Source organism: Tupaia chinensis, unplaced genomic scaffold (genome assembly GCF_000334495.1).
Source record: "Tupaia chinensis unplaced genomic scaffold, TupChi_1.0 Scaffold144260_1, whole genome shotgun sequence".
Taxonomy (NCBI): Eukaryota; Metazoa; Chordata; class Mammalia; order Scandentia; family Tupaiidae; genus Tupaia; species Tupaia belangeri.
Window position 1 is genome coordinate 42,800 of NW_006204118.1, and position 72,089 is coordinate 114,888.

General features: G+C 35.4%; 6 protein-coding genes across 6 annotated transcripts; 3 read left to right on the forward strand and 3 right to left on the reverse strand.

Moving 5' to 3' along the window:
• Positions 1-3,691: 3,691 nt before the first annotated feature.
• On the forward strand, positions 3,692-4,630 carry LOC102480129 (olfactory receptor 52K2-like). The gene has a single exon (XM_006166457.1). It carries the CDS (start codon positions 3,692-3,694, stop codon positions 4,628-4,630), a length of 939 nt encoding a protein of 312 aa, XP_006166519.1.
• Positions 4,631-14,853: 10,223 nt separating this feature from the next.
• Positions 14,854-15,801, forward strand: LOC102480554 (olfactory receptor 52E2). Its single transcript, XM_006166458.1, has one exon. It carries the CDS (start codon positions 14,854-14,856, stop codon positions 15,799-15,801), a length of 948 nt encoding a protein of 315 aa, XP_006166520.1.
• Positions 15,802-25,738: 9,937 nt separating this feature from the next.
• Positions 25,739-26,686, forward strand: LOC102480979 (olfactory receptor 52E2). Its single transcript, XM_006166459.1, has one exon. It carries the CDS (start codon positions 25,739-25,741, stop codon positions 26,684-26,686), a length of 948 nt encoding a protein of 315 aa, XP_006166521.1.
• Positions 26,687-35,394: 8,708 nt separating this feature from the next.
• Positions 35,395-36,339, reverse strand: LOC102481408 (olfactory receptor 52E4). The gene has a single exon (XM_014583366.2). It carries the CDS (start codon positions 36,331-36,333, stop codon positions 35,395-35,397), a length of 939 nt encoding a protein of 312 aa, XP_014438852.1. The 5' UTR covers positions 36,334-36,339.
• An 11,184-nt stretch (positions 36,340-47,523) lies between these two features.
• On the reverse strand, positions 47,524-48,474 carry LOC102481823 (olfactory receptor 52E1). Its single transcript, XM_006166460.2, has one exon. It carries the CDS (start codon positions 48,472-48,474, stop codon positions 47,524-47,526), a length of 951 nt encoding a protein of 316 aa, XP_006166522.2.
• Positions 48,475-48,949: 475 nt separating this feature from the next.
• On the reverse strand, positions 48,950-49,786 carry LOC102482243 (olfactory receptor 52E1-like). The gene has a single exon (XM_006166461.2). The coding sequence runs from the start codon at positions 49,784-49,786 to the stop codon at positions 48,950-48,952; it is 837 nt and encodes a 278-aa protein (XP_006166523.2).
• Positions 49,787-72,089: the final 22,303 nt, after the last annotated feature.

A 72,089-nucleotide genomic window follows, 5' to 3' on the forward strand; every position in this document is an offset into this window, starting at 1 on the left:
TTTCACCTCCCTTATTCTCTTTGCATTCCAATTCCTTCTTCCCCATTCCTTTTACATTCCATTTTCCCCTTCCCCCATTCTCTGCTCTTTAAAAGAATAAATCTGAGGTTGGTTATTGTCACAACTTCTCCATCAGTGAAGCTGTGCCCACCAGATGATCCTCGCTTTTCTATACTTCTGTGTCTTTGTGTGTTTTATTATTGCGTCTATTTCTAATCCGCAGCCTTCTCCACTCAGAGAAACGTGTTCATGCTGAGCTGGCCTCTGCGTGCATACACACACATACACACACACACACACACACACACACACACACACAATGCAATGCAATACAAATACGGTAATGAAATCACTCTCTCTGGTTAATGAACTTGTTTCTTTATGATGTCCTCTACTCCTTCACATCTTTTACTACATTTAGCATCTAGTATACAAGAATGTGCTTATGCCCAAGAAGTATCAACTACCTTAAGGGGCCTAGCATTCAGGGATCATACACTATTGGTTTCTAACCTCAGAACTAAGGTAGTGAAGATACCATAAGACTGAATTCCTGCAAGAGACCAAATAGTGTCTAGAGAGACTGTGAGACATTAGTCTAACTGCTAACAAGACATCATTCTCATGAGAGGTGAATACATAGACTGTTTCTCGCAAGCCTCTGATCCCACAGGATAAGTGCTGTGAGGTACCTGTCATAGTTACAGCCAGCATTAAAATGAGCATCAGGCCAGAAAGTAAGACCATCTAGTTCCAGGGGTAAAATAATCAGATGAGAGACAGTAAGGAGGAGCTAAACTGGGAAGGAGAGTGCAGCGCTTCCATGAGAAGGGAATGTTGGAGCTTAAGGTGGAGGCTCTAGGTCCAGTCTTACTAAATGAACTCTCAGCTCTTGTGATTATCTAAAAGGTAATTCAACTACTTGCAATGAGGCTGCCCATGTATAGATTTCCACTCGTTTTTGCTTGGTCTACCTATTGTCACTGATGGAAAACCTCACCCTTGGGTTAACTGGTAAGACAGACCCAAACTGCACAGACATGTATATCTCTACTCAGTCTCTTCTGGTTCAATACAGAGAGATCTACTTTGAAGCCTGCCTCACTCCAATAGGTATTATCCATTCTTTATCTATCAAGGCATTTGAATTCATTTTGGTTATGGCTTTTGACCACTTTGTAGCCATCTATAATTTTGACTTTACAAAAGTGATATAAAAAGAAAGTAACTTAATATTTAAGATAATGTTTTCATGTAGTTTATCACTTTTGCTAATGTAGGATTTGGTCCTGAACTGTATTAGTCAAAGCTTTATTTTTCTGATTTTATATCATTTTATTCAGAAAAAAAGAATGCTTCATATTGTACATCATATACTGTTTCATGAACCAAAATAATGATTCATTTTTATTGTAAATATTTAAGGTGCACAACATGTTTTAATATTTTTGCATTGCTATACCTATGCATAGTGAAGTGATTACTGTAGTAGAGCAAATTAACATAACCATTATCGCATAGAGCTAACTTTCACTTTTATTTTGATGAGTGCCTAAAATCTAGTCTCTTGGCAAATTATCAATATAAAACACAATATTATTAACTAAAATAGATAATTTAGCACAGTTAGGGTACCTTTCCAAAAATTCTTCACACATTCTAAGGCACCTTTTCAGGTAAGGTGGTATCTGTGAGCCGAGAAATAGCAATTTTTTTAGGACACAAAAATTAGTGTCAAGCACATTGTGTGACTTTGAAGAATGTGTTCTGCATTTTCTGGGCCAATCTGACCAATCATTTACTAAAGAACATAAATATTAGGTAACTTAAATGTTTTCCAGACATACGTCATTTTTTTTCTATTGTATTGTCCTTTGTAAAATGACATTTTACAAATCAACTTGACTGGTTTTACGAAGCTAAAGAGCTTCCTTTTACTAATTCAATGACTCATCTTTCAATGTAGCACTGGTTTTGTTCACAGGTCTTTATTCAGATTCCTCAGCTAATTACTCCAATTGCTCCTTAGTTCTTTTCAAGTCTCCTTTTCTTCTTTATCTATAAACTCCATCACTGGGAATGGGTATGAGTAAATATACAAATGGTTCCTCTCAAGCATTATATTTGGGCTTTTGCTTTTATTTCCTTTCTTGTTATTATTTATATTTTTTTATTATTAACACAGCTCTCTGCCTTCCTTGGGTCTTTCTCTTTTTCATCTCTGTCTTTTTCTCACCTAGGACAGAAACGTGCTAGCCACCTCCCAGTTTCCCTGATTTTGGCCTCTGGCTTCAACTTCACTGCTGTAAAGTCTCCCCCAGTCAGTGCCCCCCCATGTCCCTCACCCCCATCCCCAGACCCTGCATCAGCCAGGTAGAGTAGATGCTTTGCTCCCTCTTGCTGTCCTTTGTCCATTCTAACTTTTTTCTTTTTCTCTCTTTTTGAAAAGGGCTTTTACTTTTTTACCTCGGATGTTCAAAGATTATATATCCAAGTTAGCCTGTGCTGTGGTGGTAAGGGTAGCTAGATTCCACATGTCCAAACATGTTGTTTGAGTCCTGGACCCAGTTGCTTGTAAAACATGCCAGGAGCATGTGCATGCTTGCCCAAAATCCTGAAAGGAGGAAGAGATGCAGGAAAAAAGATTGATGTGTTACTATTATTCATGGGAGGCGGTTCTCATTTCCCATTTCACTCTGGTTAGTGCATGTACCCTCATTTTACTTAGAGAAGTTTTTAGAAAGAATTTATACCTTTTAAAAATTAGTTTATTTATTTATTTATTGTTATTATTATTTTTAAGTTTGCTGTAGGGCACATGTGCTCACCAGAGATGCACTAACACAGACAGAGAGAGAGAATGAGAGAGAAAGTGAGATAGCAAGCTACCAGGTCTGGAATTCAAACCATGGTTCACAGGTGGGAAACTAACACCTTAACAACCATGCCATCTGCTGGTCCCAAGAAATTATATCTTTATGTTCAGCAATATATCATCTACTGCCTCTATAATAATACTAAAATGTATCTATCCAGTTGAACCCAATAATTTGAAAAAAAGATAAATAACACACAAAATCATGAAATACTAAATAAGTAATCAACTACCAAATATATATATATATATCCTTTTTTCTTTTTAATAGTATCTTAAATCTGGGACCAGTAGATGTCATAATGATTACGTCACTGGACTCACATATAGTCGACCACTATTCGAGTCCCAGATCCAACAGAGTAAACTCACACTGGGCGTGTGTGCATATGTGCCCCAAATCCAGAGAGGAGAATGGAGGAGAAAAGATTGTGGCATGGCCACATCTCCCGGGGGATGATTTCTCACTTTCTGTCTCTCTGTGTCTTTCCAGTGAGTACACATGCCCTATAGCAAAATATCTCTCTCAAAAAAAAAATGTATCTTAAATCTACTCCCAGCCAATTACTGATATAAAATGCAATATTGTTAACTAAAATAATTTATTAAATTAAAACAGTATGGTTAAGATACCAAAGTAATTAATTAATTAATTCATTTTTATACTAAGAAAATTGTTCTAAAGTCAGTTTCATGTTACTGAATGTCAGTATCTCTTCCAGTCTATAACAGAATAATGTTCATACTTATATTTTGCATTATATTTTTAATTTTTTTTTATTTTAACAGGATCATGGAACATATAATGTTTACATAATGATAGCTTTCAACAAGACCAATCTTCAACCTACCACCTTTCTATTACTTGGTATTCCAGGGTTGGAGGCTGTGCACATATGGATTTCCATCCCTTTCTGCTTGGTCTACCTATTGTCACTGATGGGAAACCTTGCCCTCTTGTTAATTGTCAAAACAGATCCCAATCTCCATGAACCTATGTACCTCTTTCTATGTATGCTCTCGGTGGCTGATTTGATACTTACTTCTTCTACTCTTCCTAAGATACTCAGCCTCTTCTGGTTCAATGACAGAGAGATCTACTTTGAAGCCTGCCTCACTCAAATGTATCTAATTCATTCTCTGTCTACCATGGAATCTGGATTTATCTTGGCCATGGCTTTTGACCGTTTTGTAGCCATCTGTCACCCACTGAGACATTCCACTGTGCTAACACCTACAGTGATTGTAGGCTTGGGTTTGGCCATTGTCTTCAGAGGAGCTTTACTCCTTAGTCCACATCCTTTCCTCCTGAGATGGCTTTCATACTGCAGAACTAATGTCATCTCCCATACCTACTGTGAGTTTATGGCTGTGATAAAGCTGGTTTGCACTGAGACTAAGATTCGTAGAGCCTACAGCCTTATTGTGGCATTTCTGACAGGGGGGTTGGACTTCATAATGATCATCTGTTCCTATGTTCTTATTCTTCTAACTGTCTTCAATCTCCCATCCAAAGATGCCCGCCAAAAGACCTTAAGTACCTGTGTTTCCCATGTATGGGTCATTTTGGTGTTTTATACACCAGCCTTTTTCTCTTTTCTCACCCATAGGTTTGGCCACCACATTGCTCCTCACATTCACATTTTTATAGCCAATATATATCTTCTTATCCCTCCCATGATGAATCCTATTATTTATGGTGTTAAAACGAAAAGGATTAGGGAGAAATTCTTTCAATTCTTAACAGTCAAATGAGTTTAACTTATCAAGGATTTGCAATTCTTCAGTTCCTCATGAAAGGTAAGATTTTAGAAGTTATATTTAAGATGAATCCCTATTACCTAAATGTGAAAATGTTTTCATTTAAAATTCTGATTCTTACAGGCTATTAAAGCTTTTTAAGTATATTGATGTCATTGAACAGTAGCAAGTACAGAAGATATGTAAAGCAAAGAAAATAGAGCAACATTTTCAGTCATTGTTGATCTTTTAAAAACTAGTTTTTGGTATAGACTTTGGGACTTATTAAGCCATAACTAAATTTATTTGAAAATAGTTTTAATTTTAATGAAGCTCAGTTTATCTTATTTTCTTTTCTGGATTATGCTGGTGCAATTTCTAAAAAAAATATGTAAATTTATTTTATGAAGATTGTCTCCTATAATTTCTTCTAGATATTTATGTTAGGTAAGGTGTGAGGTTTTGGTTGGGGCTCTTCAACGATATAAGGATAATAATTCAAATTCTTGTTTATGAACTGTATCTTAAATGAGACAATGTATGTTAATTCTTTTTTATTTTATTTTATTTTATTTTTGGAGAGGTTTTTCTCTATAGGGCACGTGCGCTCGCCAGACAGACAGAAACAGAGAGATAGAAAGCGAGAAATCACCCCCCAAGGGGGATGGCCACACCGCAATCCCTTCTCCTCCATTCTCCTCTCTGGATCTTGGGCACGCACACGCGCCCGGCGTGAGTTTGAAGCCACCGGGTCTGGGGCACAAATTGCGGTTGACTACATGGGAGTCCAGTGACATAGCCATTACGCTAACTGCTGGTCCCCGACAATGTATGTTAATTCTAAACATAGTGAATGTAATTTCATTTTCTTGTAACACAAATTTCTAATATTTGCTTTATTTTTCTGAATTAAAGGCATATTTAATAAGCAACATAATACACAAATGAGAACACAAAGTAAAAATATCAACATATGTACTGTGTATGACAAACTATAAGAAATGATAAAATATAAGGTCATTACATACTTATTATAGAGTAACTGAATACTTTATATCCTAAATATTAGTATAGAACTACTATGAATGCAAAAGTTACAAATGTCAATTCATCTTGATTTATTTTTTAATAATTTTTGAAGGTTATTTATTTATTTATTTTATGAGAGACAGGGAGAAACAACAAGGTTATCACACTGGAATCCACCACTGGGCACAGGCAGCCTGGGAACAGGCACACACACTTACCCAGGATGCTCAGGAAGGTCCTGGAATGCAAACCCAGGACCTTCCCCACATGGGTACAGTTGTGCCACTGCTGTGCTACTGCTTGACCTCAATCGTAATTATTTAAATAACATGAGAAATCATTATTATTGCAGTTGGTAATAATTTTTTTTTAATGTTGAATAATTTTATTTATAGTCTTAATGTAAAAATTTACAATATTTCCTAGCCATACAAATTACATTTCTAGACTGTCTGGTACATGGATACATGTTAAAGCCATTCAAAAGCTATTTCTCATTAAGATGAAAGCAAAATATGAATTTTCATAATAGTATACAAGCAAAGTAAAATTCTACATACAGAACATCATATATATTTAAATATGCTATAAGACATGTCCACTCGTCAGAAAGAGGCAGAGAGAAAGTAGGAAAGTGAGGAAGCATCCCCTAGGGAGTATGGCTACACTGCAATCCTTTCTCCTCCATTCCCCTTCTTTGTATTTTGGACATGCAATCACATGAGTCTAATGTGGATCATTAGACTGTGTCCAAGACTCAGATTGTGTGGTCAGCCATATCAGATTCAGTTTCCTTAACCACCACACCTCTGGCGAGGCACAGAACACTGCAATTTTTAAAATAACTATGCAATGTCTAGTTGGATATTAGGAGATTTCTAAGACACAGACAAATTGGGTGAAAAAAAGGTGATTGGTAGGAATTATCTGATGCTTTACAAGAGGTTTATCTCTGGTTTCACTGAATTCACTGAATTTTATTTAATTCAAATATCATGACAAAGACAATAACACAAATGCAGCAAAAAATTTCATAAAACTTCCTAATGATTAGCATTGCTACCATTGGAAATCACTTGTGTATAATAACTATTGTGTAAATCATACCATTCAATATATGGTAAACACATCATAAATTTTCCCTACTCTTATTCTTTTTATTAATCCAAAAAAGAGTGAAATGCAGTAAGAGAATAGAGAAATAACATACATATTTGTTCTATTGCCTTTTATTAGTTCTGATATGAAGCATTTTTTAAATGAAGAAAGAGTCCATATCTTCTAGCAAGTTTTGCTCATGTAGGGAATATTGAAGTACAGGATATGAAACCATGAAAAATTCCAATAATTACATTTCAAAGGTAAACCTGAATAATTCAACACCAGACCAAAATAAATAAATTCATCATAAATTTAATTGAAATAGTTGAATTACCATGTTCTCAGTCAGTTGACACTTGACCAAATATTTGTTTTTAAGGCTTCACTGAATAGATTCTGGGCTTCAGAACAGTGGTTCTGGTAGTACCTTAGTGCCTTAGCTTCAGAGATACTTGATTAGATAAAGAAATGATGGGAACCAGCAGTTAGCATAATGGCCATGTCGCTGGACTCCCACGTAGTCGACCGCGGTTCATGTCCCGGACCCGGTGGCTTAAAACTCACGCCGGACGCGTGTGCATGCGTGCCCAAGATCCTGAGAGGAGAATGGAGGAGAAGGGATTGCGGCGTGACCATCCCCTCTGGGGGGTGATTTCTTGCTTTCTTTCTCTATGTCTCTCTCTGTCTGGCAAGCGCACACGCCCTATAGCAAAAACCTCTCAAAAAAAAAATTAAAAAAAAAAAAGAAATGATTAACTAAGAACTTGGTTAAGTTCACCAAGCACCTTGAATTCCAATTAAAATTGCAAAAATTTTAGTGGTCCCTCTTTTCTACAATCTTGGTTCCCACAGTTTTGGTCACTGACAATTAACCATAGTATGAATATGTTATATGGAAAATTACAGAAATAAACAATTTATGAGTTTTTGTGTGTGCACTATTCTGAGTAGGGTGACGAAATTTTGAGCCATCCTACTCTATCTTAGGGATGTGAATCATTCTTTAGTCCAACATATTCATGCCATATACAAGATATCCGTGCCATTTATCCTACCATCCCATTATTCACTTACTAGCTGCCTTAGTTACAAGTTTAAAAAAAAATCAACAGCATATGTAGGGCTTGGTACTGTTCATAGTTTTAGGCATCCAATGGGGTTCTTGAAATATATCCCTCACGGGTAAGGGGGTAACCATCATTGCGTTCGTTAGTCGTGTTAAGTGGAAATCTGTATTTAAATCCAGTAAGGGAGGAAGAAAAGGAGGGAGCAGGGAAAATAGCACCAGGGTCAGTGATCAGGTCTCTGTTGCTTCTGTGTGGTCAGGTGAAATCAGTCAGGACACAGCACGGCAGCCTCTATCTGTGCTGTTACTCTTCCACTTGTTTCAAGATTTGAAGGACACTCTACCGATATTTATGCCAAATTATTTTATAAAGACAAAATAAATAAAAATGAGAACTTACTAAAATGCCATCATTTGCCATTTCCTTCATGCATTTCAACTTCATACATATTCATTATGTCTATGTTTTTTTAAATTTCACACATTTCTCAATCTACTAAAAATATGAAAAACAGCATAACACATTTTTTCCTATAATAGTCACACTGACTTGTAGTACATACATTGATTGAATATCTCCACACAGAATAGTACGTCAGTGTAAGTGTCAGGCCTGGTCAGGTTCCCTGGTGCTCTCGTTCTCACTTCATTCCAAAATTCAAGTACCTTCTGTGTTTGATTGCAGACTTCATATTCAGACTTTACCAAAATACAATTGCTCATCATCTGGTAATTAATTTGGTATCTTGTAGTGTCTTGGACTTGTAGCCTGCATGCTGTTTTTCTTTCTTTATGTCATACATTGTAAAAATAGACTGGTTTACACTATCTATTATCCCAGCCTTGATTTCCAAAAAAGCATTTTAAGTATGAGGCCCACTCTATGAAGTATGTTCAACAGATAAAATAAAAATCTATACTTGCACTGAAATTTCAAATAAACAAGAAAGATTTCATGACAGAAATACATGCTAAAATATATTTTTAAGATAAAAAGCTGTTTATTCTCATTTTAAATTTTATCAGGTGTCCATTATTTTTACTTGCTTATTCTGGCTGTCATACTAAGAGGAGAATTTGCATAACAATCCTCCAGGGATCATATTTTATTTTTCCTCATTATTTATGCAGGGGCACATGACCAAAGTTATCTAAATTTAGTCTATCAGAATTAGAAAGATCAGTAGCCTGCATATCCTTGTGCTATCAAAACTGAATCTCAAAAAATAAATAAATAAATAAATAAATAAATAAACCCCAAAAAACTGAATCTCCTGGTAACCAGTAGCACAGTAACCTTGGTTAGAGTTTCTGGTGGCTTGAAAAACACACTGGTTTGGGCCGTCTGCATGGCATAGTAGTCAAGGTGGCTGGATCCTACATGGCTGACCATGCAGGTTGAGCCCTGGACCCAATGGCTTGTGAAACACAACAGCACATGCAAGTGTATGTCCTAAATCTCAAAAGGAGGGAGAGATGGAGAAAAAGGGATTGTAGTGTGACTGTGCCCCATGCTGGGTTCTTTCTCCTCTTTTCCTCTCCTTTTCTCTCTCTCTCCCTCAGTGAACACACATGCCCTAGGCAAAAATAAGTAAATAAATAAATAAATAAGAGTGAGCAAGTGAGAGAGAGAGAAGGAAGAAAGAGAAAGAAGAAAGAAAGAAAGAAAGAAAGAAGAAAGGAAGAAAGAAAGGAAGAAAGAAAGAAAGAAAGAAAGAAAGAAGAAAGGAAGAAAGAAAGGAAGAAAGAAAGAAAGAAAGAAAGAAAGAAGAAAGGAAGAAAGAAAGGAAGAAAGAAAGAAAGAAAGAAAGAAAGAAGAAAGGAAGAAAGAAAGGAAGAAAGAAAGAAAGAAAGAAAGAAAGAAGAAAGGAAGAAAGAAAGGAAGAAAGAAAGAAAGAAAGAAAGAAAGAAGAAAGAAAGAAAGAAAGAAAGAAAAAGAAAAGAAAGAGGAAGGAGTAAAGAAAACAGGAAGAAAAGAATTGATGCATCTCTATACTTTATGATCAAATTTTCTTTCAAACACACCATAATAAAATGGTCAAACTACAGTGAAGAGTCTCCTCAAAGTAAATCCAACAATGAATCACAAGAGAGCTATACCTAGTTTTATGAGTGGTCCTCTGATTATAAGACAACCACATAGACAGGCAAAACTCCATGCAGGTTGGAAGTCAATCCAGACCTTGCTTCCATTACAGAAAGGGCTCCTCCGCCAGCTCCGGAAAGTAGAGAACATAGCACAGATGGGACTGACAATGGCGGCTGTTTTCCAACTTTCTGGTACTAGAAGTGGCTATCTAAGATATCTGTCCATGAAAATAATAAACTTTAAGATTTTTTTAAAGGCTTACTCTGACCCTTGTATGGAACCATATGGTCCACTGACCAGGAAACACAAGCTCAATTAGCTTGGGAAAGTGCTCCTGGGTGCTTATGTCCAGCAGCTTCCTAGTTAGTACTGGGAGCAGGAGACGCATGAAGAACTAAATCAACAATGGTCATTTTACACTTCCCTATCCTAAAGAGGCAAAGCATCTAGAAGTGGGACTGTGCAGGTGCAAGGGTTTAGCCAGTAACTGGCTAAAATGCAAAATATGTTTAAAGAGTCTCAAAGATAGCAGGGAAAGATATCTAAGTCTAACATTAACAGAAATAAGAAGGCCTTGTTATTCCTCATGTAAAGCTATGCCAGAGTCAGGATATAGGGAGTTTCCTATAATCACTAGACCAAAGTGATCAGCTTTAGCACGATTAATGTCTGTTGATGTGAGTCTCCGCAGGTTCTTTGGACAGATTTTTAAGACAAGAAAACTGCTCATAAATTTGTCCTCACATATAAGAAGTAAGTGGATCTTTACTTCAGAGCCAGGCAGATTAAAAAGTCTATCAATTTTGTGTGTATGTGTGTGTGTGTTTATGTATGCAGATGTGTATGTGTATTCATATCTTATGGCCTTTTTAAAAATTGTGTTTATCTTTTTATTATAATGTTCGAGGTGTCCTTAATATAGATGCTATACATGTATTAAATATATGCTTTATAAAGATTTTCTCTTATTTACTTGGTTGTCATTTAAGTTTCTTTATAGGGTACTCTGAAGCACAAAACATTTGAAATTTGCTGAAGTCCATTTTACCCTGGCATGCTGGCCATGTGGGACCCAACTGCCTTAACTACCACACCACCTGACTGGCTCCAGGTACAGTTCATTTTTAGCTGGAGGTACAAACAAGCTTCAAAATAAGAGTTCCAGTTCCCTGAGCAGAACATTCTTCATTATTCTGAGCTTTAGGCTGACTGTCTGTGATATTTATCTTACAACTTCCAAGAGATCTCAAAGAAAGAATATCAATCACAGGAAAAGAAAAAACAATTCAATTAATAAGTTATCATCAATCTGGATGCAACACAAGATGGAGTAAGTCTAGCTAAAGCAGTCCCCTGCTACTGTCTGACTCATGGAAGAAAATGTCTGGTTTCTTCTTTCTCTCTTTCTCCTGTCTTTTCACAATTATTTTACTACTCAGTCTATTGTTGTTTTATTAAGGATGATATTACCAGTAAAAGGTGTAAAGAATAGGAATCAAATATTCTCAATATGCTCTTCTTTTATATGCACAATCTTGCATATTATCCAAAGATACACTAAATTAGAAACAGTAAGATGAGATGTCCTTGCTTATAGCAGTATGGGATTTTGAGAGTATGTGGTTTAACTTAGGACCAGCTTGGAAGTAAGAACCTATACCTTGATTCCCCAGTCAAACTATATTAGTATTTCTCTTAGAATATATACTCTCACCTACAGCTTTGTTTGGCAATAATACTTTCTATTTCCCTACCATGTTGTAGAAACAAAGCCATAAAACATTCTTCTTTATTCTTTAAACTCCATTCAAAGATTTTTCATATTACGAACTTTATTATTCATTTACTAAATGTGAGTAAAAGAAATTCATTTTTAGAAATGTTGCATAAATTAGAACCAATGACTCCAGAAACAATAGGGTTATGTGAATAATGTCATTTATTCCCAAAGCTTTCTTAGTAAAGTAGTAGTATAATCTCTTATTTACAAATGCAAAACAAAACAAAAACAAAAACCCTAAAACATACAGAAACTTAAATGACAACCAAGGGTATGAGAGAAAGTCCTTATAAACCATATATTTAATACATGTATAGCATCTATTAAGAATACTTAGGGAACCAGCAGTTAGCGTAATGGCTAGGTCGCTGGACTCCCATGTAGTCGACCGCGGTTCGCGTCCCGGACCCGGTGGCTTAGAACTCACGCTGGGCGCATGTGTGTGCGTGCCCAGGATCCTGTGAGGAGAATGGAGGAGAAGGGATTGCGGCGTGACCATCCCCCCTGGGGGGTGATTTCTCGCTTTCTGTCTCTATGTCTCTTTCTGTTGTGGCGTGAGCATTCGCCCTATGGTGAAAACCTCTCCAAAAAAAAAAAAAAAATACTTAGAACATTACAATAAAAAGATAAACAACCTAACTTTTAAAAATGCCATAAAATATGAATATAAATACACATCTGCATTTGGTTCAAATCTTAAATTCAACTTTTTCTAGTTGCTTAATTTTGAGCACATTGTGTAATATCTGTGTGTTTTAGGTTTGAATTTTATTTTGCATTTGTAAATAAGAGATTATACTACTACTACACTAAAAAGGCTTTGGGAATAAATGAGATCATTCATGTAAATTTCAGCATTTTAATTAATTTATCATAAAGACTTCAAAATACATCAAGTATTATCGATAGTTGCAGAAAAATAAAGCTTTATGTTAAACCAGAGGGATTTGAAAGAGGTATATAAGCTACATCTTTAATTCTAACTGATCTAGTGTGGTGATCAGAGGCATAGAACTTTGAAAAAATTGTTTCTTTTAAAGTTCCTTTAGACTCTAAAAAATTGAATACCTATTGATAATATATAATGAAAAAGCAAGAGTAATCTCTCAAGAATCATTTATACTTCAAGATGAAGAAACCACTGTTACAGAGTTGAAGCCCCTGGGACAGCCACAAATGGAGTTGTAAACCTGAGCTCCTGGCTTTGATTCAGCACAGAACAATTGGGAGGAATAGACAATCCCTGTGTCTGCTCAAGCCCCCAAAGGGAGAGGCAATGATGACAGAAATGAGGAGGAGCTTCCTATAGCTGGGAAATATGTACTCAGAATTATCATCGGTACCTGAGACTCAGCTATGCTGAAAATGGACTGAGTACCTACAATAGAGGCAGACAATCGTATCCCTCTGAAGACAAGTTAGAGACATCTTGGAATGCTTCATTTTTGAAGGTAAATCAGTGTAGTCTTTCCACTTGAATTAAACAAACAGCTTATGAAGTTAGATCAGCATACTCTTGAGGTTTTCCTCAGTACTTCTCAGAATTTGTAGTCAATTAGTCAACTGGCATAAACTTTGGGAAAGGAAGTATAAGCAGGCATACACTTAAAAACGATTTATTAATAAATATCACTAATGGCCAGTAGTTTCACAATGTACATATTGGCATCAACTCAGATGTCAAAGTAGAACAAGTTTAGAATTTGCTGAAAGTCTTCTTAATAACCCATAAAATTTGATTTATAAAATAAAAACAAATATGTACATATGGCTTTGATGGATGTAAAAGCTTTGATTGCTTTGATTTTAATTTTAATCTTCTTTTTTTTAAGTTTTTTTTCTATAGAACATTGTGCTCACCAGAGAGAGAGACACAGAGAGATAGAGGGAAAGTGAGAAATCATCTCCCAGCAGGGATGGCTATGCTACAAATCCCTTCTCCTTCAGTCTTCTCTCAGGATTTTGGGAATGCACACACATACACCTATCATGATTTTGCAGCCAGTCATTCTGGACTTGAACCATGCAGTGGGCCATGTGAGATTTCAGTGCCTAAACCTCCATGCCACCCACTGGACCCTGTACTTGCTTTATTTTGACTGCAGATTGTGTTGGGCCAAAATCAGAGCTATGGAAAGAATCTGGGATTCATTTTCTCCTTCTACCAGATGGATGAATATTAATGAATGCATTTTTCTATTATAATAAATTAAAAATAATAATAGTAACCTAACCAGAACTGATAGTCAATGATAACTCTATATTAAATAACTCTTAGTATTTTGTTTCTGGTGCATTATTTTGTCACAAGAAAGTAGAAAATCTTGCTATTTTTAAATCTTGTTGATTGGTTAATGAATTGATTACTTGATTTAAAACTTATTGACCTTTCTTCCCCCAAGTGCCTCAACTAGCATCTCAGTATAAATTAGACTGGAAAAAAAAATCCTTTTGAGATGTATTTATGATTAGATGTGTATAGAATTTTCTTTCTTACTGAGGTACTAAATAATTCAAGAGGCAGGTTTATTTTGGGGATTGTAAGTGCGAATGACTTTGTTATTTTCCAGCAATTATCATGAAACTATATTATCACTTGAGTGATTAAACTGTGTTTCCTCTATGTCCAAAAATTTGACGAGGCAAATTTTAGAAGGTATTGTCAAACTTATTATCTTTTTTATGTGTTGTCACAAATATCTTTCTAAAATTTACCTCATGTTTAAGGTCTCTGAAATTATAATGACTTTGGAGTGTACCTTTGAATAAGGACAGTATTATAGATTTTCTTCATTGCATTGTAAGGATATCAAGGGCCTGTATTACTAATCAGGACTTTGCTAAGTTTTGCTATTACAGTAAATTGAGGACACCGAGTATCACGTAGATTAATTTAGAAGTTCTGAGCCTAAGGCTGGGATATAAACAGAGACGATTGCCTAATCTCCAATTACTCCTAAATAAGATTAGTAACTGACAATAAGGGAGGTAAAACTTTTAATTCACAAAGTATCTCATTAAGAAGTAACTCAAAATATGAATAATCTTTCCTCCAAGTGCTTTCACACTGAGTAATTCTATTTCAGCTTTAGAAGAAAGTATGTGCATTTGTCTACTCCAAGGACAAAGGCAGAGAAGAGGCAAGAGTATTTCTTCCTGTAGCCAGAATTGCCATGCTGGGCCCTAACTCTACTGCATTCACCAATCCCAGCACCTTCATCCTCATGGGCATACCTGGTCTGGAAGACTTGCACATTTGGATATCCATCCCTTTCTGCTCAATGTATGTTATTGCTCTCATGGGAAACATGCTCATCCTTTTCATCATCAAAACTGAGACTGCTCTCCATGAACCCATGTTCTATTTTCTTTCCATGTTGGCCATCACAGATCTCATCTTGTCAACCTCTACTCTTCCCAAGATGCTGGGTATCTTCTGGTTCAATTATCATGAGATTGACTTCCATGCCTGTCTCACTCAGATGTTTTTCATTCATGCTTTCTCTGGAGTGGAGTCAGGGCTCCTTTTAGCCATGGCATTGGACCGCTATGTGGCGATCTGCAACCCTCTAAGACATTCATCCATTCTCACAAATTCTGCTGTTGCTCAGGTTGGAACAGTGGTACTTCTACGTGGGTTAGTACTAATGACACCACATCCCTTCCTGGTAGGGAGGTGGCCATATTGCAGGACAAATGTGGTTCCCCACACATACTGTGAGCATATGGCTGTGGTAAAATTGGCATGTGCAGACATTTCTGTCAATAGTCTTTATAGCTTGGCAGTAATTATCTTAATTGTTGGGACTGATGTGACATGCATCTCTCTGTCCTATGTACAGATACTCCGTACTGTGTTCAGTCTTCCTTCTAAAGATGCCAGGTTAAAGACACTCAGCACTTGTGGGTCCCATGTTTGTGTCATCCTCACCTTCTACATCCCTGCTCTTTTCTCCTTCCTCACTCACCGTTTTAGTAAGCATATACCACGCCACATCCACATCCTTCTGGCCAATATGTACTTACTGGTGCCTCCTATGCTGAATCCAATTATCTATGGAGTAAAAACCAAACAAATTCGAGAATGTGTTCTAAAATTTTTCATGGTTCATATTAACTGAAAATCCTTGGTCCCTGTTCTCTATTTATTGATACTCTCCTATAATTCTTTGATACCTTTTTTTTTATTCTAGCATCAGAAAACCAGAAATTATCATCTTATTATTCCATTTACTTGTGTTATAAAGTTATACAGGATTTATCTAAACTATCATGGCATCTGTAAAACAGATACTGTAATATTTATGGCATCAATTAATAATTACCAAGTGTCTAGAATTCTTTTTAGTGTACTAAGTACTTAGTGATGGTAAGATTATTTCAGTATCGATCCTTCTCTAGGCATTTTTTAAAATGTCTTTATGAAGCATACTTATTAGATTTTCTTGCAAGGTAACAAGAATATCTTTTTGTGTGTGCCTGTTTTTTGTTGCTATTATTTATATTCTTTTGGAGAAATTTTAAATAGTAGATTCTCTCATAATCCAGATGATAACCCGAGAATCAGTTTTCATTTTATTTATACTCTCACCATAACTATAACAGAGAAGTAGTGAGAATTAGGAAGAGAAAAAGTGGCAGGCATAAGGCTTCCATTTTGCATTTAAGGAGGAGAGTTCAGTTTAAGGACTCCCTTGAGAATGTATGTGACTCACCTGTGAATTCTTTACACTGCTGGTACAGACTATGTTTCAAACATATAAAAAATTCCAAGGAACCAGAAACTGTTATTTTTGAAACATGTAAGAGAATCATAACATAAATATTTGCTTTTATCTGTTAATGCTATAAATATTTAGCAAAACAAGCAAATTTGGACCAGCAGGTGTTTTGGAGATTAAGGCACTGGATCCCGTATTTCCAGCTGTGTGGTTTGAGTTCCAAACCTGATGGTTTAAAAATCACACCAGGGGAATTTGGATGTACACCCAAAATCCCAAGAGGAGACCGGAGGAGAAGAGATTGCGGTGTGCCCATCCTCTGCTGGAGGTTGATTTCTCTCTTTCTCTGGCAAGTGCACATTACCTATAGCAAAAACCAAACAAACAAGCCAATTTACTTCCCTTATTGTAACTTACAGCCAAAAAAGAAAAGTTGTAAATAAAGGTAAGTAATGTACACTTATTTTGTAATTTTTCCTGGTGTTTGTCAGTGCTATAAATTTAACTCTAATCAATTCTTTACCCTTATCTCACATCATGTAATTTATGATTTTCCCTCTAATTATACTATTAGATACTGAAAGAGGAATTGTGAATCCTCTACATAGAAACATGAATGAGGTTCCATCTCCTTTCAATTTTATCAGTTTTTCTTCATGTAATTTGAAACTTATGAATTTATATGACTATATCTTCCTGGTAAATTAAGTATTTTATTATTATATAATGTCCAACTTTATCCTTGGCAGTAGTCATTATTCTGAATATCACCATGTTTCATGTCAATTGAGCCATTTCAACTTTCTCTTAAATAGTGTTTTAAGACAACTTTTAATCTTTTTAATAGATATATATTTTTATATGAGCATTGGATTTTTTTTTTTTTTGAGAGAGAGAGGTTTTTGCTGTAGGGTGCGTGCACTTGCCATAAAGAGAGAGAGAGAGAGACAGAAAAACAGTAAGAAATCAGTCCCCAGGGGGGATGGCCACGCTGCAACCTCTTCTCCTCCATTCTCCTCTCAGGATTCTGGGAACACACGCACATGCACCCAGCGTGAGTTTAAGCCACTGGATGCAGGACTCAAACAGTACATGGGAGTCCAGAGATGTAACCATTACACTATCTGCTGGTCTCTATACATTGGATTTTTATACACAACAGGTATTTGGATTGTTTTTTATTTAATTTCATTACATCTCTTTTAAATTGAGGAATTTAGACCATTTCCACTTAATGTAATTAGCCATATGGTTGAATTCAGGTCAACTATTTTAAGATTTGTTTTCCATAAATTTTCATTTCTTGTTTTGTTTTTGCTTCATTTTAATTGGTGATTCCTTATTTCTTTATTTGTAAATTGACAAATATAATTGTATATATTTATCATATACAACATGATGTTATAGGCATTGTGAAATAACTAAATCTATCTAATCAATACATGCACTACTTATTTTGCAATTTATGATTTTAGTATTGGATTTTAATTTATCTATTGGCTTTGGTCATGTATATTATTTATTTATTTATTTGAAGTTTTTGCCATAGGCCATATATGCTTGCTGAAGAGACAGAGACAATGAGAGAGAAAGTGAAAAATCACCACCTAGGAGGATGACCATGCTGCAATTCCTTCCCTGCCACTCTCCTCCTGGGATTTTGGATACACATGCACAAAATGCACAAATATCCAGGGTGATTTTCAAGTCCTCAGATCCAAGACCTGAACCAGCATCGACCTTGTGGAAGTCCAGAGCTTTACCATTATACCACCTGCTAGCCTCCTCTTATTTATTTATTTTTGTTTAATTTACCATGGGGCACATGCACTTGCTGGGGAGAGAGACAAAGAGAAGTGGGGCAGTGAGAAAGCATCCTTAAGGGTGGTTGGTCACATTGCAATCCTTTATTCTCCATTCTCCTTTCAAGACTTTGGGTATGCATGCACATGTGTCCTGAGTGTTTTTTAAGATGCCAGGACTTGAACTGAACAGTTGGGTATGTGATATCTAGCTTTAAATACCATACCACAGAGTAGCCCATTTTTGTTTCTTTTTTTTTGTTTGTTTTCAGGATTGCTCTAGAGCATGGTTTCTCAACCTTGACACACTATTACCTTTTTCTGTACATTTATACTTTGCTACATGGGTTGTCATGTGCAGTACAGGATATTAAGCAGCATTTCTGGCCTATCCCTTCTAGATGCTAGTAACAATCAAAAGTGTCTGAAAATTGCCAGCTATCTTCTCGGAGACAAAATTGACAACACCTGAAAATCTGATACTGATAAATAGATGGTAATATTCACACCTAACTTTCCTCAATTAACTTAGAGTTAAAATTTTACTACTTTACATAAAACACAAAACCCTGCAATTACGGGTCCTTGGTCCACACCTTTCTGTTGCAGTTCATATGTATACATTTGCATGTATAAAAACTATTAGGCTCTTACGGTATGAGTCTGCAGGTGACGTCGAGAATAAGTCCTGGATTTCCACATGGCCAACCATAGTTCAAGTTCTGGATCTGTCTACTTGATAATCACCCGAGGCACATGTGCATGTGTGCCCAAAATTCTGAGAAGAGAATAAAGAAGAAGAAATTGCAGCATAACCATCCCCCTGGGGTTGATTTATCACTTTTCCTCTTTCTATCTCTCTCTCTGAAGGATGCACACACTCTATAGCCAGGAAAAAAAAAAAGAAAAAGAAAAGAAAAGAATTCATAGATATTATGTGCTATTATGTGCATGTAAAAGGGACTCTCAGTGATTAAGTTTAATCAAAGAGTGGTATAAACACAGAGAACTTAAGATGTTGGGTGCCACCCTTCAAAAATGCCTTTTACATTCCATTAATTTATAGCATTATTCTTTTGTTTGTATTTTCTGACAAATATTCCCTTAGCATTGTGCTTAGCATTGGGGATCAAAAACTGGAGAAGAGATTTTTACCTTTTTTTTTATTATTTCATTTTCTTTTATATAGTCAATCACATTAGTTAGCTTACAAAGTGAATATTTCAAAATGGGAACATTTCTCCCTAGTCCAGTTGATTAAACTGTAAAATAGCTGGCTATGAAGGAGAGACATTGTATGTCCCCACTTAATATATACCGAGTGTCCGCGCTCTATGACTGAAACTGACTGGACGAAGGATATACAAACCCAGTAAATGGGTGTAAATACCAGATATAGTGTGTGTGGAAGAGATTTTACCATTTTTACTGAGCACCACATGATAGCACTTGGCTAGGCAGTTATAAGTATAACTTTTAAACTGCCCTCTGAAGCTGTCACTAGTTAATATAGTCAAGAAGTGAAAAGCGTTACTATTAAAAAAAAAAAAAAAAACACCAAAAAGACTTCCACAGCACTGGGTTTCTAACTCTGATTTTACATAACAGAGAATGGACTCTTAGATAACAATATGAACTTAGACTCAGACTTATAGTGCTACTCTGGAGATTCTGAGTCTTTAGGTATAGAAGAGCACCTCAGAATTTGTATAAAGCTATCCAAATTAATTACTGTCAACCATTTATGTGAACTTGAAACTACTGTGATATTAAAAAAAAGTACTTAAGCAAATTATTATTTGAAATGTATTAAAGAATGTCATTTTGAATTTAATAAAGGAAGTAACATTTTATATCTCCTAATACTGATTCTATATGCTCTTTTTCCTTCTTTATACTCCTGAAATAAAAATATAGGTGCTAATTCCATCCTACGCTATGTTGTACTTAGTTTTCATAATGCTTCATCTTTTCCCTCAACTGGAGTTACTTGTGGAAAAACAAGTGTTTCACTTTAACAGCATTTTAAAATGTATATCTTAGTAGCTCTCAAAATAAATAGGTTGGGAACCAGCAGTTGGCATAATGGCTATGTCGCTGGACTCCCACGTAGTCGACCGTGGTTCACGTCACGGACCCGGTGGCTTAAAACCCACGCCGGGCGCGTGTGCGTGCGTGCCCAAGATCCCGAGAGGAGAATGGAGGAGAAGGGATTGCGGCGTGGCCATCCCCTCGGGGGTGATTTCTCGCTTTCTGTCTCTCTATCTCTCTCTGTCTGTCTGGCGAGCGCACGCGACCTAGAGTGAAAAACCTCTCAAAATAAATAAATAAATAAATAAATAAATAAATAAATAGATAGGTTCAGATAGAATGGTTTGTGGAAAATATAACAAATAATAATAATAATAATTGACTAGTAAAGCTTCTCTCAGAATTTTCATAAGTCCAGTTTTCTCTGTTAAAGCAAAAAGAATAAGAAAAACTTTAAAAATAATTGACTTCTATAAGACATTTTCTCTCTTCTGGAGACTCTAGTAGTTCAGAGATGCTTAGGAGCTTAGGTATTTGCCAATTCTCATACCAAAAACTTCCACGAAGTTCACAATTAGTGTGCAAACTACCAGCTGAGCTAGGAAGGAATAATTTATTTTTTGGCCCTATTCATAACAAAAGTAGTAAGTTAAATAATTGAAGTCTTTTCAGTTGACTAGATTGTGATAGTTTGGGGCTCAAGAAAAAAATAACCAATTCACTTAAAAGGGAGGAAATATAATAGTGATGGTACCCACACAAGGACAATAATTTAAAGGCAAAAATATATAAAGGGCTTTCTGTGACTGTGGTTTGGGCTGGAGTAACCAAAACTGCCTTTGTAATATTGATAATGCATTGAATCCAGACTTTGGAACTAGAACTATTTTGCTTAAGTGATGGATCTGTTTCTTTCAAATCACCAATATCATATAGACTTTACTTCTTTAAAAACTATTCTTTACAAGACCAGCAGATGATGTAATGGTTATGTTGCTGGACAACCATGGCTTAAATCCCAGACCTCGTGGCTTGAAACTCACACCAGGTTTGTGTGCATGCACGGCCAAAATCCCAAGAGGAGAATGGATAAGGAGGGATTGCATGGCCATCCTCTTTAAGGGAGTGATTTCTTGCTTTCTGTCTCTTCTTTGTCTCTTCAGTGAACATGCATGCCCTATAGCAAAAAAATCTCTCAAAATAAAACAAAAAACAAACAAACAAAAACCACCTCCACTGGGGCTGGAAGCTAAGCTATAGATGCTCTTACATGAAGGGCTCTCACAAAGGGCTCCTCTGTCAGCTACAAGAACTAAAGAGCACACACCTACCGTGTGCCAGCTGACCCTCTTTTAGCCAGAGATGGGTTGCCTTTACTATAGCAATAACCTAAATATCCAGAAAAAAGAAGTGGGTCTTTACACAAAGAATAGTAGAAAGTTTGTAAGTATTGTCTATATGTTTGTGTATGTGAATATTAAGCTCTTTTGCCTTTTGTTTTCCCCACTACAGGGCTTGTGCACTCCCCAGAAAGAGAGAGAGAGAAAGAGAATGAGAGAGACAAAGTGAGAAAATAACCCCGAGATGAGATGGCCACACAACAATCCCTTATCCTCTTGGGACTTTGATCACACATGTACACATATTAAGATGCAATTTGTCCTCCTCTCAGGACTTGGGACACACATGTACATGTTTTTAAGCTGCTGACTTGAGCCACTCAGTTGGCCATTTGGGATACAGCGGCCTCAACCACCATACCACTACTGGCCCTCTTTTGCTTTTACAAAATTGGACTATTTGCATTTTTATTGTGTTTTCAGTGCTCTTTACATAGTCTGTACACTATATACTTACTAAATATATGTTTAACGAATATAATCTCTCTTAGGGTTGTCTTTTTATTTTCTTCATAGAGTCCATTGAAAAATAAAATATTTTTATTTTCATGGAATCCATTTTATTTATTTTTATTTTGATTGTGCCTTCAGTGTTATATCTAAGCAACTGTTGCTAAATTTAGTTGGATAAATACCAAAGAGTGCAATTTCTTGATTATGTGGTACAAATATTCTCAGTTTTGTAAAATACTGACCAGCTATCTTCCAAAGAGGTTGTACTAATTTGCATTCTAAATAGCAGTAACAGAGCTGTTGTTGCTCCATATGCTCGGGGGCATTTGCTGATGTCAGTGGTTTGGATTTTTGCCACCCAATAGATGTGTAGTGGGATTGTATTTATGTTTTAATATGTTATCCCTGATGAGATGTGATGTTGTGCCTTTTTTAAATGTGCGTATTTGCCACTCCTGTATCTTCTCCAATGAGTGGTCTGTTTATATCTTTTGCTCAGTTTTTAATTAGGTTGTTCATTTCTTAATGTTGAGTTGTATTACCAAGCGACAACATATGATGAAAAAAAGAAAGAATATTCTCTCAGGAATCATTTATGCTTCAAGAAAACCAAGGAACCAAGTCTTAGAGTTTGAGCCCCTGGGATGGCTCCAAGCGGGGTTGTAACACCTGCTGCGCAGTCCACACAGAGAATGATTAAAATACCGGAGTTCTTGGCTTTGATTAACCACAGCATAACTAATCTGATGGAACATACAACCCATCTGTTCGTTCAATACTAAGATGGAAGGGAGAAAATGACAGGAGAAATGAAAAGGTGCTTTCTACAGATGAGAAACATGTATTTGGAATTATCATGGGTTTGTGAAACTCAGCTAAGCTGAATATAGAGACAGCAGCAGAGGCAAACAACCCAGACCTTTTGAAGATAAATCCTCCAAGACCTTTCTGGATGCTTCACAATTGAAGGTAAATCACTGTAGCTCTTCCTCCTGAATCAACAAGTGGTGAAGTTAAATCAGTGTACTCTTAAAGTTTTTCCTTGGTGCACTTTCAGAATTTATAGCCAGTCAGTCATCTGGCATCAACATTGGAAAATGAAGTATGTACAGGTATATGATTAAAATTAATTGATTAATAGATCATATTAATTAAAGCACTCTGTGCTTTCATTTTAATGACCGCTCTATACTTAAGAATAATTTATTAGTAAATCACACTAAGGATCACTACTGTCACAAAGAGTATCAACTCAGAAGTTGAAGTAGGAAGAGTTAAGGAATAGATTGTGGATTTGTTTAAGTCATGTTACTAATTCATAAAATTTGAGTTATAAAACAAAAATAAGAAATTATATCTTATTGCATCTGGGTTCTGTTGTAAAAATTAGTCACAATAGAAGCTTGGAAAGAATTTTGTAGTGAAGACTGGACTTGTTTTCTCCTGGGACATGGTGATGAGCAAGTAGTTTTGTATGAATATTTAACCTATGTTTATTTAGTTTTGTATAAATTAAAAATAATGATAGTGGGGACCAGCAGATGGCATAATGGTTATGTTGCAGAACTCGCATGTAGTCAACTGTAATTCAAGTCACAGACCTGACTGCTTAAAACTCAGACTGGTTGAGTGTGCGTGCATGCCCTAAATCCCGAGAAGAGAATGGAGGAGAAGGGATTTCGGCGTCGCTTTCTTCTCTGGGGGTGATTTCTTGTTTTCTGTCTCTGTATCTCTGCTGAGTGCACACACCCTATAGCAACAAAACCTCTCTAAAAATAATTTTAAAAAATAATAATGATGGTGGGACCAGCAGTTAGCATAATGGCTATGTCGCTGGACTCCCATGTAGTCAACTGTGGTTCGAGTCCTGGACCTGGTGGCTTAAACTCACGCCGGGCGCGTGTGCGTGTGTGCCCAAGATCCCGAGAGGAGAATGGAGGAGAAGGGATTGCTGCGTGACCATCCCCCCTGGGGGTGATTTCTCTCTTTCTAACTCTCTGTATCTCTCTGTCTGGCGAAGCACGCTCCCTATAGCAAAAATCTCTCCAAAAAACGAAAAAAAAAATGATAATGATGGTGACCTAATGACATCTATACAGCACAGCTACTGGCTATTTAATAACCTCTAGTATTTATTCTTGTATATATTATAACACAAAAAAAGGAGTAACTGGCACTATTTTCAAATCTTGATGATTAATTAATTGACCATTCAACCTTTTCCCACATGCCTTACTTTTCATCTCAATATAAAGTAGAATTTTAAAAATACTTAATTGTAGGACCAGCATGTCATGTAATGGTTATATCGCTGGACTCCAATGTTGTCCACTGTGATTCTAGTCCAGGTTCCAGCAGCTTAAATTCAAGCCAGGCATTTGTATCTATGTGCCCAAAATCCCAAGAGGAGAAGGATTACAGTGTGAACACCCCTTCTGGGGGATGATTTCTCAATTTCTGCCTCTCTGTCTTTCTCTGTCTTTTCAGTGAGCTCTGGTGCCCTATAGCAAAAAAACTCTCAAAAAAAAAAAAGAAAGGAAGAAAGAAAGAAAAAGAAAACTTATTTGCTACTTCTTTGGGATGTGTGAGTGTCCATTTATCTGTGAATGTATGTATATGTTTCGAGAATCTAAATTTTATATATCCTGGGATATTGTGATACTAGAAAATTTAGGAGGCATGTTTATATTAAGGATTGTTAAGTGCCACTTGTTTCATTTTGTCCTGGAATTTTCATGAAACTATACTATCACTAAAGTTATCAGAGTCCATTTTTTTTATAGTCAAAAATTTGACAAAGAAGTAAATTTCAATAAGTATTGTCACTCAACAAACACGTAATTATGGAGAATTTATTATTTCTTCATTCATTGTTTTCTCAAATATCTATCTAGGATTTATCTTATAGTTAAGGTTTTGTTTTGTTTTGTTTTGTTTTCTTTATGAGAGATTTTAGCTATAGGGTACATGTACTTGCCAGATAGAGACAGAGAGACAGAAAGCAAGAAATCACTTTCCAGAGCGGATGACCACACCTCAATCTCTTCTCCTCTGTTCTTTTGTTGGGATTTTGTGTATGTATAAACACACATGTACCTGGCATGGGTTTTAAGCTGCAGAGTCTTGGACTCAAACTGAGGTTGACTATGTGGGAGTCCAGTGGTATAACCATTACACCATCTGCTTCTCTGAATGTTTAAAGTTTCTTGGACTATAATTAATTCACAGGATATCTTTGAATCAGGACAATATTATAGTTTTTCAATATTGCTTTGTTAGAATGTAACAACCTTCATTACTAATCAAGGCTTTTTAAAATTCTGGCTATTATCAGCAGAGTGAGAGCACCTAGTACTGACAAAAACAGTCTGGGAGTTCTGAGCATAGGGCACAGTTGTAAATGAGGAAGATTTTCTATACTGCAATTATTCCTAAATGAAATTATAACTGACAATAACAAAAGTAAAACTTCTAATTTCAAAAAAATATATATCTCACTAAGGAGTAACTAAGTATGAATACATTTTTCTCAATGCACTTTTACACTGAGTAATCCTATTTCAGATTTAGAAGAAAGTATGTGCATTTGTCTACTCCAAGGACAAAGGCAGAGAAGAGGCAAGAGTATTTCTTCCTGTAGCCAGAATTGCCATGCTGGGCCCTAACTCTACTGCATTCACCAATCCCAGCACCTTCATCCTCATGGGCATACCTGGTCTGGAAGACTTGCACATTTGGATATCCATCCCTTTCTGCTCAATGTATGTTATTGCTCTCATGGGAAACATGCTCATCCTTTTCATCATCAAAACTGAGACTGCTCTCCATGAACCCATGTTCTATTTTCTTTCCATGTTGGCCATCACAGATCTCATCTTGTCAACCTCTACTCTTCCCAAGATGCTGGGTATCTTCTGGTTCAATTATCATGAGATTGACTTCCATGCCTGTCTCACTCAGATGTTTTTCATTCATGCTTTCTCTGGAGTGGAGTCAGGGCTCCTTTTAGCCATGGCACTGGACCGCTATGTGGCGATCTGCAACCCTCTAAGACATTCATCCATTCTCACAAATTCTGCTGTTGCTCAGGTTGGAACAGTGGTACTTCTACGTGGGTTAGTGCTAGTTACACCACATCCCTTCCTGGTAGGGAGGTGGCCATATTGCAGGACAAATGTGGTTCCCCACACATACTGTGAGCATATGGCTGTGGTAAAATTGGCATGTGCAGACATTTCTGTCAATAGTCTTTATAGCTTGGCAGTAATTATCTTAATTGTTGGGACTGATGTGACATGCATCTCTCTGTCCTATGTACAGATACTCCGTACTGTGTTCAGTCTCCCTTCTAAAGATGCCAGGTCAAAGACACTCAGCACTTGTGGGTCCCATGTTTGTGTCATCCTCACCTTCTACATCCCTGCTCTTTTCTCCTTCCTCACTCACCGTTTTAGTAAGCATATACCACGCCACATCCACATCCTTCTGGCCAGCATGTACTTATTAGTACCCCCTATGCTGAATCCAATCATCTATGGGGTAAGGACCAAACAAATTCGAAAATGTGTTCTAAAATTATTGATGAATAATATCAGCTGAGAATTTCGGTTTCTCTTTATCTGCTTATTCCTACCCTCTTGTAATTCTTGATATAAATTACTTGGAGGGAATCAGCAGTTAGCATAATGGCTATGTCGCTGGATTCCCACGTAGTTGACCGCGGTTCGCGTCCCAGACCTGGTGGCTTAGAACTCACGCCGGGAGCATGTGCGTACATACGTGCCCAAGATCCTGAGAGGAGAATGGAGGAGAAGGGATTGTGGTGTGACCATCCCCTCTGGGGGGTGATTTCTCACTTTCTGTCTCTCTGTCTCTCTCTGTCTGTCTGGCGAGCGCACGTACCCTATAGCGAAAACCTCTCAAAAATAAATAAATAAATAATATAAATAAATAAATTACTTGGATATTAAGGTCAGAAAACTGAATTTTATGTGTTCCTCTTACTACTGTTCTAAGTGGAAGGAATGTAAGATTGATTTAACTAATTATAGCATCTGTTAAACAGATACAATCAAATCAAAGGCATAATTTAATAATTGCAAAGTATTTAGTACTGTTTTTAGCATTTTTAAATTTTTATTTATTTATTATCATCATAACTTGTTTATATTACAGTGAATTGTATATAACTTTATAGTGGATTACAGTGCTTTTTCAAAAGGGAATGCCATGCATGTCGGTCAATACCAAGAAATTAAAATCCCCACTTCATCATTCGATATCTTCTCATTGTTTTTCTCATTCATTATTATTATTATTCCAATTATTTTTTTAACCAGTCAATCAATATTTCTCATTTTGCTTATAAAAAGACTTTACCCATCATGAAATACATCTCAGACCAATCCAGTAGAGAATACTATACACGTCATCATCAAGAGATAATAAGCCATATCTGTGTCCCACTAATGTCGTGCCTCTCTATTTGTTCTCTTGTTATCTTTATCTTTGTTTCTAGCAATTTTAAGTGATTTATAAAGGTAAGATTATTTCAATATAATTCCTCCTCTGTGTATAAGTTTTTAAGTGTCTTTATGAGATTTAATTATTAGCTTATCTTATAAAATATTAAGAAGAAAGAGATTCTGTGTACTCTTTGTAGAGACTCAAAGACAGAAAGAGAGAATGGGAAAATGAGAAAGGCACTTCCCATTGTAGATGGTCACACAACATTCCCTTCTCCTCCATTTTTGCCTACTTTCAGGATTTTGAGTACCAGGTCCAAGATGTTTAAAACTTATATTGGGACCAGCAGTTGGCGTAGTGGCTATGTTGCTGGTCTCCCATGTGGTTGACCGTGGTTCGAGTCCCAGACCCAGTGGCTTAAACTCACGCCGGTCACGTGTGCGTGCATGCCCAAGATTCTAAAGTAGAATGGAGGAGAAGGGATTGTGGTGTGGCCATCCCCCTTGGGGGGTGATTTTTCTCTTTCTGTCTTTCTGTCTCTCTATGAGCACACGCACCCTATAGCAAAAACCTCTCAAAAAAAAAAGTTTATTTACTTTATTTATTATTAGTTTTTCAAAATTTGCTATAGGGCACATGCACTCCTCTCACCAGAGAAAGGAGAGAGAGAGAAAGTGTGAAAATAATCCACCAAGTTCAGGACTCAAACTGTGGTTCGGCCATGTGGAAGTCCGGTGCCTTAATCACTGTAGCACCTGCTGGCCCCATGGGATTGGCTATTATGGGATCCAGCTACATTAACCATCATACTGCCTGCTGACTCATAAGAAAATTGTCATTTTTTTGTTTGAATATTTGTTTTCATTTTTTGAAGAATTTTATGGTCAATAACTTATTCAATGGCCGGAGAATCAAGGTTTGGTTAATTTTGTACTCTTATCATAACCATTGCAGATAGCCTAAAAGGAGTGGTAAGAATACAAATGTGTCACAGCCATGTGGCTATCATCTTGTAACATAAAAGGAAGGTACAATTTAGAGACTTCCTTGAACATAAATATGGATTTTAAAGTAAATTATTCACACTGATGGCCCTAACATAACATGTCTTTCAAATGTGTGAAATATTCTAAAGTATAAGAAACTATTATACTTGGAATATGAATGCAAAAAAATTAGTCCTTATATTTATCTATTTACATAGTAAATAATTAGTAAGCAAGTACCAGATATTTTTTTCTGGACATAAATGATAAGGCAGTAAATAAAACAAGCAGTTTACAACCAAATGGAAAGGAAAAAAATTAATAAGTAATTCATACTTACTATTATATAGCTTTTGCTAGTATTATTTAATGTTATAAATTTAATCAATTTATGATTAATTATTTAATAGATTAATCTGTTTTAATTAATTTCTGATTTTAATTTAATTCAATTTCTTCTTTTAATTGATTTCTAATCACAATTTTTTTTGAGAGAGAGTTTTTTGCTATAGGGAACGTGTGCTCACGGGAGACACAGAGAGACAAAAAGCGAGAAATCACCCTCCAAGGGGGATGGCCACACAGCAATCCCTTCTCCTCTATTCTCCTCTTAGGATTTTGGGAATGCACACACATGTGCCTGCTATGAGATTTAAGCCACAGTGTCCAGATATCAAACTGTGGTCGACTACATGCTAGTCCAGCAGGGTAACCATTATGCAATCTGCTGATCCCCCCACACCTTTTGATTATTGATTTTTTTTTCTACTTGTTCCATGAGATTTTAAAAGAGGAATCTTATACCTACCAAATATAACCATAGATTAAGCTATATCTCTTTTCAGTTCTATCAGTTTTCTTTCATGCAATTTAAAGCATTCACGTTTAATATGATTATGTCTTCTTGAAAATGTGTTTTATCCTATTATAGTATCAATTTTTATGCTTATCACTACTCTGTTCTGAATTCTACTGTGTGTTACCAGAGTTATTTCAGTTTCTCTCAAATATTGGCTTGCATTACATATGTTTTCTATCTTTTTACTTAATCTTATACTTAAACTGGGTATTTTTAGACAACATACATTTAAATCTTGCTTTTTAGTCCTATTTCACTATCTATATTTTATATTGGTGTTTCCAGAGAGTTTACATTAAATGTATTTAGTGAAATGGCTGAATTTATATCTACCTTTTTAAGTTTTGTTTTACATAAATCTCATCTGTTTATAGTCATTGCTTTTCTTTTGCTTCATTTTTCCTCTCATATATTGTTTTTAAGGAAGATAATTGTAATTCTTCATTAATTTTTAAATTGAAAGATAATATGGTATGCATTATGTACTGCCTACTTTTGGGTTTCAATAATTTTTAGTATTGAATGTATTGACTTCTGCTTTTATGTCTTCATTGTTCTTTAATTTGGTTTTTAAAGGACTACACTAGAAACTATATGTGTTTATTTTATACTCTTTTAGTTTTTAAATGATTGCTCCAGAGATTTCTCAAACCTGGCACTATTTTCATTTTTCTTAGAGTGTTTCTCCATGCACTGCAGAATGTTAAGCAGCATCTCTGGTCTTTCCCTGAGAAATGCCAGGTACAACCTAAAGTGTCTGAAAATTATCAAAAGAAAAAAAAAAAGGAAAACGCAATTGCTGAATGGATATCCTCTTTGGAACAAAATTGTCTAAGAGTGAAAACCACTGATCTAGAGATTATAATATATGCACATAACCTTCTTCAATTTCAAGATACTATTTCTTCACTTTAAGTAAAATGCAAAATGCTTACAGTTAAACTGCATGCATAAAAACTGCCACCAGTCACTGTTATAATGTTTGCCTTCAAAAGTTTTTTTTTTATATTTTAATAACTGGATATGATTTATCTTTTATGTTTAACCATATAACTGCAACATTCACACTTATATAATCTCTCTCAAATAGAATTTTCTTTAAGATTTCATTTTGAGCAGGTCTGCTAGTGATGGAGTCTCAGTTTTACCTCATGAAATAATGCTTTATTTCAACTGCATTTCCTGAAGTATACTTTTGGTGTACAGAACTTTAGGTCAACTTTGTTTTTAACATCAGCATCTGAGAGCCAGACCTATAGCCTGGTGGTTAAAGATGCCAGATCTCGTATGGCTGATAGTGGCTTTAATCCTACCCTGGTGGCTTGAAAAAACATACCTGAAACATATGCATGCATGCCAAAAATCTCAACAGAATGGAGAAATAGAGGGCAAGGGATTATGGCATGGTGATCCCCTACTGGGATGCTTTCTTTCTATCTTCTCTTTCTGTCTGCTGAGCACCCACACCCTTTGACAATTAAAAAAAATTTAAAAAGCAGCATTTCACTGTCATCTGGTCTTTCTGCTTCCTTATGAGAAATTAATCATACAAATTATTGTTTGTTTACATATAAAATATTTTTCTGACTAGTCGAAAAATAAAATTTACTTCATCTTTACTATTTACCAATTTGATATTCATATTTCTGTACATGCTTTTAAGTTTACCTGTTTGAGAATCACTGAATTTTTAATATAAAATTTAAAATTAAATGATGTCTTTTGCCAAATTTGACAATGATTTACCTGCAATTATTTTCTCTTATCCTCCTGGGATCCCAGTGAAAGGAATACTAAAGGTTTTGGGTTTTTTTGTTGATTTTGGGGTTTTTTTGAGAGGTTTTTTTTGGCTATAAGGCAAAAAAAGACAGAGGCAGAGAGATAGAAAGCGAGAAATCATGCCCCAGGGGGGATGGCCACACTGCAATCCCTTCTCCTACATTCTCCTCTTGGGATCTTGGGCACACATGCACACGCGCCCGGCATGAGTTTAAGCCTCCGGGTCCAGGACACAAACCACAGTCGACTACGTGGGAGTCCAGTAACATAGCCATTACGCTAACTGCTGGTCCTGAGGAATACTAAAGATTTTGAAATGTCTTCCATATCACTAAGGTTTTGCTTATTATTTTAATACTTTATCTGTTCTTAAAATTGTATAACTTTTATAATCTATCCTTAAGTTCAGTCTTACCTCTGTCAGCTTCACTCCATCCAATGTGTTTTAGATGTTATGGTTTTCAGTTATAAAATATTGCTGAAATTGTCCCTTTTCTATAGTTTATATTTATCTGTAGAAAGATTTTATATTTTATACATTTCAAGAGTAGAGAGTGACTTTTTAGTCAGAGAATAATTACAAAGCTTCTTTGAATTCATCTCAGCATCTGGTTGATCTTAGGATCAAATTGATCATACTTTTCCTTGAGAGTCACAATTTTTTGCTTTGTCATATGTTGAATTTTTAATAATTTTATTCAGGACATTTTGAATAAGGATCTGACAAAGTTTTCTGTGTAATGTTGATTTTGCATTTTTATCTGTTTGTTTTTTAGTTGTATGAGTTTTTTTGACATTTTACTATTGACTTTCTTTTTTTTTTTATTTCCTAGGCAATCCCATTTGGTTAGGTTCAGAGCCTAAACTCTACCTCTTCTGTAGTGATTCTAGTGAAAACTTTTACTATGCCCCATGTTTGTGCCACTCAGTTTGAGATTTGTAGGTGATTTATATTACAGTTCAGTTCTCAGTGTCTTTGCTGTTTTGTTGGGTCTGCCCCATGCATGTGCAACAGAAGAATACACTTGTGTCTTGTGCCAGTTCTACACAGGGATTCTCCTTATATTCTCCAATTAACAGGACCACCTTTCATATTGCCATGACTAGAACTCAGGTTTCTGTTTGATTTTTAGCTGCATGTGTGACCATGGCATCTGCAGTCTGGATACCGTTACCGGGGAAGGGCTAATAGAACAAAGAGAAAGAAAGGAGAGACAGAAAGAGGAAGAAAGAGAAGACATCATTAGAAATTCACACACATTTTCTATATTTGCCCACTTATTTTTATTTTCCTTTCCTTTTCTTTCCTTCCTTGCACTTTCCTTTACCCCCTACCCCATCCCTGTCCTCTTCCATTGTTCTCGTCTCTTCTTGTCTCTTCACATCATCTCATCTCATCTCATCATCTCACCTCATCTCATCTCATCTCGCCTCTTCGCATTTTATTATCTCATCTCTTTTTTTCTTCTTTCTCTTCTCTTCCCTTTTCTTCTCTTCTCTCTTTATTTCTCTTTCCTAATGAACTGGCCGTAAAGAGAAACCCCTGTGTTTTAGGTGCTTCAGCTGAACTGTGACTGGGATATATACTGCAGCAAGGTCTATAGACAAACAAACAAATAGGAGTACCTTCTTCCAATCTGGATTTATGAGACCTTTCTCCTAGTCCTCTGGCCAGAAAAGTACAGAATATAACTTGTTATTTTTGTTGACCATGCTAAATCTCTGCTGGGGGCTTATAATTTAAGAAAAAAAGAAAAGAAGAAGAGCATTTCTTAAGAATTTACAACTGCGGGCAGAGACAGTGTGGGAGAAGAGTGGGCAATAGAGGGCAGACAGAAAAAATAAAAGGGGAACAAAAAGCAGACATTTAATGGACACAAAATGGAATATAATCTGTCAATGATTATATGTATGGTAATATTTTAACTGGACTAATATACAGTGTGTTCATGTTGAGAAAATTCACTTTGTATGCTGTAAATATATACAGTGAATGAATGTAAAAAAATAAGAAAATTTTTAAAAAAAGAATTTACACAATACAAGTCATTTCTTCAAAGTTATGAAGAAATGCCCAACCTGCCCCAACCTTTCTGGTTTATTAAATTTATAGAACTGGGACCAGCAGTTAGCGTAATGGCTATGTCGCTAGACTCCCATGTAGTCGAGCGGTGTTCGAGTCCCAGACCCGGTGGCTTAAACTCACGCTGGGCGCATGTGTGTGCGTGCCCAAGATCCCGAGAGGAGAATGTAGGAGAAGGGATTGCGGTGTGGCCATCCCCCCTGGGGGGTGATTTCTCACTTTCTGTCTCTCTGTCTCTCTCTGTCTGTCTGGCGAGCGCACACGCTCTATAGCAAAAACCTCTCAAAAAAGAATTATAGAATCATCAGGTAGCTGTTTTTCCCATATTTTAATTTCAATGTGTTTAGGATGTTGACTGTAGTGGATTCATTTCATCTTGGGCAGATTAAGCAGTATTCTTAACACACACACACACACACGATTTATTTTTTTTAATTTTCAAAGAGCATGTACACTTACCTGGAGGAGATAGTCAGAGAGAAAGCATCCCTCAAAATGGTGCCTGGTTATGACTCAATCCTCTTTCCTCTACTTTTTCTCCTCATCAAGATTTTGGATGTGCATGCACATGCACCTGGATTGTTGACCAAGCCACCAAGCTGGGATTCAGTCACATAAGATCCAGTTTCCTTAACAATTAAGTTATGGAACCAGCCCTACTTTTCTTAATTACTAAGGAATTTTATCATGCTTTCAAGTGCTTATTTACAGAAGGTATTTATCTTCTTATAGAGAGTTCATTAAAATCGTTTGCACACTTGTATCAGATGGTTGCTTTTTTTTATCTAATTTTAAAATTCCTTTATGTATACACAATGCAAGTCACTTATCAGATAATTAATTTTAAAACAGTTTTCTTCCAGTCTCAGACTTATATAATCATTTCTTTCTTTTTTCTTTTTTTTTTTTTTGAGAGGTTTTTGCTCTAGGGTGCATGTGCTCGCCAGACAGACAGACAGAGACAGAGAGACAGAAAGTGAGAAATCACCCCCTAGAGGGGATGGCCATGCTGTAATCCCTTCTCCTCCATTCTCCTCTCAGGATCTTGGGCATGCACGCACATGTGCCCAGCGTGAGTTTTAAGCCACTGGGTCCGGGACATGAACCGCGGTCGACTACGTGGGAGTCCAGCGGCACAGCCATTACACTAACTTCTGGTTCCCTATATTCATTTCTTAACAGTAATTTGTTAGAGCAGAAGTTGTTTCAATACAATATTTAATAGATGTAATAGAGGTGAACACTTACAGTCTTCTTAACCTTAGAGAGAAACATTTAGATTTTCATCATGAAGTATTAAAAGAGCTACCATTTTTTAACAGATATCTCTTCTTTTGTTGAGGAAATTCTCCCCTAATTTTAGTTTACTAAAATTTGTTCTCCAGGGATTTTGGGTATGCACACGCATGTGCCTGGTGTGATTTTCAAGCCACCAGATCAGGACTAGAATAGCAGTCAGTCATGTGAGAGTCCAGTGCCATAACCACTACACAACCTACTGGCACCAAGGAAGACCTTATTATTATTGTTATCATTTTGTTTGATTGTGTGATGAAATACATTGCTCGATTTTCAAATACGAATAGTGCCCTTGCATCATTTGCGAGATAAATACTACTTGGTAATCCTGTATGACCATATTATATAATCGCTAAGAGATAATGACATGCATATGGTAATAACCCACTTCATGAAATTAAAAACTATCACCTACATAAAAGTAACATTTGCACATGAATAGGTAGTTGAAAGGCAGAATTACAAAATATCAAATCACGGGTCAAAGACTAAAGAATTATATGCCAAAAATAAATCTTACTTTTAATCAAACCTATACATAATATCCTTCTCTAGTAAATGGAGAGCATTACTGTCCCTACACATTCAGGAATCATTACATCTTCCACTTGAACTTACATCTCTCACCATCAATGGGAAAAAATGACTTTAGAGTAATTTTTAAAAACTAAATTAGAACTTTCCTAAAAAACATACTGTAAGTTTAAGAGAACATAATAATAATTGAAGAAATGTATGAGGGGCCCTTTACCTAGTGCCAATTTTGTGAGCCCTGAGCAATGTACAAACTGAAAGATATCCTGAAATAACTTAAAAATTTCTGAATACATTTGAGTTACTCTTTCTTTACAAATATTTTCACAACTCGGTCCCGAATCTGTTTTGTTCTGACCCCGTAAATGACTGGATTTAAACAAGGAGGAACGACCACATATAGATTGGCCAGGAGGATGTGAATGTAGCGAGGAACATTTCTACCAAATCGGTGAGTCATAAAGGAGAAAAATGCTGGTGTGTAGAAGGCTAAGATGACACAGACATGTGAACCACAAGTGCTAAGTGCTTTGACCCTGGCATCCCTGGAAGGAAGCCGGAAAACAGCATGTAGGATCTGAACGTAAGAGAGAGCAATAAGGATTAAGTCAAAGATCAGAGCAGCAATGGTAAATAAGCCATAGATGATGTTGATCCTTATGCTAGCACAGGCAAGACGAGCAATGCCCATATGTTCACAGTAGGTATGAGGGATAATGTAGTGTCCACAGAAGGGCAATCGTTTGAGAAGAGGGCAGAAAGGAATGACAAGGAGGACTGGCCTCCCCACTACAACCGAGGCCATGATGGCCACCACTTTGTTGGTGAGTATAGTGGTATATCTCAGTGGGTAACAAATGGCAACAAAGCGATCAATTGCCATGGCCAAGAGTACAACAGATTCCATACCAGTGTAGGTATGGATAAAGAACATTTGAATGAGGCAGCCTTCGAAACTAATCTCTCTAATGTTTAACCAGAAGATGGCCAACATCTTGGGTATGGTAGAAGTGGAGAGGCCTAGATCAATAAAAGAGAGAAGAGCAAGAAAGTAGAACATGGGTTGATGAAGACTCTGCTCAGTCTTGATCACACATAGGATTGTGAAATTTCCTACCAGTGCTATCAAGTAAACAACAAAGAAAGGGAAGGCAATCCAAATATGGAACGCTTCCAGGCCTGGAACACCCAGAAGAAGGAAGGCAGAGGGATTTGGGGCAGTGTCATTGATAGAGGACATCTTGCTGAGGACTCTTGGAAGATATGATACTGTCTTCTTCAGCATTTCTGGGGAAGCATAAAGGAATATATGGTGCTTGGATATCCCTAAGAACATAAAGGAAGGGAATTAGGAGACAATTAAATGCAAAAAGTATTCGAATTATTGACTAGTCCATTGAATATTACACAGTGATTATGGAAGTCAGAAATAATCTTTTCTGGTAGTAGTGTGATGCACTAATTCATAATCATCTTTAGCTTATTATCTTGTAAAATATCCATCTGTCTATACTGAACACCTTTCTGGTAACCAGAGTTTTTATAAATCTTCAAGTTACTTTGTTTACCGAGTTGAGCAACTATTGAAGAGAAAACTCTCCAAAAAGTGATGAAACAAAGGGTGAGAATTAGAATGGAAAGTAATTTTAGATTTAATGTTCAATAAATACCCAGTTATGAGATCTACTTGGCTTTCATTATCTCTGCTCTCTAAGTATTACTTCTCTTTATCTCCTATACTACAACTATGTTTATAAATATTTTAATAAGACTGCTTTTATGCTTTGGTTGAAAATTGAATATGATTCTTTTTCTATGTTAAGAGTTGAAAAAGCTATGACTCATCACATAAACAAATAATGCAAAAAGTTATCATTTTAATAGACATAGAAAAATTAGTCTAGGCAGGCCCATGGCATGGTGGTTAAAGCAGCTGGATCCCACTTGACTGGTTGTTCAGTTCAAGTCCTGAACCAATAACTTGTGAAACATACCAGGTGCATGTGCATCCATACCCAAAATCACTTAAGAAGAGTAAAATGGAAGAGAAGAAATTGTGGTGTGACTATCCGCCATGAAGGGTGCTTTTTCACTTTCCCTTTCTCTCACTCTCTCTTTGTCTCTAGTGAACCCTCATGCCCTATAGCAAATAGGGGGAAAAAGAAAAGAAAAGAAAAAAAGAAAAGAAAAGAAAAGAAAAAGAAAAACAAAAGGAAAAAGACCTAATCTTACACTTGGCAAAGAAAAAATATACAAATGACATTAAATTCTCAAAATTCTTAGGCATTAGGACTTGTGTATTAAAAGCATAGCGACGTATTATTATACATACACTATGATGATTAAAATTAAAAAGCATGATAACATCAAATTTCAGCAATAATGTAGAGCAACAAATTCAACCTCATCCATAGTGTGAACTGAAAGAAATTGGAAATAAATAGTAGTTTCTTACCTTACTAATGCACCACACCAACCATTATGTACAATAACTCCAAGGCACCCATTTTTAATAGCTTTTTTATTATTATCATAATCTTATTTATATTACATTGAATCACGTATAACTTTACAGTGCATTTTACTTCTTTTTCCAGACCAGGCACCCGCTTTAAAAAGCTAAAGTGGAAGCAAGTAGGTGGTGTGGTGATTGGGGGCACTAGACTCCCACATGGCCGACTGTGGTTCAAGTTCCAGACTTGAGGCTCGCTTTCTCACTTTCCCTGTTTGTCACTCTGTCCCTCTCTGGTAAAATTAAAAACAAATAAATAAATAAATAAAGTTAAATAAAATAATTCTAAAAAAAAAAAGCAAAAGTCTATGATCACACAAAGACTTATACCAAAATGTTCAATTTTATTCATAATGTTCCAAAGTGGAAACAATACCAACATCTATCAATAAGTGAATAAAATGATCAAACATGAATGAAATTCTATTTGGTAATAAAGAGGGATTGATTACTCATACATGTAACAGTATAAATGAATCTAAAGTCATTACACTAAGCTAAAGATCGCTACTGGTTACAAAATAATACTTACTACATTATTCCATTAATATGACATGCTATAACACACACACACACACACACACACACACAAATGTGCTGAAAATATCATATGTTTTGTCGCCAAGGGTTGAAAGGTATTGGGAATTGACTGGGAAGGCATACAAGAGGGTGTTTGAGGGTAATGGGAAAATTCTACATCTTTATAGTGAAATACATAGGTATAGATACTCGTCAAAAATGTATTGGTATTTATGTGTTTAAAAGCATGTAGATTTGGGACCAGCAGTTAGCATAATGGCTATGTCACTGGACTCCCACGTAGTCAACCGTGGTTTGAGTCCCGGACCCTGTGGCTTAAACTCACACCAGGTGCGTGTGCGTGCATGCCAAAGATCCCAGGAGGAGAATGAAGGAGAAGGGATTGCAGTGTGGCCATCCCCCCGGGGGGTGATTTCTCACTTTCTGTCTCTCCGTCTCTCTTTCTGGCGAGTGTACACGCCCTATAGCAAAAATCTCTCCAAAAAAAAGGAAAAAAAAATTATGTAGGTTTTATATTAGAAAATCCAATGCAAATTTAAGAATAGAATATTTACAGTCATTAAGATTGGGTGATGGGAATACTTGTGCTTCTCCATTTAGTTGTATGTGTTTCAGATGCTCTACAATGAAATAATGCAAGATAAAAATATAATCAAATTATGCATCATCTTTCACATTTTATAATCTAAAAAATTATTTGCTTTAATAAAATATTAAATTTTGTAACTTACTTAGAGACAGAAAAATTTATTCTAATAGCCAGTTACTTTTTCTCATTCAATTAATAAGGTCAAAAATTATAAAATATTAACCCAGTATCTCACAGTCACATTTAAAGAACATAAAATAACACATAACCTATGTGAATATTAAATATTGAATAATAGTTTCTGTTTTTAATAAGATTTAGCTTTTATTCCTGATCATTTTTTTTCTACTTGTAATTTTGCTTTAGGGCACATAAGCTTGCCACAGAGAGAGAGAGAGAGAAAGAGCGAGAGAAAGAGAGAGGGAGGGAGGGAAACTACAAAAGCACTGGCCAGTGGGGAAATAATATGATATCACATTCTCTTCTCCTACATTCACTTCACCATAGTTTGGGCACACATACACAAGCTCCTGATGTGTTTTTCAAGCCACTGAGTCTAGGACTCAAATTGTACCACCATGCGGGATCTGGCTGTTTTCATTACCATGCCACAGGTTGACCCAATACCCATTAACCTTTAGGTCAAATGCTAACCAACCAAGATATGTTCTTCATGATTATTTGCAACAAGTTCATTCATAATCTAATTACTCCAATAATGATGAATTCAGTCAGAAATACAAACATAAAGCAGGCCGGGTTATATCTTAAGATATATGAAACTATTCTATTCAAAATTTTTAAGCTTATTTACTTTTTCTAAGTATCACAGTATTTTTATGTCCCAATAAAATATCTCAAATATATTTCTCAGCACACTCAATCAAATTCTATATTATATAATCATTAAAATTCATAACTAATTTCAAAAAATCAGAGGTTTAAGCAATAGGAATTGTATCAATTGCCATGGTTTTTAGGGTATATATATATATTTTTTTTTCAATTTAGATAGCCCATATCTCTTTTTGTGTTTCATTTAATTGAATCTATATGTTAGCAAAAGTTCCATCAGAAAATAATATTTTCAAGTACTGATCTAAATTCTTAATACAAACATTCTCAGTGAACAACTCTACAAGTAGATACTATTATCATGCCAGTTTTACAGGAAAACAAAGTTAAGATTCAAGAGAGTCCAGGGAACTCATCTAAGGTGATTCAAACTTAAGTTGTACAGTTATTATCAAATTTATGTTGGATAATTTTCACTTTTGCTAAGATATGCATAGAAGTGGGGAATAATTATAAGTTGAGAGAGAAAATTTTTCTGTTTACAATTATATAGTCATTTAAAGCTTCTAGATTTAGGAAAATAGTTTTTATGTGTTCAGTAGCATACTTAGTCTGTTTTTATTTCATCCTGTCTGATTCTTTGTAATGTTTAGTAGTCAGATTCTAAAATTAAACAATAAAACACAATAAAAAAGATTTGTCTGTGCTCTTTAAAAATAAGATGGAAAGGCAGTGACAATTTAGTAGGTGTCTTCAAAAAGTCAATGGAGAATATATATTATGAAAAAAATCCTATGCTTGAAATTTAATATTTTTGCACTAAAATAAACTTACACTTTAATGCTATTTTTTAAATAAAATGTTGAAGTCTTCTCATAGACCAGAAGTTGCCTGACCTAAAATTGGTAGGAATTTATATATGTTCCCAGGGCCAGAAAGAGGTGAGACTAGAGGAGAAAATGGAAAATTGAATATCTTGGTAATTAAAGCAAGGAAAATATCCTGATTTGGGGGCATAGCACACAAAATAATTTTTGGGATCTGCTTTTGGTTGGGAAAAGCTCTTAGAATTAAAAAGTAGAAAATATAACTTGATCTCTAAGACCCTATCTCAACTCTATTTCCTATTGAGCTGATAAAAAGCTTAAGGTAGATCTCCAATGGAGACTCACAAATATTATATGGATGTTAAAGAAACTTTTAGTTTAAATGAAGAATGTCATAATTCTGAAAGTCTTTAGACTTCTGAGGCCACTTAGGCAAAGCTTCTCTTTGAACATCCAGAGGGAAAGTCATTCCTCTCTTTTGTATCTGTGAATCTGACACAATTAGGTGACACTTATCTGGTTCAGTACTTTTAATACTCTAATTCTGTGATTAAAGTCTAAATCTAGTGTTCAAAGCATACTCTAATAATATATCTTGTATTATTTTTTAACTGTAATAGATTCAGAACCAGACCTTTTCAACACAATATTTCTGACATTTATTCTCCATTGATAAATATTGGACTTAGACCACTTTTTTTCCCACCTTTCTATAAAGCTGTAAATTTATTTAAAGGTCTCGTGACTTACATGGTTTCATGTATTGGCCACCGGATATATCCTCTTACTAGACTGTTCTTGTCTCCTGAGGTATTGTACAGTAAGCTTCAGGTTCATCCATGAGTTTTTTCCCTCTCTATATCAAAACCCATCTTACTACTGTGGCTCGTTGGAATCAGTGGGTTATGTGCTCCAGGACACTCCCTTTGGATCCAGGAAAATATCTGTCAATTTATGTTTGCCCTCTCCCACTTACTAATGACCTTAGAGAAGTCATTTCCTGGGCCTTATTTTACTTGTCTGTAGAGGTTGATATAGTCATAGTATCAATCTCATATTGTCCTACTGGTAATAATAAATGATGGTGTATGTGAGATAACTAACAAAATATCTTGATACTGGGGCCTCAATAATTTTAAATAGATTAATCTGTCATTATTATTCTATACAAGTATGGTTGCTGATGTTAAATTGAATTAAAATACTATAAAACTTCTTACTAATAGTCTAGACTTGAAATTCATTATCTTAGAAGAGACTGTGGGAACCAAGTCCTCACAATTCAATCTAAATTGAAAATAAAGACCTTTATTCAATTAGATTAGGAGTCTGTATTTTAAAGCATTTTCTTAACATTTTAGGCATACATTACTAATTAAGTTAAGAAACACTTGGTAAAACTTTTAGGACTCCTTCTTGGACACCCAAGTAGAGACTTTCTGCCTGGGATGAATATACAAATTACTTGAGTTTTATTCTGAAACAAGGAACATAGAAATCAGAATTGACTCAGTCAGAACAAAAGGGAACTCTGTAACTCCAATTTACATTTTTATTACTCTAATTGTGAAAAATATTATCACCTATACAGAATCTGATTCTCAAACACAGATTGGTACGCAAGTGGAGCAGATATTGGCATCCCTATTTTGAAGATTAATTTTCAAATGTCATCCCCAAGAACATACAACTGACAACATAGAAACTACTTCTAATAAGTCATTCTGATGACTACATGCCATGGTTCCAGACCCTGATCTTTCTCCCAGGCCCATATCTGTAGTGAAAGCACACCACACAGTGTCTGTGCTCCCTCTCTGTGATTGGTAGATGAAAACCATCATCTGTGACATGTAAGTTGTACTACCTGATGTGACTTCCAGAAATTCTCCTCAGTGTCCACTTCACTGGGATGCCCCACGTGTCTGAACCTCTTTCTGGGAAATTCCCACAAATATAACATATGACCTGGGCTTCCTTCCCAAGGACAGTGTTTTGTTTCTTTTTGCAGTGGCTGGCTGGTCCCCCTGCCCAAGATCCCTGAAGAGGAACACTTTATGAAGAGAAGGTTGCTCCCTAGAGAAAGAAGTCCTGGACCAGTATCTTTAGGGACTGAGAGTATCTTGAGAGTTTGAGTCAAGCATTCTAAAGTTTTTTGGTTCAAAGGGGAACCAGGTCTCTTTTGTATTTTGTCTCATTGGCATGGCATGGCATTTTTTTTTTATGTGGTTTATCTTTATTTTCATCTTTTGTAACCATTAACTTTTTCTAATTATTTTAATATTGTTCTCATCATATTATATATATATATATATATATATATTTCTTTAAAAATTTTCACCTCATCTTTCATTCAACTTCTAAGCTAATAGCCATGTCCACTGCTTAATATGATTCTATTTTTCAATTACATAATATGTTGAGTGCTAAGTGTTTTCTTTCTTTCTTTTTTTTTTTTTTGAGAGTTTTTTTTTTTTTTTTTTTTTGCTACAGGGTGCATGCGCTCTCCAGACAGACAGAGAGAGACATAAAGACAGAAAGCGAGAAATCACCCCCCCAGGGGGGATGGTCACGCCGCAATCCCTTCTCCTCCATTCTCCTCTCAGGATCTTGGGCATGCACGCACATGCACCCGGTGTGAGTTTTAAGCCACCAGGTCCAGGACGTGAACCGCGGTCGACTATGTGGGAGTCCAGCGACATAGCCATTAGGCTAACTGCTGGTTCCCAGTACTAAGTGTTTTCTTAATGTTTGATTATATTTTTCTTATATTTAATCACAGGACATTTTACAATGTACAAAATGATTTTTTTCCCAGCATGAATATAGTGAATATCAACAAAGTAAAAGATATTGGGATCAGCAGTTAGCATAATGGCTAGTTAGCATAATGGCTATGTCGCTGAACTCCCATGTAGCCAACCGCAGTTCAAGTCCTGGACCGAATGACTTACACTCACACTGGGCACGTGTGCATGCATGCCGAAGATCCCCAAAGGAGCATGGAGGAGAAGGGATTGCAGCATGGCCATCCCCCCTGGGGGATATTTCTCACATCCTATCTCTCTGTCTCTCTCTGTCTTTCTGGTGAATACATGTGCACTATAGCAAAAAGCTCTCCAAAAAAATAAAGAGAGAGAGAGAGAAAAGCAAAGTCAAAGATATTATAACATACTTTATCATCCACAGATAACTTTTCATTTTTGTATCTGTTAAATGTTTTATATCCCCTGATTACTTTTCTCCTACCTCCTCCTAAACTGTCTCTAGTTTCTACAGTTGCCCTTCCTGCTATTATACCTTCTAGCCCCTCATTTTCTGCCATGGAGTGAAGACATTTGGTATATATTGAACAGGGACACACAATGTCTCTCTCTCACAGTCTGACTTACTTCGCTCAACATTAAATCTTCCATATTTGTCCATTTTGTATCAAGTGTTAATTCTCAATTTTATGGCTAAGCAGTAGTCCGTATTATATATATATGCCATAGTTTATCAACCTGCAGAAAAAATTAAAATAGATCCTTATCTCTCTAAGTAACAAAAATGAACTCAAAATGGATCAGAGATCTAAATGTAAAAGCTTTAACTATAAAACTACTGGTAGAAAACAGGAGAAATTCTTGGAGACATTGGAGTAGCAAAGACTTCTTAAATAAGACCCCCAAAGCACAGGCAATAATACTGAAAATAGGCAAGTAGAATGACATCAGTCAAAAAATGGTCTACAAGGTAAATTAATAGTAATAATAATAATAATAATTACAGTGAAGAGATAACCAACAAAGTGAGAGAATGCATTCACAAACTATGACTCAGATAAAAGACTGATCACCAGACTATACAGGGAACTCAAGTTCTGAACTGCCAAGTAGCATATGATAAAATGCTCAACATCTCTTATCATAAGGGAAATGTAAATTAAAACACAATGAGATAACACTTAACCCCAGTCAGAATGGCTAAGATTAGAAAAAGAAGAATGATAAAAGATGGCAAGGCTACAGTGCAAAGGGAATCCTCCTACACTGTTGGTGACAATGTAAATTAATGCAGACATTACAAGACAACACTATGGAGGTTTCTCAAAAACCTACAAATAAAACCACCATAGTCTATGGAATACTACTCAGCCATAAAAACCAACAGAACCCTGGCTTTTGACAGAAAGTGGAAGAATATGGAAGATGTACTGCTGAGTGAGGCAAGCCAGGCTATGAAGGAGAGACATTGTATGTCCCCACTTAACATACATCGTATGTCTGCATTCTATGACTGAAACTGATTGACTGACGGTTGAACAAACACAAGAGAGATGGGTGTGAATGTCAGACAAGGTATATGTGAAGAAGTGGGGTCTAATGAAGGACATCTGGAGAAGGGATACAGAGGTAGAGCATTGATGGGATGGGGAGGTGTGGTGTTATCTGTTAAAGATATTTTGATCAATGGGTCTGGGGAGAAATGTGCACATATCGAAATAGTCTCATTGTAAGTCAAACAATATGATTGAAAGTATATACAAAAAACAAATAATAAATAATGAGAAAAAAAAAAAGAAGTCATCAGTTCCACTCTTAGGTCTTCATCTAAAGGATAGAAAAACACTCAGTTGAAAAAACACTTGCACATCTATGTTTATTGCAGCATTACTCACAACTGCTAAGACATGATGGAATTAACCCAAATATTCAAAGAGACAAGTGAATTGATTGTATATTTTATAGTCTGCTGTTTCTTTTGTTGTTGCAATGAAAATCTCAATGTATAGACTTACATTTTATTTTATTTTACTTTTTAATTTTAATATCTATACATTTATTTCTTTTTAATTTCATTTGGACACTGTACACCTTTACAGTGCACTACATTGTTTTTCCCAGCATGAATAAAGTATATATTAATTAATTAATTAAATTTAGCAGAGGAATTAAGTAAATTGCCATGGAACTAAGCATTTATTTCAAATTCTGGGTTGTATAATAGTTACATGATTATATATAAGTTACTTAAATTCCAAATCTTGCCTTACTATGAAATGTGAACTAGCTGAAGGATCAAGTGTAGTTCCCAGAGAACTATAAGTGGTCAAAAAATGTTAGATGTCACTGTTAATAGTAATATTACCTTATGTTTCCTAGTGTCTGTGTTTCTTAAATCATGGAATTGAGAGGTGCTTCTTCCTATAAATGATTTAAGGAGCTAGTTTTTATTACTATTAGTGTCTTGTATCTATAAGTTATATATAAAAGATATTTACCTAATTTTGTTAATTTTTGAATATTTCACATTGTATATTATTGCTTATTCAACTGCTAAGAAAAGACCATTTTTTACTTTAAAAATGCAACTTATCCCAACATAATATTTAATCTTAATATAAAATGTAAATGTAGTCTGTGTGCTCTTTTCCTGACATTTGTCAAATTACATGGTCCATAGACCAACTTAACCATTTATGATATATTTTGTATACTTACTTTCCCAATTATAGTTTTATTAAATATTTTTGTTGAAAATATCAGTAAATAAAAATCTGAGAGCATATGTGCTTTTTGTTTAATGAGTCAATATATATTTTTATTTAATATTGTAACCTTAACTTGTTATGTTACATGAACTATAAAAACTAGGCTTATGAGATTATTTGTCTTCTCTCCCACTGTGGAGTCTCATTTATACATTTTTGTCAATTCAATGTAACCAATGTGAGATAGACAATATCCTGAATTTGATCAGAGAGAAAAAAATAAAAGTAAATGCTTTCAGATTTCCTCTCAAACTCTACTTTCATTATTTTAGAGTTATATTGCTCTCTGATGAAGATATTTCATTAGTTTAGAGTTATATTGCTCTCTGATGAAGATAAAGAGTGAATGCTCTGACTATGCAGACACCTGGCCATGGCAGACATTTTGATGTCTCCTTATAGAAGAATTTTAGTGTATCTATTCATCTTCCCATTTCCTGCAGTTACCTCATTCATATACACTCTATTCCATATCACAGCATTGTCCCAGTATCCTCACCTGTAAAAAGGAGATGCTAAGCAGTAATTATTTATTATTTTATTGTATTAACACTTACAAGGTTATAAAAGGGACCAGCAGAGGCCATGATGCATGGTCAGAGCACTGGACTTTCACATGGCCTGCTACAGTTCAAGGCTTAGACATGGTGTTTTGTCTTCTCACTTTCTCTCTCTCTCTCTCTCTTGCTCTCTTTCTCTTTCTGGTGAGTGTGTGTGTCCTATAGCAAACTTAACAATAATGATAAATTTAAATAAATAACATAAAATAAATAATTATTAAAAAGAAAGAAATCTTATAAAAACTTAACTGGCTGGTGGTGAGGTGGCTAAGGCCTGAATCCTCTTTACCTGGTAGCTGAAAAAACACACTGGGCACATATGTGTGCATGCCAAAAATCCTGAGAAGAGAAAGGAGAATGGAAGAGAAGGAATTGCAGCATGACCATTACCCCTGTGAATTGATTTTTTGCTTTTCCTCATTCCCCTTCTCTTTTTTGGGAGATTTTTTGCTATAGGGTGCTTGCACGCGCCAGAAAGACAGAGAGAGAGAGAGAGAGAGACAGAGAGATAGAAGGCGAGAAATCACCCCCCAGGGGGAATTGCCATACCGCAATCCCTTCTCCTCCATTCTCCTCTCGGGATCTTGGGCATGCATGCACACGCGTCCTGCATGAGTTTAAGTCACCAGGTCCAGGACTCGAACCATGGTTGGCTACATGGGAGTTCAATGACATAGCCATTGTGCTAACTACTGGTCCCACTCCCTGTCTCTTTATAGGGAGTGCACTGTGCTCTAAGACAATATCCAAAAAAAAAAACAAAAAAGGTTATGAAAGCTATCTTGTTTATAGTATGTATTCTACCAACACTTGCTATTATTCCTATGGTAGACACTATTTATCAACTTCATGTGATTTTTCATGTAAATGCAATTTTATTTATTCTATATTATTGACATTTGTGATATGTTTTCATTAATTTTTTATTATTATTTTTTGGATTTTTTCTGACTAATAATAATCTAAAAACTATAACATGATATCCAACTTCCTCAGATATATTATAATTTTAAAATAAAAAATATGTTTTATATTTTTCCATCAAGCCTCTAAACCTCTAAAGTTCGTTCTTCATCATTTATTTCTTAAAACATTAATTACCCTCTCTCTGATCTGCTTAGTTCTGACTCCATAAATGACAGGGTTGAGAGCAGGTGGAATTACAACATAAAAGTTGGCCAGAAGAATATGGATGTAACGAGGAACATTATGACCAAACCTGTGGGTCATGAAGGAGAAGAAGGCTGGTGTATAAAGGGACAATATAACGCAGACATGGGAGCCACAGGTGCTGAGTGCCTTCAGTCGGGCATCCCTGGAAGGTAAGCGGAAGACAGCACGGAGGATCTGGACATAGGAGAGGACAATGGCTATGACGTCCAACACTAGGATAGAGATGGCACACAAGCCATAGATGATGTTGATTTTGATGCTGGCACAGGAGAGTTGAGCAATGCCCATGTGCTCACAGTAAGTGTGAGGAATAATTCGGTGTCCACAAAAGGGCAGTCGTAGGATGAGCACAACAAATGGGGTTGCAAAGACTAAGGGTCTCACAAGGATGATCAGTGCTATAACTGACACCACCTTGTTTGTCAGCACCAGTGTGTAGTGAAGGGGGTTACAGATGGCCACATAGCGATCATAGGCCATGGCCAAAAGCACAGTTGACTCCATGCCAGTGCATAGATGGATGAAGAACATCTGGATGAGACAACCCTCAAAGGAGATCTCTCTCAGGTTGAACCAGAAAATGCCAAGCATCTTGGGAACGGTGGATGTAGACAGGCCCAGGTCAATGGACGATAGAATGGCCAGGAAGTAGAACATGGGCTGATGAAGACTGGGTTCAGTCTGAATCATAAAAATAATTGTAGCATTTCCTAGTAGGGCAGTCAAATATACAACACAAAATGGAAAACCAATCCATAAATGCACGTATTCTAGACCTGGAATTCCCAGAAGGAGAAAACAATATGGATGGAATTGTGTGTCATTAAGAAGAGCCATGCTTCTGTGACCCATTTATGGTTGCATAATACAAAGAAAAGATGTCTCCTTCACTAGAGGCTTCCATTGTTCTTATCCACTGCTGTTGATTTCCTGCAAATTATACAAAAATATATTTTATCTGTTCTAATAACCAAGCCAACTGTGAAATAACTGAATAACTTTTACAAAATGTAAGTGCATGCTTTTTTAAATTTTAATTAAGCTAATACCATTTATTAAATCTATTTTAATTTACATTTACAAAATGGTAAAATAAACTTTTACCAAAAGTCAGTAAATTATCAGGCAAATGATTGAGTGATTGACAGAAATACAACATATATTGCTACTCCTCTTATGGAAATTCTTTAAAATTTAGAATATATCTTCCTGTCTTTTTTATTTCTTAATTATCAGAGGGTGTGTACACTCACCAGAAAAAGAGAGAGAGAAAAAAAAAAGGAGAAAGCACCTCCCCATGGTGATTTCCCACACTGCATTACCTTCTCTATTTTTCAATCCTCCTGGGTTTTAGGCATCTGTGGGTCATGAAGGAGAAGAAGGCTGGTGTATAAAGGGACAATATAACGCAGACATGGGAGCCACAGGTGCTGAGTGCCTTCAGTCGGGCATCCCTGGAAGGTAAGCGGAAGACAGCACGGAGGATCTGGACATAGGAGAGGACAATGGCTATGACGTCCAACACTAGGATAGAGATGGCACACAAGCCATAGATGATGTTGATTTTGATGCTGGCACAGGAGAGTTGAGCAATGCCCATGTGCTCACAGTAAGTGTGAGGAATAATTCGGTGTCCACAAAAGGGCAGTCGTAGGATGAGCACAACAAATGGGGTTGCAAAGACTAAGGGTCTCACAAGGATGATCAGTGCTATAACTGACACCACCTTGTTTGTCAGCACCAGTGTGTAGTGAAGGGGGTTACAGATGGCCACATAGCGATCATAGGCCATGGCCAAAAGCACAGTTGACTCCATGCCAGTGCATAGATGGATGAAGAACATCTGGATGAGACAACCCTCAAAGGAGATCTCTCTCAGGTTGAACCAGAAAATGCCAAGCATCTTGGGAACGGTGGATGTAGACAGGCCCAGGTCAATGGACGATAGAATGGCCAGGAAGTAGAACATGGGCTGATGAAGACTGGGTTCAGTCTGAATCATAAAAATAATTGTAGCATTTCCTAGTAGGGCAGTCAAATATACAACACAAAATGGAAAACCAATCCATAAATGCACGTATTCTAGACCTGGAATTCCCAGAAGGAGAAAACAATATGGATGGAATTGTGTGTCATTAAGAAGAGCCATGCTTCTGTGACCCATTTATGGCTGCATAATACAAAGAAAAGATGTCTCCTTCACTAGAGGCTTCCATTGTTCTTATCCACTGCTGTTGATTTCCTGCAAATTATACAAAAATATATTTTATCTGTTCTAATAACCAAGCCAACTGTGAAATAACTGAATAACTTTTACAAAATGTAAGTGCATGCTTTTTTAAATTTTAATTAAGCTAATACCATTTATTAAATCTATTTTAATTTACATTTACAAAATGGTAAAATAAACTTTTACCAAAAGTCAGTAAATTATCAGGCAAATGATTGAGTGATTGACAGAAATACAACATATATTGCTACTCCTCTTATGGAAATTCTTTAAAATTTACAATATATCTTCCTGTCTTTTTTATTTCTTAATTATCAGAGGGTGTGTACACTCACCAGAAAAAGAGAGAGAGAAAAAAAAAAGGAGAAAGCACCTCCCCATGGTGATTTCCCACACTGCATTACCTTCTCTATTTTTCAATCCTCCTGGGTTTTAGGCATGCACACCAATACACCTTATGTGTTTTTTAAATCACCAGGAGTAGAATTTGAACTATTACTTGTCATGTGGGATGAAGCTCCCTTAACCACTAGGCTATAGAGTGGCCTAGTCAAAAAAAATTAATAAAATGTAATATATATATATTTAACACATGTATTTTCTTTTTTATCCTAGGAAACAAATATTTTGCACTAAATTGTTACAGCCTATGGAGACACAATCTGCACAAAATAATTTTAAGTATTCTAAATCTATTGAGAGAGCCACTAAGTCAGCGTTTGTACCTTTTTTTTTTTTTTTAAATCAGAAACAACATCATTTCAATTAGGGTAGAGTGTATTAAAGCCAGGAATAAAAATTCATGATAGATATAATTGATAAAATTGAGATTACTTCACCTTTATATTTTTTTCATTGATTGTGAAAAATAGCAGAGGAGAGGGACCAGCAGATGGAATAATGGTTACTTCACTAGACGTTGCTGGACTCTCACATAGTTGAAGGTGGTTCGAGTTCTTGACCCAATAGTTTAAAACTCATGAGTGGCATGTATGTGTGTGTGTGCCCAGGATTCCAAGAGGAGAATGGAGCAGAAGGGTTTGTAGTGTTGACAATCCACTGGGGGTGGGAGGTCTCACTTTCTGCCTCTCTATCTCCGTCTCTCTGGCAAACTCACTAGCCCTATATAGCAAAAATCTCTCTTAAGAAAAATAAAATAACAGTGGAGATAAAATAAAATTGTAAGAATTTATAGCAACAGTCATGGTAGCAATCTCATGTTGATTATGGGTTGTTAAATAAAGATCTTAAATTTAACCCTTTTTGTTTTATGTTTTTTAATTTTTGTTTTTGCAATAGGAGGTACATTTTCCAGAAAGAAAGAGAGAGAGAAAGTGGAAAGAATCCCCATGGGGGTATGGCCATTTCACAGTCTTTTTACTTTCATTCTCCTCTCAGGATTTTGGGCATATATGTGCCCATAATCCCAGCTTGTATTTCAAGCAGCCAGGTCTAGGATTAGAACTGCAGAGTCGGCTATTTGTAATTCAGTCCCTTTAACCACCACCTCACCTGCTGTCCCATATGTAATCATTTCATGTACTGTTTTGCTTGTTTGTTTGTTTTTAGAGGTTTTTGCTATAGGGCACATGCATTCACCAGACAGAGAGAGACAGAGAGACAGAAAGGGAGAAATCACCCCCCTAGGGGGGATGGCCACACCGCAATTCCTTCTCCTCCATTCTCCTCTTGGGATCTTGGGCACGCACACACATGCGCCCGGCGTGAGTTTTAAGCCACCGGGTCCGCGACGTGAACCACGGTCGACTACATGGGGGTCCAGCGACATAGCCATTATGCTAACTGCTGGTCCCAATTTTATGCACTGTTTTTACTACAGAAGTGTGATAGAAGATGTTAATGCTGGCAAGAAAGATTCGAAATAAAGATAAGAGCAATAAAGATGTTCTGCTAAGAAGTCACCCTGGAAAAGCATAAAGGGTAGGCCAGAAGATAACTGAGTCCTCCATAAGATCTGAGATCTAGTGCTTTCATGGAGAAGAGCAATGGAGATGTTCTACTGAGAAGTCACCCTGGTCGAGCCCCCCATCCCTGTCTTTGTCTCTGTGTCTCTCTCTGTCTCTTTCTGTCTTTTCTCTTTTTCTTTATTTTTCTTTATCTTAATTTATAAAGTATTTTCTTGGTTCTGAAATACTCCTTTATCTGAGTAATAATCTCTTCCTCTTTCCCCTTCCCATTTAGGAAAAGAATAAAGGGCAAACCAGAAGACTGAGTCTCTATGAGAGCTGAGATCTAGTGCTTTCGGTTTTCATTTTCTTGTTTTTCAAAATTAACAAAGAAATAATTTTTTCATTTGTTTGCTTTATCTTTTTTTTCTCTTCTCTTGCTTCTCTCTTTCTCTGATTTATTACCCCTTTCTTTATACCTCATTGTTTTGCTGCTCACCCTCCATGCACTGAGTGTCTAGATAGGTCTAGGTGAATAGGAGCCAAGCATCTGAATACTATTAGGGTCCTCATATTCTTCAATTCCCACTGAATCTGCAATACAAAAGAAGACCACCTCCTCCTGTACTCTTCTGATCATTCAGATTAAACTTCTAGAAATTAGGAAGAAATGAATAATCCATCTGATGACTAGAAAACACTACAGAGGCCCAAGAAATATGAGAAACCAAGAAAATACTTTTCTCCCAAGGGAAAAGAATAACTCTTCTTCATCCAAAGATAGTACAATGAAACTCATGGAGATGTCCGTTAAAGAATGTAGAATATTCATAGTGACAAAGCTAACAGAGATGGAAGAGAAGAGAAACAGACAATGAACACCAGAAGAGAAAAGCCAATGAGTTCCAGGAGGTGAGGAAGTTCTTGTAAGAACTGAAAGAGGAAATACACACCATAAAAAATAATCTAATGGAACTGTTGGAGATGAAGGCTATAATATAGAAAGTCAAAATCTCCTTTGAAAGTCTTAAAAGTCGACTAAATCATACAGAAAATCGAATCTCAGATATAGAAGACAGAATTGCTGGACTAGTAAAATTCACCATGAAGACTGAAAAAATAGTCAAAAAAATGAGAATCTTATACGAGGAATACTAGATACCATTGTGTCCAAATATCCAGATAATCAGTATCCCAAAGGTGAAGAGACCAAAAAGGTATTTATAATCTATTCCATGAAATCCTAGAAGAAAACCTCCAAATCTAGAGAGGCATTCAAAGACTCAGACCCAAGAAATACAGAGAGGACCCCAAATAGGATCAACCCAAGAAGATCTTCTCCAAGACACATTATAACCAGAATGACCAAAACCACAAAGACAAAATACTAAGGTTGGCAAGAGAGAAATGTCAAGTTACCTACAAAGGATATCTCATCAGGTTTACAATGGACCTCTCATCAGAAACAATGTGAGCAAGGAAAGAATGGGAAAATATATTCAAAGTGTGAGTGAAAAACAATTTCAACCAAGAATACTGTATCTGGCAAGATTATCCTTTATATGGAAAAAGAAGACAAAAACATTCTCAGATTAACAAAACCTGAAAGAATTTACCAGCATCCGACCAGCTCTCCAAGAAGTTCTGAAGGGAGTGCTATCCCAGGAAAACTAAAGTCAGACACACAGAAATAAGAGTTCTAAAACAATTAAGAAAATGGCCAACTTAATGGTAGGGAAAAGTCCAGAGTTGAACGTTATCTTACAGAAACTAAACGGAAAGATTAGACCACAAGAGCAGATAAAGTACACAAATTTGAACTGGCAAAATAGAATTTGATGACTTTTGACTAAAACATTGCTGATCTAGGCTTCGTTTATCAGAGTTAAGAAGTTTTTGTCTTCCTTTGAGTTGTGGACAGGTCCACGTATCTGCTATTCTAACAGAATCCTGACCTATTTCCTGGCTTTAAGTATTAGGTAAAATTCTCAATATTTTTTTATTTTGATTTCTTAAAGCTAAAACTGCCATTCTTGAAATTAAAAAAGTAATTTAAAAGTACATATTTAATGACCACAGTAAGCTATATAATCTCAGCTAGGTGCTACTTTATAGTATATTGATTCTACCCAGAGTTTCATGCCTAGTCAACTTTTGTATATATCAGCTGTACTTACTATTGAAAATATTTAGATTAATTTAAATATTTTGTAAATCAATGAAATGTGGGAAAGAATAAGGGAATGGAAAGCAACTGCAGATATCAGAGACAGGGTGGGAGAAGGATAGGAAATGGCAAAAGGTGAGAGATTGGGGGGGAATATATACATACAAGAAACAAGAAATGGAAAATTATTTGTTGATGATAATATGTATGATTAAGCCACTTTGCAATGTATTCTGGCTGGAAAATCACATTTCGTATGCCGTGATAATGTTCAGTAAAAGAATATAAAATAAATAAATTAAAAATAAATGAATAAATAAAAATACCATAATTGGTTGGTAAATTCATTCAGGTTTTGTTTATCTCAGAATGTTCTTGTCTTCTCTTCCCATATTAGGAATAATCTTGTTGAGTATAGTATTCTTGGTTGAAATCATTTTTCACTTAATAGTTTGAATATATTTTCCCATTCTTTCCTTGCTTACACTGTTTCCGATGAGAGGTCTGCTGTTAGCCTAATGGGATATCCCTTGTAAGTAACCTGATGCTCTCTTGAAAGAGACAGAGAGACAGAAAGAGAAATAGAGAGACAGAGAGAAGGATATATGGGGTTCTACCACTTGAGGATGCGGTCTGGAGAGTGAATTTTCAGCAGAAAAATCTTCATTTCTCTTATTCTCCGAAAGCAATAGTTTTCAGCTCCCATGGAGGAGTCAGTCTTCTTTTGCCCTTTTGCCTCTCCTAAATGAGAGGGGGGGAAAGGGAATTATTAACAAGATAAAGGAGAATCTGAGAGCCAAGAAAATACTTTACCTTAAAAAATTTTAAAAAAGAAAATTAAAAAAAAAAATGAAGAGACAGGACAGAGAGACAGAGACAGAGGGAAGGATACAGGGGAATCTACCACTTGAGGATGGGGTCTGGAGAGTGAATTCTCAGCAGAAAATCTTCATTTCTCTTATTTCCTGGAAGTACTAGTTCTCAGCTCCAAATGGTGTCAATCTACATAAAAATAAAATAACTCTAATATCTATACATATTCAGAGTCATTTAAATTTCAGATCCTATGACAAAAAGATTTGCCCTTAAATTTCACATTGGCTTCAACTTCTATTCATGACTACTCATCACAGATTTTACCTTAAATAGCCTATAGGCTGCCATGGCTTTGCATTACTACACTCCAAGTCTCTAACACACAAAAGCTCTTTTTTTCCCAGCCCACTGAAGGCATTTTCTTATAATATTCTTTGTCAGATCATATGGAGTTCTGTAGCTACTGGTTCATTATTTTTGTTCAAGATTATTCATTTCCTAACAGCTTCACTTCTTCAGCCATACAAGCTGAATTTCCTCTAGATGCTATGTACCTACATAACTAAAAAAAAAGGCAAGCAAACATTATTTTCTAGATCTCACTGAAATATGGTGGCTTTTCACTGTTTTGCTGATTATTTTCCCTGTTTTCATACCCACACTCCACATCATCACCCTTCAAAAATGTCTATTATATTAAATTAAACTATAATATTATTTTTTTGTTCATATTTTCTAAAAATGCTTCCTTAGCCCTGTAGTTAGTACTGGGGATCAAAAACTGAAGAAGAGACTTCACTGCTTTATTGAACAAATAATGTTTGACAAGTACTCTTTCTGCTAGGCAATTATAAGTACAGCTGATAAACTATCTTCCAAAGCTACCACAAACTAACATAGTCAGGAAGTGAACAGAGTTTCTATAATCACTGAAAGAGGAGTTTCACAGCTCTGGGTATCTAATTTTGACTTTACATAATAGCAAATGGAGTGTTAAATAAAAATAGACTCTGAGTCCTGACTCTAGAGACTCCAAAAAATTAGGTATAAACCGGCACCTCACAATTCCTATAAAACTCCTGATGTTAAATATATCTTATAGGGCCGGGCAGGTGGCATGGTGGTTAAGGGCACTGGACTTCCACATGGCCGACCATGATTAGAGCCCCAGACCTGAGGGCTTGCTTTCTCACTTTCTCTCTCTCTCTCTCTTGCTCTATCCCTCTCTAGTCAAATTAAAAATAAAATAAGTAAATGGATAAAGTTAAATTAAATAAAAATAAATAAATAAAATATATCCTATAAGTTACATGAATTTGAAACTATGTGACAAGAAAATGTACATAAGCAAATTATTAGTTGAACTGCATTAAACAATGCAAATGTTAATTTAATAAAAGGAAGAGTAATTCTGTATTTCTTAATTCAGACATAATCTCTTCTTCTTTGTACCCCAAAAATAAAATTATGGGCACTAATTTCACCCTATACTAAGATACTCTCTAGTTTTACAATACTTTATTTACCCTTCACTGAAGTTACTTGGAAAAAATGTTTGCTTCACTTTAAAAACAATTTGTAAACATTTTAAAAATGGTCCCAAACCAAATGTTCCCAAACAGATGAATGGATTGAAATAGTGTGGGACATATACACAAAGAAACACTACTCACTATTAAAAAATAAATAAATAAATAAATAAATAAATAAATAAATAAATAAATAAATAAAAAAGCCATGGCACTTGATAGAATGCAGATGAATATGGAAGATATACTGTAGGTTAAGCAAGTCAGACTATGAAAGAGAGGCATTGTATGTCTTTATTCAATATATACTGAATATCTGCACTCTATAGCAGAAACTGAAAGATTAGAAGATATAAGGACATGGGGAGCAACTGTGGATACTACAGAAAGTGTGGGAGGAGAGAGAAATAAGGGGGGGTGGGAGGAAGGGAATCAAAGGAAAAAATTACATTTAAGAGACACAAAAATGCAAAATTATCTGTTGATGATAATATGTATGATAATATCTTTGAACCAGAACACAGTGTATTCACGAGGGAAAATTCATTTGGTATGCTAAAATAATTCAGTGACTGAATGTAAAAAGAAAAAAATATATAAATAGAAAAAAGGAAGAAAGTTTTTTTAAAAAGTCCATATTGCACTAGCCTTTGTTGTGATGGTTAAAGTGGCTAGGTCAGGCATGACAGTCTGCACAGTACACGTCTCAGATCACAGCTTGACAAACACACCAGGGACATGGGCATATGTGCCCAAAATCCCAAAAGGAGGGAGAAATGAAGTAAAAGGGATTGTGCTATTATCATTTATCATAGGGACTGCTTTCTCAATTTCTCTCTCTCTTGCCTCTCTCTCTCTCTTGCCTCTCTCTCTCTCTCTCTCTCTCTCTCTCTCATGAGCACACATACCCTATGGAAAAATTAAAAAGAAAAATATTACATATCAGTGGCTCTCAAAATAAATACATTAAGGTAGAATGACTGGTGTGTAGTAAATATCAATATAAAAATAATGATAATAGCTTAGCAATACTTACCTCAGGATTTTTATGTGTTTATGCTTCCCTGTCAGAGTGAAAAGAAGGAAAAAAACTTAAGAGTCTTGATCTAAGCAAGTTATATTCTCTCTTCTGGAGACTATTAAATCAGAAGTCTAAGAATTCTAGCTACTTTCCAGATCTCATGCTGGAAATCTGTATGAACTTAACAACTGGTGGGCAAACTACTAGTTGACCTGGAAAGGGATAGTTTACTTATTGGTCCTACTTATTATAGGAACAATAAATTAAGTAACTAAACAATTTTCATTTGACTAGAATGTGGTAATATGGGGGTCAAGAAAAATTAATTTACATAGAAGATTAATAATAGTCATGGTATGCATACCAGCACAATAATTTGGAGCCAAAAATATATAAAGGTCTTTCTGGGACTTTACTTAGGCTCCAGTAAACAAAACTAGCTTTGTAATATGTGGTAATAGATGAAGTTTGGGCTTTTGGACTAGAACTCATGTTACTTAAATGACAATTTTGTTTCTTTCACACTGTCAGTATTCTATCGACCTTATTTCTTCAAAACCATATTCTTTGCATGTAATATTAAAATACTAAAATATATAAGTTTAACTCAGGAATTATCAACAAATATTGATATATTAGTAAACTAGGAAATCACAATGATGTAAGTGTTGCATTAGTAGTTATTGGAAAAGTCATAGTGCATTTCTGCATAGACAAGTATGTCATGACATTCCCAACAACCTAATATTTTAATTTCTCAGTGTTTTGATCTTACGTTGTTATCATCATATTTGTGTTAATTTTTCATTAGGAAATGATGGAAAGCAGTTTAAATAAATGGTATGTACATTGAATAAAGCTGCAATATCCTAGATGTGTACAATTTAAGAAAGGTTTGAGAATTTTTTTAATTCATCTGGATATATTACTCAAACCTTTTTTTCCAATAGTTTTGGGAATTTAAGAATTCTTTTCTATATATAAAATGTTTATATTATTATCATTACTATTATTATTTAATATCCCACCATAATGCATTAAGACCCGAGTTATGAAATATTCATCATGAGAGTGAATTAGAATATACAAGTTAGGTAATGGTCTATAAAATTAGATATAGAATAGAAACAGCTAAAAGAAAGCAAAGGAGACAGGGTTGAGCATTAAAATGCTACTATAATAGAAAAGGGGCAAAGCAAATTGACGGACAGGACAAAGTCAGAAAGCTTATGTTTAGATACACGCACACACACACACACATACACACACACACACACATAACTTAGGCAGATATTGAAGAATACACTTCAATGATGTCTTTGTTAGAGATTATACCTGAGTCTATGAAAACTGTTACCTTTTTGTACTCTGGGATCATTGATGCCATCCATGTTCAGTCAGTTCTACTTTTATTTTTGTTTTCTCCTTCACTGTCATCTATTTTAATCTCACTTAAATCTCAATTTATTGCCCACAAAAAATAGTTTCCATCTGACTGACACCTTTCTGATACCAAAACTAGATGGACCAGTAAAGTTTTCTAGATGAGCTAGTTCACCTGCCCATAAATATTTCTATTTTCACCCATTCTGACTGAAGTGGGAAATGTATATGATAACTACAGCCCTTAAAGTAGGACATGCAAACACAGTTACTCTCTGGGGAACACAGATGCCTAGAGGCACTTAGCTAGCTGTTTCAAAATTAAGAAGCATAACAACATTGCTGATAAAGGTAAATGTCTGAATTCTGAGTGCAGATTACCACGCTTGGGATGAATGACAATGAACATAGAAAGTTATAAAGATATCTGTATATGATCATACATACTTTTATCTCTAGTCAACACAGGCCATAAGAAGGGCCTTGCCATACACTTTCTCTTAAAGATCCCTCCTGTTCTACATCCCCTTGCATTGTCCTCAAGTACAAGTTGAGGTCTCAAAAAATAGAGTGATTTTACAGAGGGATTAGGCAAGTCATCCTAGTTTTCATTCGTTCTTTATTTTTTCTTTTATTTTTATTCCTGGTTTGTTTTGTTGGCCATTACAATAGTTGTTTACCTTAATCTACTCTGGTCAAAATCTGCAAAATGTAGTTACTTGTTATCTCCCACTCTAGTTTCAAATCACGTTCAAGTTTAATGCAGTCACATAAAGCTGAAGTCCAATTAACATCCCTCATTCGATAAAGGGAACTATTCACAAGAAACACCTTGTTGAGAGAGATAACATATTAGAATTAAAACCACTTATTTTAAACACAAATCCTCATTTCTTTCTGGTTCTCATTAACAGTAATATGAAGATTTTTATTTAGAGAGGTTTTTTCTATAGGGTGTGTGCACGCTCCAGAAAGACAGAGAGACATAGAAAGATAGAAAGCGAGAAATCACACACCCCCTCCCCCCATGAGGATGGCCATGTCACAATCCCTTCTCCTCCATTCTCCTCCAGGGATCTTGGGCATGCACACATATGCGCCCCGCGTGAGTTTAAGCCACCAGGTCCGGGACTCGAGACGGGATCAATTACATGGAAGTCCAGCAACATAGCCATTATGTCAACTTCTGGTCCCAATGAAGCTTTTTAATTATTGTGAAAGTGAGGTCTAGATAAAAGTATGAGATACAGGAATTTGCCTAAAGTAATAACCTGAGACAGGCTGCATGAGTTTAAATCTCCCACCTATTTCCAAATCTTCCATTTAATGGATATATGAGTTTAGTGAAGTTATGTTCCACCTCCTTGAAGATGGAGTATCTTTATAAATCATTTGGATTTTTCTCCTGAGAGATTTGTTTATTTTCCCAATTTTTAATTTAATTTATTATTTATTTATATAACATGGGCTCATAGATATTTATTATATATTTTAGGATAAAGCCAATACTATTTTATCAAAATACCCAGATTTGGACACTGGGAGATCTTTCAGGTGGCCCCTGTGTCCCCTTGGTTTATCCCGTAAATCATGATTTTAGTGTTTAGAAGGTGTGGAGTATAACCTTCTTACTTTCTGGCCCATTGGTTCCAGGTTTATCTCAGTTTTCACTCCCAGTCTTAAAATAAAATATGTCTCCAAGAATGTTTAGTTTCTTTCTTTGGTAACAGTGTTAGAAACAAAGTTCTGGGTGATGGTATAATCATTGCTATTGGAGTGTCATTGATTCTAGATCTTCTCAGCTGACACAACAAGGAAATATGTCAATGTATATACTTGTATGTATATAAACCCAGACTGATAAATGTTATATATCTACATCTGTACTGATTTATCTACCTATCAACACCTCCATCATAATCTCTCTAAAGCTAAGTATAGTTATTCCTCTAACTCTAATTCTTGAATACAAAGATTATTTTGTTATATTTTTTATGTTTATTGTTTGTTTGTTTTTTAAGGTGCATGCACTCACCAGAGATAGAGAGAGAGAAAGTGAGGAATCACACCCCTTGAGAATTAACCAGTCCCTTCTTCTCCATTCTCCTCTTGGGGTTTTATTAATGCATACACACATGCCCTGCATGATTTTCAGTCATCTGGGTCTAGGACTTGAACCACACATTTAGCCATATGGGATTCAGCTGCCTTAATTTCCATGCCCCTTGCTGGCCCCCACATAGATTTTTCTAGTATCATCCCATACTTTTCTGTAAATTCACATTTCAGCCACAAGAAAGGTAAGCACTACTTTCTGCCATTCATTTCCTTAATACTCCAATAGTAAGTGGTCTGCACATGTAACTGTAAAAATGGTTAACCACTAGCCCCATCAGCAAAATTTCTAATCAGAAATAGTCTCACAATTTATGGTCAGTGACATTTTTATTTATTTTTTTATTTTTTATTACTGAAGTGACAAGAATACACAATGGAAAAAGATAGTCTAGTAAATGGCATGGTGGCAAAAGACTCTGGATTGCCACATGGACGACAGCAGTTCGAGTCCCAGATCTGGCAGCTTGCTTTCGCCCTTTCTCTCTCTGTCTCTTTCTGATCAAATTAAAAAATAATACAAAAAAGAAAAAGATAGTCTATTCAATAAATGATGTTGGCAAATTTATATACCTACATGCAGAATGAAATGGGTACTGATCTTATTCCTTATTCAAGATTCAACTCCATTTGGAGTCTTAAACACTTACGATCTAAAACTCTATAACTACTAGAAGAAAGTATTGGGAAAAGACTCCATGGTGTTGATCTGGGAGATGATTCTTAGATGTGGTCCCAACATCACAGTTAACAAAAGCAAAAATAGACAAATAAGATTTCCTCAGTCTGGAAAAGCAACTGTATAGTGAAGGAAGTAATTAGTACAGTGAATAGACAACCCACCAGTTGAAAAAAAAAAACTTTGCAAATTGTACTCAGATAAAGGTCTAATGTCCAAAATATACAAGAAATGCAAACTACTCAATATGGAGAAAAAAAACCCTGTTTGAAAGTGAACAAAGGGCCAACCTGCAGTGTAGTGCTGAAGGTGGTCAGATCCCACATGGCATGGTTTAAGTTCCAGACCCAGTGGTTTGAAAAACACATCAGGTGCATTTGTGTCCATGCCCAAAATACTGTGAAGAGAATGGAGGGAAAGGAAATGCGGCATGGCCATCTTTTCTTGGGGTGATTTCTCAGTTTATCGGTCTCTCTGTGTCTCTCTTTCATGAGTACACATGCCCAATGACAAAATTGAAATTTTTATATATATTCATGTAATAAGCCCTGTACAGTTTTTCTTTCTTTCTATGTAGGCATTTTATTTATTTATTTATTTACTTACTTATTTATTTTGGTTTTCGTTATAGGGAACATGCACTTGCCGGAGAGAAACAGAGACAAGGAAAGTAAGAAATCACTCCTCAGAGGGATGATCATGCCACAATCACTTCTTCATTCTCCTGCAATATGAGGCATGAACACACACATACCTGGTGTGAATTTCAAGCCAACAGGTCTGGGATTCAAACTGTGGTCAGTTATGTGAGAATCCAGTGCCTTAGCCACCATGCCACTTCCTGGTCCCATCTTCTATTCTTTTTATATTAAACAGTACAAAGTAGTAATGAGTGAATAGCAACAGAAATTCCTGGCTTATTTCTGATTTTAAAGAAAATACTTTGAGACTTTCAGTATTATGACTGCATATTGAAGCTTATTTATAATTATATTTGATTGGCTAATCCAATTTTCTTCCATTTTTACTCCTGAGTGAGTGATTGAATTAAGAACTGAGCCCACAACTGTGGTAGAGAAGTTTAAGAACCAAGAAGGCCACACTTCTGAGATTCATGATCACAGTATATACTTTTGAATGAATCTTAATTAGAAAAACAGACTGTATTCCCACTACCACATCCAGTATTAAGCAGAAAGGATTATAAAAACAAGAAACAGGAGAATACTGTTAAGAAAGAAATTAGAGAGGAGCAATAGAATTACATGCAATTACCTCTACGTCACAGGGAAAGTGGAGGATGTAAGGGAAAATCCTTTAGTAAACTATCTCATAACCTTGATACAAAGTATATTTACAGAATTTTAAGATTATGATACACTGAAGGCAGTTTGCTCAAGATCAGAAACAAAGCAGTAATTTTTACTTGCAAACATTATATTCACCATTATACTGTACTACATACCCATAGAAATAAAGCGAGTGTGGGCCTGTAGGTGGCCTGGTGGTTGAGGTGGTTGGACTCCCACATGGCTGACCGTGGTTCGAGTCCTGGACCTGGCAGCTTGTTTTCTCAATTTCCTTCTCTCTCTCTGATCAACTTCAATAAAAAATAAAATAACGACAATGCATAAAATAAAATAATTTGTATAGAATTAAATAAAGCAAGTGAAGTATATCATATATTTTTGCAATAAATAATTAAAAATTGAATTTTAAAATTCAATTAAAATATGCGATTATTAGAAGTCATGACATATTTCTTCTGTTTTTCTGTGCAGTCAGATCCCACATGGCATGGTTTAAGTTCCAGACCCAGTGGTTTGAAAAACACATCAGGTGCATTTGTGTCCATGCCCAAAATACTGTGAAGAGAATGGAGGGAAAGGAAATGCGGCATGGCCATCTTTTGTTGGGGTGATTTCTCAGTTTATCGGTCTCTCTGTGTCTCTCTTTCATGAGTACACATGCCCAATGACAAAATTGAAATTTTTATATATATTCATGTAATAAGCCCTGTACAGTTTTTCTTTCTTTCTATGTAGGCATTTTATTTATTTATTTATTTACTTACTTATTTATTTTGGTTTTCGTTATAGGGAACATGCACTTGCCGGAGAGAAACAGAGACAAGGAAAGTAAGAAATCACTCCTCAGAGGGATGATCATGCCACAATCACTTCTTCATTCTCCTGCAATATGAGGCATGAACACACACATACCTGGTGTGAATTTCAAGCCAACAGGTCTGGGATTCAAACTGTGGTCAGTTATGTGAGAATCCAGTGCCTTAGCCACCATGCCACTTCCTGGTCCCATCTTCTATTCTTTTTATATTAAACAGTACAAAGTAGTAATGAGTGAATAGCAACAGAAATTCCTGGCTTATTTCTGATTTTAAAGAAAATACTTTGAGACTTTCAGTATTATGACTGCATATTGAAGCTTATTTATAATTATATTTGATTGGCTAATCCAATTTTCTTCCATTTTTACTCCTGAGTGAGTGATTGAATTAAGAACTGAGCCCACAACTGTGGTAGAGAAGTTTAAGAACCAAGAAGGCCACACTTCTGAGATTCATGATCACAGTATATACTTTTGAATGAATCTTAATTAGAAAAACAGACTGTATTCCCACTACCACATCCAGTATTAAGCAGAAAGGATTATAAAAACAAGAAACAGGAGAATACTGTTAAGAAAGAAATTAGAGAGGAGCAATAGAATTACATGCAATTACCTCTACGTCACAGGGAAAGTGGAGGATGTAAGGGAAAATCCTTTAGTAAACTATCTCATAACCTTGATACAAAGTATATTTACAGAATTTTAAGATTATGATACACTGAAGGCAGTTTGCTCAAGATCAGAAACAAAGCAGTAATTTTTACTTGCAAACATTATATTCACCATTATACTGTACTACATACCCATAGAAATAAAGCGAGTGTGGGCCTGTAGGTGGCCTGGTGGTTGAGGTGGTTGGACTCCCACATGGCTGACCGTGGTTCGAGTCCTGGACCTGGCAGCTTGTTTTCTCAATTTCCTTCTCTCTCTCTGATCAACTTCAATAAAAAATAAAATAACGACAATGCATAAAATAAAATAATTTGTATAGAATTAAATAAAGCAAGTGAAGTATATCATATATTTTTGCAATAAATAATTAAAAATTGAATTTTAAAATTCAATTAAAATATGCGATTATTAGAAGTCATGACATATTTCTTCTGTTTTTCTGTGCAAAAATGGGTCATAACTTTTCCAATAACCCAATAGCAACTAAAGCATGAATTACTAGTGAAGAATTTAGACAATATGTGAAATATTTATGCAATGAAAATTACAAAGTATGAGTGAATATATTTAAGGAAAACCTTCATAAACAAGAAAATATATCACATTATTTTGATTGAACAGTTTGCTTTACTCCTTTAATTGCCAAATGGTGCATATATTTAGCAGAGAGAAAGAGAAAGAGAAGAAAAATCACCCCTCAATGGAACATGATTATGCCGTAATCCCTTCTCCATTTCTCCATCTCATCAACATATGAGCATACACACACATATGTCCTGGATGTCTGCCAAACCTCCAGGACCAGGATTCGAACTGCAGTCAACCATATAGTATCCAGCTTTCTACAAACAGCATTTAACACCTGGGGCTATGGGGCTAGCCCTAGCAATTTGATTTTAAACACCTGTGCCCCTTCTTCCCACAACTGGTCTTGGTAGAAAATAAATTTTAATAAAAGATATTTTGCATAGATAATAATATGTGTAAATTATGTTAGATATATACAAATGTAATTAGAAAAAACTGTAAAGAGAGACATGGTGTGCTTTATGGAAGAGGCTTGGAATGAATCTTGAATAATGTGTAATTATTCATTTGAAGGAAAGAATAAAATAAAGTCTTATGTTTAAAAATATAAGGAATAAAAACAAGATGGACCTTTGTCTTGATCATGGTAATATATCTTAGGAATAAAACTTAAGATGGTAGTTGGGAATGTAGGTAGCATACAGGCAAAGGTGATAGCTTTTTGCTTTACTGATAATTTATGCCATGCCCAGAAGAGTTCCTGACATCCATTTATTGTTATATAATCATTTACTGAATGAATTAAGCAATAATAAGGTATATTTATACCAGATTAGGAGTTTTATTACGCTAAAAGTCTTCTGTGATCACCGAAACATTTAAATAAAACAATTTCACACTCAAATACTTAACTCAATTTACTATGTCAGTACAAAGATTAGTGGGGGAAAAATGGTATAGATACAGGAAAGACACACTTTTGTTACCACTGAGAGTGAGAGGACAGCTTTATATCATCATTTGTTTTATCTTCTTTAGCTGGTTTTTCTTTGTCCATTTTCCTATTCCATAAGTATTTTTTGGTTTTCATTTTTCGTTTCATTTTTTTTCCAAAGGGCAAATGTGCTTGCTAGACAGAGACAGAGGGAGGTAGAGAAAGCCTACCGCATGAGGAATGGTCATGTGGCAATCCTTTTCCTCCATTTCTCTTTTCAGGATTTTGGTCATGCAAGCATATGCACCCAGCAGGTTTCTCAAACTGCCAGATCTGGAACTAGAAACACACAGTTGGCCACGTGGGATTCAACTACCTTAAGCACCCAGCTTTGGATTAGCCGGGTTTTGTTTGTTTTTGAACAGAGGCTCAGTAAACACAAAGAAAATTAAGGTCTCAGATGAGATAGAAAACTTGGAAAGAGAGAAATAGTCTGTCTCTAGAGTACCTTTAGACTCCTGAGGGGAATATCTTAAATGTTATAAGCTCCAGTGCAGTCATAATCCTTGCTGTCCTGAGACACTTCTCAGTGTGGCCCAACACAAGGACTTCAAACTTTTTTTCCAGAAATCCAGATTTGTGTGAGTATTTTAGCACTAATTAGAAAAGACTTTTAGATATTTAGTTTGCTGTGACCAGATGGTGGTTAGTCTCTTACTATGAGAAGATAAGAGAGAACAATGATTACTGTGAGAGTGATTAAATATATAAATAACAATGCATAATAAAGAGCATATAATGCATAAACAATGAAGATGATGGAGATAGAGAGAATAAATAAACTGTGCTGATTCAGTTGTGGATACCTGCCCTGGATTTTGTCTCTCTGCACCTGACACCGCCAAGATGGGCTTTGAAGAACTGGTCTCTGGAATGTAAGATAGTAGTGACAAGAAATTATATAAGAACTCTTAACTGCCTAAATACTGGTGTCAGAGATTCTTTTTAATTACTAGAGTCATGACCAAACTATTTTATTTTGTAGGGAAGATATTTTATGGTCATAATATTTCCTTTATAGGAGTTTCTTACTAACATGAGCTAATATATGTCTATTCATGTAAGGCTCTTAATATTATAGTGCTTAGACTTAGCGGAGCTAACTGTTGTTATTGTTAATATTTTAAATATAACCTTATAGAATTATAATTTCATTCTGACTTGAATCTACTAGGCAAGTGTTGACATTTCTGAATACCATTGTGAGATAGTTGGATTATTCTTTTCTGTTGATATCTGCTATGTAATGATAATATGGGATGGGAGGCATTTTAGACTTTCATTGTTCTCTTCATAGTTATAGCCCTAGGCACTTAAATAGTGTCTCAGATATTAAAAAAAATACATTTGTGAAGTGTTTGGAGAGAATTAATGTGTAATACATTGAACTTTTTTTTAATGGAAAATCTTCAATGACTCCCAGATTCACTTCACAATATATCATTACAGAGAATGTCAATTGCCCTATGAATTAAGTGCAACCTACACTGTTTTCCTTCGGCTCATACCACTGTGTTTGTTTTAATACTGCAACCACTATTATTATTAAGTGATTTTAAATGAGTTCTTAGAAAGTTAGCCTTTTTTTTTTATTTACAACTGTTTCACAGCTTCTTCCAGATTTAATTAACTCATGATATCAGAAACCCAAATGTATCTTTCTGAGATTATTTAAAATTAAATCTTATTCCCTATCCTACTAGGAAAATACCAGATATGAAATGTCTCTGTGATAATGTTAAATTCTTTTATTTTTATTTAATATCTAACACATAATCGCATGTTGGAGAAATATATTTCATAGGTATTTCCATGATGACAGTTTAATTGCAAATGCCCTCAACATTTCTGTAGGTTTCCAACAAGATGGACCTTTGTCTTGATCATGGTAATATATCTTAGGAATAAAACTTAAGATGGTAGTTGGGAATGTAGGTAGCATACAGGCAAAGGTGATAGCTTTTTGCTTTACTGATAATTTATGCCATGCCCAGAAGAGTTCCTGACATCCATTTATTGTTATATAATCATTTACTGAATGAATTAAGCAATAATAAGGTATATTTATACCAGATTAGGAGTTTTATTACGCTAAAAGTCTTCTGTGATCACCGAAACATTTAAATAAAACAATTTCACACTCAAATACTTAACTCAATTTACTATGTCAGTACAAAGATTAGTGGGGGAAAAATGGTATAGATACAGGAAAGACACACTTTTGTTACCACTGAGAGTGAGAGGACAGCTTTATATCATCATTTGTTTTATCTTCTTTAGCTGGTTTTTCTTTGTCCATTTTCCTATTCCATAAGTATTTTTTGGTTTTCATTTTTCGTTTCATTTTTTTTCCAAAGGGCAAATGTGCTTGCTAGACAGAGACAGAGGGAGGTAGAGAAAGCCTACCGCATGAGGAATGGTCATGTGGCAATCCTTTTCCTCCATTTCTCTTTTCAGGATTTTGGTCATGCAAGCATATGCACCCAGCAGGTTTCTCAAACTGCCAGATCTGGAACTAGAAACACACAGTTGGCCACGTGGGATTCAACTACCTTAAGCACCCAGCTTTGGATTAGCCGGGTTTTGTTTGTTTTTGAACAGAGGCTCAGTAAACACAAAGAAAATTAAGGTCTCAGATGAGATAGAAAACTTGGAAAGAGAGAAATAGTCTGTCTCTAGAGTACCTTTAGACTCCTGAGGGGAATATCTTAAATGTTATAAGCTCCAGTGCAGTCATAATCCTTGCTGTCCTGAGACACTTCTCAGTGTGGCCCAACACAAGGACTTCAAACTTTTTTTCCAGAAATCCAGATTTGTGTGAGTATTTTAGCACTAATTAGAAAAGACTTTTAGATATTTAGTTTGCTGTGACCAGATGGTGGTTAGTCTCTTACTATGAGAAGATAAGAGAGAACAATGATTACTGTGAGAGTGATTAAATATATAAATAACAATGCATAATAAAGAGCATATAATGCATAAACAATGAAGATGATGGAGATAGAGAGAATAAATAAACTGTGCTGATTCAGTTGTGGATACCTGCCCTGGATTTTGTCTCTCTGCACCTGACACCGCCAAGATGGGCTTTGAAGAACTGGTCTCTGGAATGTAAGATAGTAGTGACAAGAAATTATATAAGAACTCTTAACTGCCTAAATACTGGTGTCAGAGATTCTTTTTAATTACTAGAGTCATGACCAAACTATTTTATTTTGTAGGGAAGATATTTTATGGTCATAATATTTCCTTTATAGGAGTTTCTTACTAACATGAGCTAATATATGTCTATTCATGTAAGGCTCTTAATATTATAGTGCTTAGACTTAGCGGAGCTAACTGTTGTTATTGTTAATATTTTAAATATAACCTTATAGAATTATAATTTCATTCTGACTTGAATCTACTAGGCAAGTGTTGACATTTCTGAATACCATTGTGAGATAGTTGGATTATTCTTTTCTGTTGATATCTGCTATGTAATGATAATATGGGATGGGAGGCATTTTAGACTTTCATTGTTCTCTTCATAGTTATAGCCCTAGGCACTTAAATAGTGTCTCAGATATTAAAAAAAATACATTTGTGAAGTGTTTGGAGAGAATTAATGTGTAATACATTGAACTTTTTTTTAATGGAAAATCTTCAATGACTCCCAGATTCACTTCACAATATATCATTACAGAGAATGTCAATTGCCCTATGAATTAAGTGCAACCTACACTGTTTTCCTTCGGCTCATACCACTGTGTTTGTTTTAATACTGCAACCACTATTATTATTAAGTGATTTTAAATGAGTTCTTAGAAAGTTAGCCTTTTTTTTTTATTTACAACTGTTTCACAGCTTCTTCCAGATTTGATTAACTCATGATATCAGAAACCCAAATGTATCTTTCTGAGATTATTTAAAATTAAATCTTATTCCCTATCCTACTAGGAAAATACCAGATATGAAATGTCTCTGTGATAATGTTAAATTCTTTTATTTTTATTTAATATCTAACACATAATCGCATGTTGGAGAAATATATTTCATAGGTATTTCCATGATGACAGTTTAATTGCAAATGCCCTCAACATTTCTGTAGGTTTCCCAATAGAAAAAAAAAAAAAAACATGCTTGATGTGTATGTCTTAAAGTATTTTTAAAAATCTGTTATATCAATTTAAAAAAAAAAAACCTTTAACCTAGAGTGTTCTCATTAATATGTAAGTAATTTAATAAAATTTAAATGTAATTCTTAACAGCTTTTTTTGTGTAATTAGCTTTCTTTTTCATTAATATATCCAGAAGCAACAATGATTAAAAATAAACTTACTCTGAATGTACCATACTGCTTGCTACCTTTGAGATATTGTCTAAGTTATTTGATCCTTCTATGTTCTCTTACACCAACTGTAAGATGGGAAATTATCAGATACATAGTATATAACCAAACCATGTTAGAAAATATTATTTGTAGTATACTTTGACAAATTATAGTTGTGTATGCTTATGGGGCATAAATGATTTTTTAATACAATGTGAAAATATTAAAAAGGCTAAGTACATTTCTGTTGGCTCAAGTAGTTAAGAATATGTGCAATGAGAGCACTAGATATTTACTCTTAGCAATTTGAAACTGTACAGCAATCAAACATTAGCTCTATTCACCATGTTATACTGTTAATATTTAAAATAACAAACATATTCTTCCTATCTGAGTCTTTGCATTCTGTGAATATCATCTATATTGATTTATATATATATCATCTATATCTCCCCATTCCTCCACCCTCCAGGATCTGATAACCATCACTTACTCTCTGCTTCATAAATGCAATTGTTTTTAAGTATTTTTAAACAATTCGTAGTCTCCTTCCACATATACTATATTTAGCATTTGTAAATAAAAGCCATCATACTAAAACACTTTGTTAGTCATTGTGTTTATCAAATAGCATAATTATTCAAACCAACATGAGTGAACCATACTCTACCCTTCCTTATAGCCTTGGAGAGATATAGCACAGGAAAGACTCCAAATTAACTCAAAATATTTATTTCTGAACATTTTTATCATGACCTTAGTAGACAGTAGAGAAAACCCTCAGGTGTTTTCAGCTTTCACCTAGATCAGAGATGGTCCACGTCTGACATCTACTTGTTCTTTTCTTATCCACGAGCCCAAGGATAGCCTACCTCTAATCTTTCTAGAGCCCTAGATGAGTTAGGTGAAGAAGAGGCAGATAGGTCCTCTCCTTGTTTCACTCTCCTCCTAAAGGCACTCAAAATGAAGAAAATGTTTAAAACAGAGAAAAAGTATTTTGTGAATCTGTGATTCCTCCCAGACTGCCTAAGCTCAGTTGTGCTGGCACTAGGGAATGAGGAGAAGACAATGTTTGCCTTTCACTGTGACTGGAGCACTAATGCGTGGTGGAAGACAAGGATGACAGACAAAGTGAAACTGTTACTAAGTGGGCCATTTTCTTTTGTTATCTTCACATTGTGGATCACATAGTGGAGATGGGAATAACTAAATAATGTACCTATGGCCCCCTAATAACAACGAAACCAAGTCACTTGGCTATCAGTTTTAAGTATGTATGTAGGGGCAGTAAGGAGAAGAATTTAACATTATTGTAGAGCCATTTCCTGCTTGATATTTTTCTAGGAGTTTAGGAAATAAGTTTCAGTTTTAAATATGCAGAAAGATAATTGAGTTCCTGATACTATGAGTTAATTAAATCTGGAAGAAGCTATGAGACAGTTATGATCACCCTAATGATAATTGGCATAGAATGCAGAGATTTGGTACATATTAAGTGGGGATAGTAAAAAATAGATGAAAAGGACTCAGGGAAATAAAGAAAACATTTATTAGACACAAGAATGTAAAGTTCTGTGTTGAAAATGATATATATACATAGAGAGATAATATATTTGAATGCTGTCACTTTGTATGCATGTTTTGAAAAACCATATTCTATGCTAGGTACAATGATTAATAGAAATAAGAATTTATAAAATAAGAAAATTGAGTCTTTAATATTATTTATATCTGCTATTTACCATCTTTAAACTATGCTTGACATTTCTTAGAGTCAGTGATTTTAGCTTAAAAATAAAGATAACATTATTCAACTTGTCACTTGATTTACTTTTAATTGTAGTTTCAGAAAGTTCTTTTTCTGTAAACATAGAAGAATAAAAATTTAATCAATTATTATTAATTTTATTAATAATTTTTTTAATCTCCAAACTATGAAAGTCATGTAATAGGTCCTCAGAAAAGTCATGACACATTTCTGAAC

Bases quoted from the DNA above. Each gene is read 5' to 3' on its own strand.
- LOC102480129 (XM_006166457.1), top strand. From the start codon at position 3,692: ATGATAGCTTTCAACAAGACCAATCTTCAACCTACCACCTTTCTATTA.
- LOC102480554 (XM_006166458.1), top strand. From the start codon at position 14,854: ATGCTGGGCCCTAACTCTACTGCATTCACCAATCCCAGCACCTTCATC.
- LOC102480979 (XM_006166459.1), top strand. From the start codon at position 25,739: ATGCTGGGCCCTAACTCTACTGCATTCACCAATCCCAGCACCTTCATC.
- LOC102481408 (XM_014583366.2), bottom strand. From the start codon at position 36,333: ATGTCCTCTATCAATGACACTGCCCCAAATCCCTCTGCCTTCCTTCTT.
- LOC102481823 (XM_006166460.2), bottom strand. From the start codon at position 48,474: ATGGGTCACAGAAGCATGGCTCTTCTTAATGACACACAATTCCATCCA.
- LOC102482243 (XM_006166461.2), bottom strand. From the start codon at position 49,786: ATGGGTCACAGAAGCATGGCTCTTCTTAATGACACACAATTCCATCCA.